This window comes from Megalobrama amblycephala, linkage group LG3 (genome assembly GCF_018812025.1).
Source record: "Megalobrama amblycephala isolate DHTTF-2021 linkage group LG3, ASM1881202v1, whole genome shotgun sequence".
Lineage (NCBI taxonomy): Eukaryota > Metazoa > Chordata > Actinopteri > Cypriniformes > Xenocyprididae > Megalobrama > Megalobrama amblycephala.
The window spans coordinates 55,765,695-55,837,783 of record NC_063046.1 but is presented as its reverse complement, the minus strand read 5'-3'; the positions used below and the strand labels follow the sequence as shown (position 1 = coordinate 55,837,783).

At 38.5% G+C, this 72,089-nt stretch overlaps 1 protein-coding gene across 1 annotated transcript; it reads left to right on the top strand.

Annotated features, from left to right (window-relative positions):
- Positions 1 to 19,863: 19,863 nt before the first annotated feature.
- LOC125265735 (zona pellucida sperm-binding protein 4-like) lies at positions 19,864 to 29,409 on the top strand. Its single transcript, XM_048186123.1, has 11 exons — positions 19,864 to 20,201; positions 20,276 to 20,394; positions 21,038 to 21,254; positions 21,390 to 21,512; positions 25,981 to 26,153; positions 26,250 to 26,347; positions 27,388 to 27,542; positions 27,647 to 27,824; positions 28,240 to 28,378; positions 28,463 to 28,537; positions 29,305 to 29,409. The coding sequence occupies exons 1-11, from the start codon at positions 19,940 to 19,942 to the stop codon at positions 29,311 to 29,313; spliced, it is 1,548 nt and encodes a 515-aa protein (XP_048042080.1). The 5' UTR covers positions 19,864 to 19,939; the 3' UTR covers positions 29,314 to 29,409.
- Positions 29,410 to 72,089: the final 42,680 nt, after the last annotated feature.

Genomic DNA, 72,089 nt, shown 5'->3' with positions numbered 1-72,089 from the left:
CTTGAGTAGTGGCCATTTAATTTCTATTAAGTATAGCATAGGGCATATGTACCTAGTAAGCCTAAAATATTGCTTTATTGTTTCTTTGTGAAACTTGTCGGAAGAGGTCAAAACCCACCGATAACAAAAAAACAAAAAAGCAATAACAAAAAAATTCCTTTGTCAGGAAAACATAGCCTCGGCAAACACTGTAACTTGTGAGCATTTGCCATATTGTTGCTAAGCATAGCATAGGGCGTATGTACCTAATAAGTCTATAATATTGCATTATTGTTTCTTTGTTTTGATTTGAGGAAATAGGGAGAAGGTTGAAAGAATTGGATATAGAGGGAGATACCCGTTATGAGCTGCCCAAACCACAAAGTCTGCATTTCAGCCCTTTTGGTTCAATGGCCAGGGACCCCCTGTATGATAATCTAGCACGGGGACGGCGCTACCAGCAGAGTAGCGAACCCATAATTACTGGCCGCCGAGCCACAGATGCTAGCCCTTATCATTTCCATGAAGCAGCGTTTGACTCTCCGACCTGGGGAAGACCTCCTCACCTGTCTTATGAACCTCCAAGCTCATTGTTAGCTAGAGATAGCCGACTGCGTCAACTTAGGGAATTGGCACGAGACATTGAAGTGTTTAACCCTGATTCCCCTGGTAGCAACATAGAAATATCTTAAAGATGTTAACTATGCTCTGTCCTACATCCCAGAAGCCACTATGGTGGATAAGCTTCTCCTCCTGAGAAAGACAACCTCACGGTCTGTCCATGGCTTTATGGAACATCAGAATCCTGCTGTTGCTGAAAACTATTATGAAATGTGTAGGGCTCTGAGAGCTGAATACACAATGTATCAGAATCCATCTGCCTCTCGTCTTTCTGCTTTGCAGATCAGACAAAACCGCTATGAAACACCAAGAGAATATTATGAGCGTTTACGTAGAGTATACTTTGCTGGCACTGACTCCCCTAGGGCGGAGGACGATGTAATGTTTAAAAGCCTGTTTATAAGTATCCTGCATCCAGCCATCAAGAAACCCCTTTCACTTCTTGTTGATGTTGATCGCATGTCTGCAGCAGAGTTAAGACAGCTTGCCATGAGAGCCTGGGAGAATGAGAAGGTGAGCACAGACAAAAGTGACAGAGAACCAGGTACCCATGTGTTTGAGCTCAGAAATGTCAGTGAGGCTTCTCTTGTGTTAGAAGGATCAGAGCTTCATCAGCCAAGAAGTGAGTTTGCTGGTAGCCGTGGCTACTCTTCTCAGTCAAAGCCTAATGACTTCAAACAGGGTGTCAAAGGCCTTAAGCCCTCACGTGACAGAGAATTCAAAAGCAGTAGACATGTACTGCATGGAGAAAGGCTCAGGAAACCTGGGGATAATCCCAAATGGTTTAGCCAGCAAAGCAAGGCAAGTGAAAGTGAAAAAGCAGAAAGGGATCAGGTGAACTTAGCAGAAATGCATCGTATGCTAGTTGAGGTTCTGAAGGATCGAGAGTCCACAGAGAAATCCTCCAAGAAAGATAGGGACCTGCCAACAAAAGCATGACTAGACCAGGACTCCTCTCCACCTCCATCCAGCATGTACCTCATTGGATGGGGGGAAGAGCCGGAAGGTAGGGGGGAAACCTTTCAGCAGGCTGTTAAACCTCAGTCAGCAGAAGCACCCCAAGAAAACTGGCCTCCCACACAGGTGCTGGTGAAAAGAGATGCATTCTTATGTACTCTGGAACCGTGCAATGCAGATGTGTATTGTCCATAGGTGGTAGGTGACATCCAGGTTAACGACATGGATGTCAAGGATACTGTTGTTGTTTTTCTGTCAGAGAAGTCAGCCATTAGCAAACAGTTGTACCAACTACTGCTCGAGCCACCTGGCATGACTCCTCTGATAGAAAAGAAACAGAAATTGTAGCTTACCAGTGGCCTTCTGGCATTCCCATTTAAGAGTGTTGGAATCTGCTCTGTCTCTCTCAAACTAGGTCGTAAGCAATTCACCCATTGCATGCTTGAGGTACCTGACCCGGAGCCCTCAGTATGCATCGGCTCTGATGTATTAGTAAGGTTAGGAGCCCAGTTAGACACTGTCCACCAGATGTTGTTGTCCCATGCAGACATTGGTTTAAATGTGCTGTCCGGTGATGCTAGTCAGATGATGTCTAATCAAACCATTCCCCAAGCTTGTCAGTTGGTGAACAAATTTGATGTAGTGGTACCCGCACAGACAGCAGGTGTCCCAGTCAAATTGGTCTTAATAAAGGGCCTAGATCTGCAAAATGCTAAACTCGCAATTTCCCAGCCCTCTGTCCAACTCCGTGATATAGGTCTCTCAGTTAGGGGCAACACCCAACTTGAGATTAATAACTGCGCATCATATCTGTTTGTACATAATCTCACAAGATATGATATTCCCATTCCCACTTACCCTCCTTTAGGGTACTTGATCAACAGATCTTTTCATGACTTTGAATTAACAGTTCCGGTCATAGGAGAGCTCCCAGATCTGCCAAGAAAAGGGGACATCTGTGAACAGGTGTATGTTACACGCCCAATTAAGATGATTGCCATCATACCACATCCATCTTGGGATGGGGGGACAGTGTGTAGACTTCAGGAGTGAGAGTGAAATGATGATGTATGCTGTGGTGGCTCAGGAGCCACACACTGCACCAAACTGTGAACTATCTCATGTACAAATGGCCACTGCATTGATACTAGAATTTTTGCTTTCTGGAGAAGTAAGTCCTGCTTTGGACAGCTTGGTAGAGAACAGGATCCCTCCGTACTTAGTACCTGTGGAACTGGTGGAGAGAATCTTGAGACAGGCTACAATGGGAACCACCCAAATGCAACAAGTACACTTGGCCTGTGATTTGGGTAGTGCCATGCCAGTCCATGTAGACCCAGAAGCTGGTGAAATTGGTTTCCGGTTAAACCTTCTAATTTTTGATGTTAGGAACATACAACATGTAGGCCACTCCCCTAATTACTTCCATCACTACACACAACATAGACTAATCAGCAGCATGCCCTTCCTAACGCTGCTATGCAGTCCTTTAGAATTCCCCACTGTGTAGATTAGCTCCTCTTTGATTCTTTATTTTAGAGTCGTCTTTAGATTTCAGTTTCTCTTACCTGATATAATTCTTGTCAGTCCTACCATAGGTGGATTAGAGCTACCTTTATAGTTATCAAGTCCTATAGTAGCTATTACAAAGTTTTACCGAAATGCCAATGGTCAAAGGATTAGGTGTGGTATGTTGTTTCGCTAATTGTTCCACTTTAGTACACCTGGCGGATCGACGACTTCGGCCTCGACCCGCCAGGGTAGGGGGGAATGTAGTGAACAACAGGTATGATTGCACCAGAGCTTCACAACAGACATTCTTTTGTCCCACTTTGATGAATCAAAAGAATGTGATCAGACCCTCAACGTCAAGTAAACGACTATTGTAATCAGGACTGCCAAAGGTGGAAGACAGGAAAGATGACATCAACGGCCCATTGATGATAGGCTAATCTCATCACGAATTGCCTTTGTTCACCTCAGGCTTCCATGCCTGAGTTCAAGGTGAGAATGACCATGGACTCCTAGGGCTGCCAAACCGGTTCTGGCTAGAGCACAGCAAGAACAAAGAAATGCTCAGAAAGGAAGACATTTTCTAAACATATTGGCTTGAAATCACCAAAAATGGACAGGAATACTGTAAGGAACATGTCCTATGTGTCCTTGTACTCATCCAGGAAACTGTGCACACACAGTAGAAACCACACCTGGAATAAAAGCCAATGCAACTACACCCACTGAGACAGAAGTGTGATACCTCAACCAATTCACATCAAGTTTGGACTCTACGAGTTCAGAAAACTGCCACAAGGACTTTGAGAAAGGTTTGAAAAAGAAATAAAGCATTTCCAAGGTCCTAAAGACATTGTCTTATTTAACTGTGTATTTTGGAACAATACAACAAGTTTCACAGGATGAAAGGTGGGCGTGTTAAGGGACGGACACCTGGAATGCTGTGACCCAATTACATCACCACATCAGGAAAGGTGGGGATTAATAATCCCCTCCCCAACGAGAAGGAATAAAAGTTTCCTAAGTGAACAGACCCTGGTTCTGAGTTTCTGACCTGACGAGGGAAGAACAACAGCACAACCAAGGTGAGACTCTTGCGAGTAAACCTTTCACCACACGGATCAAGCAGCCAAATTGCTTCTGCAGAGGACTTTGACTCCTGACCTGCATAACCCAAGTACCTCCAACCTACAGAAGATCCTACTGACTGACCACCATCTACAGTTCTCTGGATTACACAAAGACCTCCAGCACTCAGTGCAAGCAATCCAGTCTCCCACTGCACACGGAAGGATACCAGTGGACAACGTTTCCCATTCCCGGACTGATCACCCGACCAAGTGAAACGTAAATATAAGCTAACCAAACCTTTTCCAAAAGCCTTGGCATTAGGTTGTTGCTAAATGAGATTGCTATTTGTGTAGAGACTGTTTATCTAGGGTCAGCGTACACAGATAGATACATTAGACACGTTATCTGTATTCAGAGTAAATGCTTATTTACTTATTTTCAATACCAGCATCCAGAAAGACCACAATTGACTCCCTCATAGACTGCTAATTACCCATTCATTGCTTCGTCCAATCTGTTGCTCATCTACTTGGCATTCAGTTTTGTTAACATCCATTTGTGTTGCAGTTTGTAGTTTCTGTTTGATTATTGATTCAATTTTCTTAGTAGTTTAGTCATTTTTCCTTAGTAGTTTAGTCATTTTCCTTCGTAGTATTTAGTGAGTGTGATATTTTACTCTTGTATATCTTTTTGTTAATAAATTCATTTTATTGCAAACTGTGTCATTCTTGTGTTGATAATCAGAGGCTCTACAAGCTCGCCCGAATCTCACTAAATCCTTCAGATTGGTCAGATGATAAACTTCCTCCAATTTATAAAATATTAATTCAGTTAACAATCTTTCATGATTGTTCTTTATTGTCAAGGTGAGAATCCTGACTGGTGCCCCGAAATATTGGAAGGAATCATCTGACTCAATATTAATATTAATACAAATATTAATATTAATATTTAAGACCAAAAAATACTACATTTGTGGTACCCTCATGTGAGGCTAATCCAAAATCACTACAACCCCAAACAACAGTTGCACGGTATCTGAAAAGGTACATTGCTGAAATTGATCTGAACATCCTTCAGCTTTTCCTCTGGTTCTGTACTGGTTCAGATTTAATAGAGAAGCCTATTACAATTGAATTCATTGAAACAAGTGATTTTCTTTGCAGACCACAAACACACACGTGGATGCATTTTAAAGCTGCCAATAAGCTATCACAGTTATCCCGATCTCCGCAGTGAATTCAATAAGATCCTCACAAGCTCAGTGTGGGTTATGGATATTATTTAAGCCCACAAAGTTGTCAAGCACAATTCTATGACCAAGCATGTGAAGAAATCAAATAGTCCCAAGCAGAAATTTGTACACAAAAAAGTAAATAAGCCCAACATTTGGCACAAGGCTACTAGAAGGATAATAGCACTGTTTTCAGGGTTGTTGCCGTTTTGCAAAATCAGTTCAATAGTTAAGTTGGCAATTTTCCAGAGTTGTTTGACACCACATAGAAATAGGTCCTGTCCACACGGAGACCCGTTTCTGTGAATACGCACAATTTTTTTATCGGACAGGCGTTTCGTCCACACGGATCCGGCGTTTTCGAAAGGTGAAACTGCTATTTTTTGAAACCGGGTCCCAGAGTGGATAAATTTGAAAAAGCCGTCTTTGCGTTTTCGTGTGGACGGGGCAATCCGTATATTTTCTGAAACGATGATGTCATCATCCCACGTGTCGACCCTAGTCAGACGCCGCTAACAGCACAAAACAGCACCAACAACAGCAATATCAGACTCTACATGCTTGCGTTCGTGCTGCAGAAGCTACTGAGCCAAAATAAAAGCTGTTTCTCAATTCCAAGAACGCAGAGAACGGACTTGCGTTCTCGTGGAGTCCGGTCTTGCCAGGCGACCTTGAAAGAACGATCTCAGAAGGACGCAAGGACAGAGAACGCATCATTTGAGAATTGAGATGTGCTACGATCTTGTTGCTCAACTGACCGTCCCAGTGGCAAATGCACAATAAATACAACATAACATCACAAACAATTGTCATAACCTATTAAAAAAAATTCTTTCATATTATTATAGACATTGTTTTCATATAATCTTTTGACTGTTTCTCAATTCCAAGAACGCAGAGAACGGACTTGCGTTCTCGTGGAGTCCGGTCTTGCCAGGCGACCTTGAAAGAACGATCTCGGAAGGACGCGAGGACACAGAACGCATCATTTGAGAATTGAGATGTGCTGCGATCTTGTTGCTCAACTGACCGTCCCAGCATATTATAAGTGGCTAATGCACAATAAATACAACATAACATCACAAACAAATGTCATAACCTGTTAAAAAAAAATCTTTCATATTAATATAGACATTGTTTTCATATAATTTTATATCTGTTTATTTCACCGCGTGTATTTATGAAAATGAGTAGCCTTTGGCTGTTATGCTTTGTCAATGTTAAGATTAGTTTTTATATGGCAATAAAAATACTGCAGGCTTTATTCAGGTTATCATTTTATTAAAATAAAGCAAAACAAACGGTTTACTTTCATGAGCCGTCACGTATTTGCGAGCTTGTAGCTGGAATCTCACGAGAACTTTAAAGATTACAGGCCTCCGTACGTCGACCGCCGCAGCATCTTCTGGGATTTTTAACGGTTCGATTCCCTCATGTTTGCATTCGATGCATCCTCGATATCAAGAACACATCCGGGTACTTTCATGCGTCCTCTGTTCTTGCATTATTGAGTATTGGAATGAACTTCGACGGTTGATGATGACGTAGAGCAAGAACACAAGGACGCAAGATTGCTGAAGAACGCATATTGAGAAACAGCCTTTATCTTTTTATTTCACCGTGTGTATTTATGAAAATGAGTAGCCTTTGGCTGTTATGCTTTGTCAATGTTAAGATTATTTTTATATGCCAGTAAAAATACTGCAGGCTTTCTTCAGGTTATCATTTTATTAAAATTAAGCAAAACAAACGGTTTACTTTCACGAGCCGTCACATATTTGGGAGCTTGTAGCTGGAATCTCACGAGAACTTTAAAGCTTACAGGCTTCCATACGTCGACCGCCCGCTGCGTCTTCTGGGATTTTTAACGGTTCGATTCCCTCAAGTTTGCATTCGATGCATCCTCGATATCAAGAACACATCCGGGTATACTTTCATGCGTCCTCTGTTCTTGCGTTCTTGAGTATTGGAACGAACTTCGACGGTTGATGATGACGTAGAGCAAGAACACAAGGACGCTAGATCGCTGAAGAACGCATATTGAGAAACAGCCAAAGTGTTATTTCTAAGCTTTGCTATAGTTTGTATTCAGCGCGCAAGGTTTATGCACATGCTCCAAGTCTTCTTCGCTGCTTTAAGTGCATTTCTGTGACAGAATTACAGCTCCACATAATGGTCTGGCATGTATACTACATCATTTTGATCGTTTCAGTGGTTTCGTGTGGACGCAGATATTTTTTGAGATGAGGAAAAATAAGGATCGGTTTAGGGTAAGCTCCGGCTTCGTGTGGACGTAGCCATAGTTATGTTCTGGGGAATATTAAGTAGAACTGAATGTATAACAGATTGTGATTCTTTGTTTGTGGATGTTTTAAAATGGTTGGCCAAGAGCTCCCAGCGGGCACCTTGATGTCAATTTGACGTCAAATATTAGACAAGATTTGATCGATGCTGCAAAACATAATTTCAAAGTCAGATTATTCATCAAGTCCTTCCAGTGGTTACTTGGTGAAAATATTAGGTTCATCCCATACTGAAATTGATTATGTAAGTATATGGGCCAACATGTTTGACATTGAGTTGATGTCAAATCAATGTCGTGTTATAGGCGTTCAGTTGATGTCATATTGACATCACATTGATATCAATGTAAATAGCAATTTTTTTTCTTCAAAATGCATCCATTCGGCATATTTTGAATCATATGGTGTTTGATTTCTGCATGAAAGTGGACTTCTGTAACTTCTGTGGTTAAAAACATAAACAACAACAAAAAACTATTTATATAACATTATTTGACTTTGATTGTTGTATATTTGTTTTGTTTTCAAAGTTGAATTATATTGAATAGTACAGTAGGCATACTGATAATGAAAGAGGTGAATATATTATATTTTACGCAAAATATACTGATTTGCTTAATTACAAATAAAAAAAAAATATGCAGCATTTTTGCTGTAACCCCACATTAAGTATGTGTATATCCTTATTTTTTTTATATACCTTAAAATTAAAATACATTTGCCATAATTGATAATGAAATTGTAATTGTAATACCAAGTATATACACTCTCAGAAAAAAAAAGTACAAAATTGGACCTTTAGGAGTACAATGGTAAAAAAAGGTACAAATTTGTACCCATGTGTTTTGTACCTTAAGAGACCAGTTTTGTACCTTTGGTGACAATTTTGTACCTTTATTTAACAGTACAAAAATTGACCCTTCAAAAAAGGTACAAAATTGGCTTTGACAGCGTACAATCGTTGACTATATAATGAGATATATATATATATTTTACACACACACATGCTGAATTAAAATCAGAATTTATTAAATCCTTTTCATTTTCACATTTTACAACATTTCATTTTAAACACATTTTTAAACATTCCATATGAGTCCATCTTGCCGGGTGTTAAAAAGTAACACTGAAGCAGTGTTAAAGTTAATGAGGTAATTGATTGATGATTGAGTGATGATTGACAATTAGTGGTGACACCTGATGATAATAAGCAGAATCATTGAAGGAAAGGGAGAAAAAATGTGTTAATTAATGATTTATGGAGTTTCATTTCAAGTCACCATGAAAGAGGTCAGCGTTTGCTTTAGTTGGGCTCTTGACTCTTTACCTTTTGTTATTAATTTTACTCTGGCTGCTCCAACTTTGTGTTTATAAAGCACATTTGTTATGATCAGAGAAAATAGGATCTGGTCAAAATATAGTTTGATGATGATTTTATCATCATGCGATGCCCTGATGTTGTTTAGAGTCTAAGTCTCTGACTCTGTGCTTGATGTGTAGCTTTAGTATTAATGATTGTAGTCCTGTGAATTTACAGCTTGAGATCCAACAATAGTATGATTTTTTTTTTCTTTTAAGAATAATACATTATGCACTGAAGCTTCAGTGTTTAAACACACACAGACATCAAGAATCAGCATCTGATTCTCAAGAACGGTGACGATAAATAAATACAAAATACTGACAAACAGATCAACTCTGAACATCACAAAACAAGCTACTGTCACAACAAAACAACAGAGAAATAAAGCAAACAAGAATAATCTACAGAAAATTACAGGACAATTCAGCTGCATAATTTATTCATACAGTAATGCATGATGGGAGCCATGGATGAGTTTTGATTGGTGGCTCCCATCATGCACTGCAACATGAAGCACTTTGTTTGATTGTCACCATTGTTGAGGGTCATATGCTGATTCTTGATGTCTGTGTGTGTTTCAAAAAACCCCTTCAGATTATAAAAGCTCTGCTGGATCTCAAGCAGTAACAGAGATTTACTATAACTATATATACTATATACTGGATGTCACCAATGAATCTGCCAGTTTAACAATGAGAAAACACAACCATTATGACTGTGTTTCCCAAAGCATTGTAAACCTAAATTGATCAACTTTGGCTCACAGCACTTTTGGGAAACACAGCTCAGATCATAGTTTCTCTGACCATAACAAATGTGCTCTACAAACACAAAGTTGGAGCAGCCAGAGATAAATTAATGTTAATAAATAGAGTCAAGAGCCCAACTAAAGGAAATGCTTTTCACCATCATGGTGACTTCAAACTAAACTTTCATTAAAACATTAACATCTAAACATCTGAATAAGAGCTTTTGTTGATGTATGACAGAAATCAAATCAAACTGGTTAATAATAAGTGTAATAATGTTTAATGGCTGGAAGTCAGTTGTAGTTGTTGTGTCTCTCTCTTTTTCTCTTGTTGTTTCTTCAATGATTCTGCTTATTATCATCAGGTGTCACCACTAATTGTCAATCATCACTCAATCATCAATCAATTATCTCATTAACTTTAACACTGCTTCAGTGTTACTTTTTAACACCCTGCAAGATGGACTCATATGGAATGTTTAAGAATGTGTTTAAAATGAAATGTTGTAAAATGTGAAAATGAAAAGGTTTTAATAAATTCTGATTTTAATTCAGCGTGTGTGTGTGTGTGTGTGTAAAATATATATATCTCATTATAGTCAACAATTGTATGCTGTCAAAGCCAATTTTGTACCCTTTTTGAAGGGTACATTTTTGTACTTTTAAATAAAGGTACAAAATTGTCACCAAATGTACAAAACTGGTCTCTTAAGGTACAAATCACAAGGGTACAAATTTGTACCTTTGTACCATTGTACTCCTAAAGGTACAATTTTTTTTTTTTTTTTTTTTCTGAGAGTGTACAGTATTACAACTACATGTTCATTTATGGAAAATTTACATTTTTCATTAAATTTTTCATAGTGAACAGGCTACATATTTTAAAATTATTTATATTATAATAGAATCGATTTTCTTGTCTTCAACTGATAGATGCAATGCTAGGGTTCTTAAAAAAAATCATACTTATTTTTCAGAAATTCTATTTTCTTTTTTATTCTGAAAAATGTAGGGCCTACAATGCCCATTCATATTCTCTATTCCTAATACCACCTGTAGATGGCGCCTTTTTCACATTCTCGGGTTGTTTTGCAGCTGAAGAATGGACTACAATTAATACATTTATTTTTGTGTGCAATTTGATGCAAACCTAGTATGACATAATGTTATACATGTATACACGAAAAAAAAAAAAGAAAAGAAAAAATATTTGGAGGATTTACGACGTTGATGACCGTTGAAATGCAGGTCATCACGTCTTGCATACAACATAGAGGCTAGTGGCAGTGCGCGCTGTGCGGTTAAGACGTCAAGTCGAAGCAGCTCGACAAGGTTGGCGCTTTTATCAGGTGAGTAATAAACATCTCATTAAATAATTGGGTAACTTTGAAAACTTAGAAGATTGTGCTTTGATTAAATATTTGACGTTGCAATGAGTATTTTGTTCTTTTTGGTGAATTGAAATTTCCCGCCATTTGTTACTGTGAAGGATTCTGAGGTAACGTAATTTTAGAGAAAACAGAGTTAGATCCATTACGCAGGTAACTATTGTTTTTTTTTTTTTTAAATGTCTATTTTGAAATGTCACGAGTACTGTTAGTTTTACAATTTTTGTTCGTACTAATAAAAATGCCCTAACGTTTGAATCTCTTTCCCGATGCGATTCGACAAAACGCAACATTATTATGATTTATATCAGATTAAAATTTATATATAAAATTCTGATATAAACCAGTGGATTTAATAAAACATGTCTTGCATTTAATATTGTTTTGTCATTATTCTTGTGGTCTAGAATAGGACATCAATGTGTTAAAAAATGTTTTTAAAAAAATGCAAATCAAATGAATGTCAAAACTTGACGTCAATTTAATGTCAAGTTTTGACATCAATTTGATTTGCATTTTTGACCAATGGACCCTTCGCTAAGCCCCGCCCTCCTTAGTTACTGTTGCTACGCCTGTCAAGCTTTCAAGCCTGGCAAGTCATTTACAGTATGTATGCACCGGTGTCAGACATTTTAATTAGTCAGATAATTAGTCATTTTTGGCCAACAGGTGAAATATCTGAGAGAGCAAGACAAAAGGGACTGCAGTATGCATTCGAGGGATATATCCACGACATAATATGCAACCGATTAGAAAATAATTTGATCAAAATTGAAGCTAAAGCTCCCAGCGCGAGCAGCAGCCGCCTCATACGCTGACATTTCAAATGGGAAACACACAATTTATTGAGGAAAAGCTTTGTTCATCCACAGCAGGTTAAGTGAAATTTGTGAAAATAACCTAATAATAACCATAAGTCTTGTGGAATAAACACAAGACATTAGCCTGGCCACTTTGCAATGATAACATTCTCCCGCTTATATTTTTAGCAGGCCAGGCTAACGTAACTCCGTCTTGCCTTTAATCATTTTATTTCACGTCCAAATATATGAATTATGAACAAAGAACCGTCATTCTTTCCAAGCAATTATGTGCTGAGTTAGCTAACGTTAGCTAGCTAACCTAGCCGTCAGATTGTCCTACCCGGGCTTACTGCATATGCATACATCAATATTACATCATTGTTGTCATGATAAATAACACAAAATTACTGTATTTGCATTATTGTAAGGGTAGGTTTAATGTTGGATAGGTGTATATGTTAATAAAGCCATAAACCATCACGCTGGAAGCACAATCTGATAGGTCACGTTAGCATTTTTCGGATTTTGTCAGATTTTGCTAACGTTACCCACTGTTTCAATGGGAGGTAGCAAAATCTGACAGGGTAGCACAAATTGTCAGAACACCGGCATTTCTCCCCTTGGGTTTTAGGTTTCGGGAAGGGAAAAAAATTCAACCACCCCGTCCAAACTTTTAGTATACCGGGTATCAGGTTAACACAATCCATAAGCACAACGTTTCGGCATGTTCCCTCGCTCGAAAGCTTGACAGACCTCCCGCGCCTAGTAACGGTTGCTAAACCACGATTGGCCTGTGGCGGTTTTCGGGCATGGCTTAGCGAAGGGTCAATTCTTTGATGACTGTTTGACGTCAATGTGATGTCTATTTGACATCAATTGCCCGCTGGGCTGTGGTCTTCATACCATAGACCTCTATTTTTAGCATTAAAATAAAGACATGTTATCTTGATTTAAAGGGATCAATAAAAATAAAGCCTAAAACTTTGTGGTTCTTGACATAGAATAATTAAATTAATGGGGAAAAGTAAATTTTATTACAAATTACTGTTAGCTAATAAAAACATTGAACTGGCATTCTACCTCTTCACTTCTTGACAGAAATTATAATTTGTATGATTGTATCTTTACACTGTCCATGACAAACAATAAGATATTTTAAAAGTGAATAACAAAATCGACATACTTGACAAGCATCCTAATTTTAAATATGACCCTACACACTCATTGTTTGATGTCACAAATGTAAACAGTGTAGTTTCAGATCATTAAATAAACAATAATATACAATTGATAACAGGCAAGTAATATACAAATATGAATTCATAGCCACATTTATTTACACAATTTTACAGTACTGAATAATAGCAGCCTTAAAAATCATGTAATTAAGGCAAAAATGCAGTCAGTGTATGAGTGTACCCAGGTGAAAAAAGTACACTTCCATATTGTACTTAAAGTGCTGTATTTTCACGCACTATATAATTTTGTACTTAATATACTAAAAATTCTTCTTTAGTACTTCTTAAGATAATCTTAAGTGTACTCAACTGTGCTATTTTCAGACACCATGGATATGAACTAAAAGTACAGAGATAGTATATTAAGAGAACTTTCTAGTTCTCAAAAAAAGCACAGTTGCCCTAGTGAAAAAAAGTATACTTTATTGTATTTTAAATGTATTCCCTTTTTCTATAGTACACTGCAAATATACTAACAAAAAATGTACTATCATTAAATATATAAAAAGTATATTAGTATCATATTTTCACAATGCAACTTTTAACACTTTAAAATAATTGTACTTTAGTATATTTTCTAAAAAATATATTTTAGAAAAATATACTTGAAGTGTAAGTTCAGTTTATTTTTTAAAAGTGTATTTATTTGCACTTTATAAAAATATATTTGAGGTATATTTTAACAGTGTGCTGAAAATGATCATTGTAACAATGCACTAAAAGTATATTTAAAAAATACATTATTTAATATCCTGAAGTTGTAGTGTATCTAATGTTAAATTTGAGTATATTTTTTAAGTTTACTTCTTCATCCTTGGAATTCATTATATTGTGCTATTTCAGTATGAATGCATTACAAGCCCATTTAGTATATGCAGTGTAGCCTATACAATTTCCAAATATGTGTAAATGTTTATTAAGTTTACACTGGCAGAATCATTTTACAATCGTACACACAAATCTATATTAAACAACACACCAGCAGCACAAGTAATGCGAAAAAATATGTTGAGTGGTTAAACTTATCGGAATTCAAATGTCTCTTCAACTTGGTCTGTGACCAATCAGATTTTGTTGCTCACTGCCTTCAGCCAATCAGAGCTGCTGACGTCACGGTCGTCGACTGAATCCCCTCGCTCAGTCACTCAGGTGAAGTATAATGTCGCAATGTATAATTTATTTAATAAAACACTGAAAGCGCAATACATCGCTCAATCTTGGGGATTCTGACCAGTTCAATCAAGTGACATCGCAGACTGACCGTGATGGCGACGACAACCGGCTAATCTAATGGCCTACGCGATCCTGAAAGAACCGGAGAAAAGTGCTGCTATTGGGAGGTGAGTTGTAGTCTACCAGTTAACAAACTTTATTTTATTTTCTTTAACAAACGGAAAGCGATATTTCGGCTTGATATCTCCTATTTGAGTTTTTGTGTGGTGGTTTATGGCACATGTTTGTATGCAGCACCAAAACATTCATATGATTGGTCAAATCGGCCCGTATTCTGTACGATATTAATTCATAAAGTGTTTCATGCTTGACTATGTACCGAAAACAATATCGACATGCCATTCTGATACAGTTCCCTGCTGCTAATCCTCATTTACTGTTCAAAAATAGTATTGGTTCAATATAGGATTTAGACAGACTATTGTAAACATGAATAAAAAGTTGAACATGCTGTCTTATATCTTTGGTATATTCTGTCAACAGATGCTGTTCTTCACGAGTCTCTGCGATCATCATTGTGCCATCAGACACAATGAGAAGCTCATCAGAAATAGGAATATAATGTGTAATTTGTATTTGTGTATAGAGCAGGGGTCATCAACTATATTTGTCCAAGGGCCAGAATTTTTCTCTGCAGACACTGTAAGGGCCAGATACTCGTAATATAAAATAAAATTCGAATTGTATCCTAATATGTTATTATTTGATATACTAATTCTAATTCCTAATTTATTTTATTTTTTACATATTACCTGTACTGCAGCAAGCCACCAGGGGCGATAGCGATATTTTAGGCTTCATATTTGTGAGGCTGTCAAGCTGTCCATCACTGTCACGCAATTGTGCGCTAATCCCAGGCAAGGAAAATTTTGACATTTGTGAAAAAATGAGCACGTGAAACAATAAAAGATGTTCAATGAGAGAACGCGTTTATCGTCATTCTTGACTGAAGGCAGGCTATGGCACAAGCTACTTTTCAGAAGGCTTTTTGTTTCGTTAGATTTAAAAATAAATAAATATGGAACGGACCCGAATATTCGTTCGGTGGGTTGGTATTCGATTTGAAAATTTGACATTCGAATATTTTTTATTTTTTATTTTTTGCACACCTGGGATCCCCCGCGAAACGATTCTCATTCCCCCTTGAATAAGGCCGGCGACACACTGGCTGCGTGAGCGTCTCAGCTGCGTGGCGTGTCCGTTTTTATTTCGGCTCCCATATTTAACAGGTTGGAGTTTGCACACTGAGACACGCGTCACAGGCGCGCTTGAGCCACGCGGAAAACGCCTGCATGCTAGAAATAGAACCGACGCGTGTTCCAGCAACGGGAGTGTTCAGAACAGCGGAGTTTGTATGGACCGAAGTGCATGTCTGAGCTTGTGTTTTGTTGCTTTGACACTGTGGAAAATACAATAATAGAAACAAAATGTATTAGCATTTTTACCCGTTATTATCAATCTAAATTAATCTCGTTTTTAATTTAACCTAATTTCGTTTTTCTTTATTTAAATTTCATTTTTCTTTATTTAAATTTCGTTTTTTCTTTATTTAAATTTCGTTTTTGTTTAGATAAATTTCGTTTTTCTTTATTTAAATTTCGTTTTTTCTTTATTTAAATTTCATTTTTCTTTATTTAAATCTTCCCTTACTGTGCCAATTTGTTAGTCAGAAAAATATTAGACTACCTTAAAAGTATTGCTTAATTTAACAGACCTGTGTGTGTGCGTTTTATATCACTAGTGCAGTGTCCCTTCTCGGAGCATAAGCCCTGCCCGCGTGAGGTGCGCCGCTTCCCGCTTGCGCTGTTCTGACTGTAGTTTACTAAAAGTTTATTAATTCTGAATGTGTCGCGTCTCGCGTGTCCATCTATATTGCACCAAATGCGACACTGCACTGCCTTGTGAAGTCGATTGGATGAACGGTTCTCGAAATAATAAAAATGCAAACGGACATACAGACACAGATTCCTGCCTTTATTAGAGAGAAAAATATGTTCAGCCCCTCTCTCCGAAGAGTCGATGTTCATTACTACCGAAGCTTCGAAGCTCAAAAAATGGTATTCGGACCAGCCCTAAACTTTTTTTCCTCTTACAAGGCTATTCCTGAATTCAGTATTATTCTGGGGGCCGGATGGAAATCTCTGGCGGGCCGGATTTGGCCCGCGGGCCGCCAGTTGACGTTGCATGGTATAGAGGGTCACCATGGTCCAATATTTTTTTTTCGTTAATGAAAAACATGGTAAGTTTTGCTGAATCTAAGTTTAAATAAAAACTATTGGATTTGTCACTGAAATATGTCTCTTCATTAGTGATGTTGTTACATTTTATTTATTTGAATGGCCTTGAAAACAAATGCATTCAACTTTGGGAAAATGTGTTAAACTGTATTTAAATAGTAGCACAACTGTATTGTGTGAGATTATGTAATTCAAAGTACAGTAGTCAACATTTGAAGTGGATCAAAAAAGTTAGGACAACTTTGATTAAAGGTTTTGATCCGCTTCAAATGTTGACTATATTATACAAAGTACAAAGTGTATACAAAGTGTATTGTTATTGACTGCAAAGTGTGTAATGTTTAATATTTGGAATAAGCCAAAGGTACTGAGCATACAGTATATACTATTAGGCCTACCTGTAAAATAATATATTCAGTGTATATTGCTTGTGTTTTCTGAAGACACTCGTAATTATTCTGTAATGTACTTAAATCACAAATAAAGTGTACTTATAACACAAAGTGTACTCATAACAGAAATAAAGTATAGCCTACTTATAACACAAATAAAAGTATACTTATAACAGAAATAAAGTATACTTATAATACAACGTATATTATAACAAAAAATATACTTTTAACACAAATTAAGTACACTTTAATATAACTAATCAAGCATGTAATTAGTCCCTACACAGACATATACTTAAAGTGTACTAAGTATACTTTAAGTTGTTCCAATTTAGCACACATACGTATACTAAATATACTTAAAGTTGTATTTTAATACTACTTAATTTCAACTTAAATATACTTAGTACAAAATTAGTCGTTTCAAAATAGCACACTTTAAATGAACTAATCATTAACACACTTGAAATATACTAATAATTAGTCTTGCTGCAAGTATACTTAGTATACTTTTTTTTCCCACTATATAGGGTTAGGCTTCATCCTTGAGGTCCACTAGAACTGTGATCCAGTATTCTATTCCTTCCTTCCTCATCACTCCCCACCAACTTTCAATTCGCTGGTTTGCTGTGCTTTTCCCTGAAATATAACTGCGTTCGGCTGCTCTTTTGTCCTCGCCGTTTCTTCTTAAATACCGCTGAATATATCTCACCACCGCATTCTCCGTGCCCATGTCAGAGCGCACAAGCTTGGGACACCCTCCCAAGCGCTCAATTGTTTCCACAAAGAAGCCCCCAATAACTCGTGGGTCGCTGTTAGTGAAAGCAGCCCTTAGCCACATAATTTTACGTGAAAACCCATCGATGCAGCCATTAATGCATATTCCACAGGGCTTCAGTTTGTCATATGAGTCTATATGCCATATACAGTTGGGTTTCTTGCGCAAAATACTGCCTTCGTCTCAAGCGGCGAGCCTGGGAGTTAACAGGGTCAAGTATAGAGAGAATGTTCCTTACTACTTCTTTTCTGATACGAATACCTTGTTGCAGACACTGTGTATACATCCAACGATATCCATGGTCCTTTACAGAGCCTTGCAGCTGATCCACAATGAATTAAGTCAATACCAGTCCCCAAGTCATCGTAACGTCGCCGGTAAAGTCCTCTAAAGCCGAGTTCAGACTGCACGATTTTAGCCCCGATTTTGGCTCGCCGACAGGTTTTGAGAAATCGCCGACAAATGCCCGAAATCACAGGCAAATCGGTGCTCGTTCACGCGAGTGACAATCACGCAGTGTGAATGAGCAAAGACGCGATCTGAGAGAATCGCCGACGAGTCGCCGACGCCCGTGAGATATTTGGCATGCTAAATATCTGGACCTGTCGGCGATTCAAAATCCTGCTGTGTGAAACGTGTTCTGACTGAAAACTACATCGGCGATGACCGACAGCCAATGAGAGAGCAAGATACAGAGCAGCGGGGAGTTCGGGGGGGAGTTAAGGTGCGTTCACACGGCCTCGTAATTCCTGTAGTTACGAGATTCTAGCTTGTAAAATGCGTTCACGTCCTCGTAGAGATCGTAATTACAGCTTGTAAGCTGGGAGTTTTCTGAAAGCTCCCACATGTACCACGTGGCCGGTGTACCACCTGACCGCTGTAGATTCATTTAGGCGTTGATAGTGATGCCATGGAAACGCTTAATTCCCAGTCAAAGGACGTGAACAGCTCCGAATATAACGTCACGTGTTGCCATTTCAAGATACCGGTAAATACGAGGTGACGTGAAGGCAGCTTTATAGACCACAATATCAGCAAGCATCTTCATTCACACAATTGTATCAAACGGAAACAAAACACAAACATTTGCTTGACCATCTGCAACAGCAGCACATTGAAAAGTTATGTATTTACCTCCAACTCTCGTTGCAGAACACACAATCCACAGTCTCCCCAACCATTTCCTCCTCCATATTTTTCTTTTCTTTTTCTTATATTCGCTGCAAATCAGCGCACAGGCAACTCGTATTTCAAGCTTCTTGCGGGCTACCGTTTTTAATAATAATAATAATAACTCCGGTCCTGCACGCGTGATATCGCGTTGTTTCCTTGTCACATCTCGCGTGTGTTTGGTTGTGAAACGTAGTTTGCGTGCCAGACAGAGTTGTCGGCGATTCTTCCTATTATAAAGTCATGCAGTGTGAAACCCTCTGTCGCCGATCCATCGTGCAGTTTGAACACAGTAGCGACTGAATGCTGGCCAAGATAGTCATGCAGTGTGAAAAAAAAAAGTGACCCGACTACTTTGAAAATCGTGCAGTCTGAACTCGGCTTAACTCTGCGATGTAGATGCCTCTCACTTAAATCGATACCATGCATTACTGCAAGGCTTTTAAGAATGTCTTTATAACTCATTCCCAACTCAAAATAAAACCCAATTAACGTGTCTCTGTCCTTAACATAACAACAGCAACAGGTTTATGATTACGAGAAAGTACGGAGAATGCAGACAGGAAGTAAAACGAATTATTTCATGCGCACGATTTAGTTAAATCGAGGGAACGAATTAGGAATTCGTGCGCACGACTTAAATTTTTTTTCTTGCAGGTCATGTGCGGGGTTCCATAAACATCAATTTTCTCAGCGATGCAACGTGATTTATAAATTGAGACAAACAGAATAAATCGCTCACCTTGAAAGCACGAATTGTCCGGCCTTTTTTGTTTTGTTAAGAAACTTGTCACGTGACCTAATTAAACTGCTGGAGACAGGTGTTATAAATTAAGTAACACTTTAATGATTTGGTTTTTGCAGCATTGCTCTTTGTTCGCGACCCCATCTTTTGCTGCGCTTTAGGCACACATGGCTTGGCAGGGAGTTAAAACAATAATTTTGTTTTTGTGCTGTATTGATTTGATTCTATCACAGAGTTCAAAGCTGATCTCTACTGTAGGTCATTTTTCAGGCATAGATGATGATTATTCTGATGGTGAAGCTGATAAATCAGAAGTGCTGGCTCAAAACAGTGGACATGAATTGAAATCGGAGTTGGCAGTTTACTGTAATAATAATACTATGAAAGTGATTTTGCCCTCTGGTTCTCTCAGTCAGGTGAAAATTTTGGGTAAGTATAGCAATTGTTTGTTTTCATACTTGTAATTTTTATTGACATTTCAATTTTTGCATTCATATTTTCAGGTTTTGCAGTAATCGAATCTGTGCTTAGTGCCCCAGTGGCCTGTGGATACTCTTTGACTCAAGGCCATGGCCATAATATTTTGGTTGTTGACTACACTGGCTGTCATGTCACCTTGGAGGTATTAAAGTTATGGAAACATTTCTGCTCTTGAAGTTAACATCAAGTCAGCTGTTAAAGGAGTAGTCATTTACTCACTATTATGTCTTTCCAAACCTGTATGCATTTCTCTCTTCTATGAAACATGAAAAGATATTTTGAAAAATGTTTTGGTGTTCGTTCAATTGTTTGTATGTACATACTTATAGTGAAAGTCAATGTAGTTTGAACTCTATTGACTGTTAAAATGTGTTCTACAGATGAAATATTTACATTGACATTATTGTCAGATGCTGTTGTACAAAGTGAATTATAAATAAGAGGCTTTGAATAAAAGCTTACAAAAGGTATGCATACAGGTATGGAACAACATGGTGGGTGAACAATCTATTTAACTCTTTACACATTCATGGTCCTATCGTAAATGGGTCACTGTCAGTGCATGTTATTTTAAAGAGAAAATTTACAGTAAATGTAATGTCTTGCTGAAATAATAAATGGCCTTTTTTCATTTGACATCCAAGCACTCTTATTTTTTTGACCTCTCTCCTCCAAGCACCTGGGAACTAAGTTCTGCCCTATACTTTCCTACCTAAAAAAAAAATTGGTTGCAAATGCAGTTTCATGTTGCACCCAGCTTTCTCTCACGATTGTTTTGTCTTTAGGACGGTCATTATACTCTGAGGGTCCTCTATCCGAATGAAGCTGGAAAATTGAATGTCGCTACGTTGTCTTGTGATGCAAACCAAAGTCTCACTGCTTCCCTAAAACACCTCAATGTGCAGTCAGATCAGACATGTGCAAAACTACCCCCTACACAACCTCAATCATCACCTCTCCTATCCCCACCAAACTTGCTGTCGCTGAACAACAAGCTAGGAGGTGAATGTGAAATTCTCTTATGATTGCTTTTAAACATTTATAACTTTTCATTACTACATCCCAGGTTTAATTCCTTGAATTTGAAGTTCTGCTTCTTTCTTCAAATTAACTCCACTTTTTATGTTTTCATTTAAGGCTGCAGCATATCTGCCGATCAGAGAGTGTCGTGTAGCACCTCTGGTATAACACAAGACGAGTGCCTGACCAGAGGATGTTGTTTTGATGCGATGACCTCAGTCTGCTACTATCCCATGGATGGTATGTTCTTATACTTTACGGCTAAAACTGTAAGATGAGAAACATAAGTATATTAAGGCAAGTCAGTTTTACAATGACAACAATGGTACCATCAATTGTACATCTTTAACTGAAATCCTGCAATTTTTAAGGTTGGTCCACTTAATGCACATGTATGCGTTTTTGAGTGAAAAGACAATTTCCTTTATCATTACTTTATCAAGCAATTGCCTCTTACAGTTGAAAAGAGAGACTTCCATTCCTACAGCTGTCATATTGTTAAATGGTCACTTCTTTAGGTAGTGTTTCCAAAGTCCCTTTCAAGGAAAGTCCGTTCACTCAGCAGCCATACTTGCAATGCCTCCGGGCAGCTATTTCGGGCATTCAAGACCAAGTCCTATCTATTTGAATGGGGGAATCCTGAAATCTCAAACTATCTGGCGAACTCACAATTAACATATTTCAAACCAGCAACAAAATCTGACATGAACTGTCCCATAAATGTTGTTTCTTATACTCAATAAGCGTTAAAAAAAGGCTTATGTTTCAGGCCAGACAAGCCAATGCGCATGTTCAGTCCTAAGTGCGAGTCTGCGGTTTCTATGGGAACCGGAGCCTCTAACGGCAGCTGCAGTGATGCAATGACTTTATCAATCAGTGATTTGCTCTTTTACTTAGAAGGCAGGACGTATACCGCCATATTGCGCATTGCAATTTCTCCCATTCATAACTAATAGGAGTGAACAGTCTTTCTTTATATATAGTCTTTGGTGTTTCCTCTCTCATACACTTTCTCTTGGCATTATAAACCCATGCATATTTGACCCATGTTCCAGGGGTCAGGGTTTTCCACTTTGGTTTCAAAACTGGCCTGTTTATTTTTATATATATATATATATATATATATATATATATATATATATATATATATATATATATATATATATATATATATATATATATATATATATATATATATATATATAATAAAAAAGTGGTTGGTTGTACTTTAAAATCACCTGAATTTGATACACAATGTTCAGGTTAACAGGTTTGGGTAGTTCAGTAACTGGTAAATTATATGGTGTAGCAGTTATTTAATGCAAAACATATTCTCTAGAATATCATTTGTCCTCAAGGAAATGACTGGAATAGTCATGTAGGGCCACAACCTACAAAAGGTTTATAGTTGCTTTTGCACATTAAACTGTTTAGGCAGAAACCTAAAGTTTTAAACCAAAATAATTACGCAGTACCTTTTAATGGATGCTGGGTCTCATTTATTAACTGTGTGTACGCATGAATTTGTGTGTAAAATGCGTGTATGAATGTTTTCACAAACAAATCATGATTCAATAGCTTTTGTTATAAATTCACAAAGAAATGTAGGAACAATTGAAACCATACTTGGGTTACGCAAAGATTACATACTCTTAAACATTATAAGATAAAATAGAGTACCTCAGGGATGACGCATTTTGGTAGGCAAAACCTTGAAGCGAGTTAGCATTTTAGGGCTTCCAGTTCCAACGCGGTAAAGTCTATGGGTTTTTTGAATAGGTTTTTGCTAAATTGCCTGAAATAAGGTCTATGGTTAACAAAGCCTCTAAATATTTTCACGTTTTGATCTATGACATAAAACACACCAGTTATAACCCACTTGTGAATTTTTATTTTTAATTTATTTTATTTTTTTTAAACCTTTACTGTGTCTTAAAAACGGTGGTTGCTAACAAATTGCTAAAAGGGACTACTTCCTTTGGCAGGACATTTGGACAGCATTTCTCATGAAAGTGTATAAGTATTCATAAACAGCACAGATCTTAAAAAGGTAACATGTTTTTAAATAATGTTTTTTTTTTTTAAATACAGTTTGAAGAAGCTTGGTGGTGACGACGTTGATCCGCGACCATGGTGTGTTGTAGTCCGTTTATAGCCTACTGTTAGCTTTTTATATCTGACGACTTCATTTAGACTTCAAAATGTATTTGTTGTTTTAACTTGTAAAGATTATCTTTAAGTGTCATAACCCTTTGTTAAACACAGAGCTTATTTTCTGTGATTTTCCAAAAATCTATGGGAAAAATGCATAGGCTTTCAACCGAGGGAACCCGTGTGCCGCTAACTTCCAGGTTGGCCTACAAAAACGCGTCATCCCTGGGGCACTATGTTTAACAAAGGGTTATGACACTTACACGTTTTGTCTATCAAGATAATCTTTACAAGTGAACACAACATTTATAGATTTTGAAGCCTAAATAAAGTCGTCAGATATAAAAGGCTAACAGTAGGCTACAGCACACCATGATCGCGGATCAACGTCGTCACCACCAAGCTTCCTCAAACTGTATTTAAAAAACGCCTTTATTTACAAACATGCTCGCTGATTATGATATGCGCTGTGTATGAACACTTATCCACTTTTTCGTGAGAAATGCTGTCCAAATGTCCTGTTTTTAATGATGACGTCTAAAGTCCCCGCCAAAGGAAGTAGTCCCTTTTAGCAATTTGTTAGCAACCGCGATTTTAAGACGCAGTAAAAGTTTAAAAAATCACAAGTGGGTTATAACTGGTGTGTTTTATGTCATAGATCCAAACGTGAAAGTATTTAGAGGGTTTGTTAACCACAGACCTTATTTCAGGCGATTTAGCAAAAACCCTTTCAAAAAACCCATAGACTTTACGTCGTTGGAACAGGAAGTCCAAAAATGCTAACTCGCTTCCGGGTTTTGCCTACAAAAATGCGTCATCCCTGAGGCACTCTATTGTATTAATTTCTACGGAGCCCCTAAAGGGACATTTGCGCAAATAAATAAATAAATAAATAAATAAATAAATAAATAAATAAATAAATAAATAAATATATAATGTGTATGTATACAAAAAGAGTAAGCAGTTTACTCTAAACCGATTTTTTTTTTTTTTTTTTTTTTTTTTTCCTTCCTCGTCTCAAAAAATATCTGCGTCTACATGAAACCACTGAAATGACTCAAAATGATGTAGTATACATGCCAGACCATTATGTGGCGCTGTAATTCTGTCACAAATGCACTTAAAGCACTTAATCTACACAGACGCATATCAGTCTCGACTATTAATGCAGCAAGCCATATTTTATAATTGTTTAAAGGAGAGAAAAAAGCACAAATACGGCTGAGATGCCAAATTCAGTAGCTGGAATTAGCTAATAGCTGAGGTAAAGTGACGGCTCACAGACTGCAGCAGCAATCTACCTGTCACTCAAGTGACCACACCCTTAATTATGCAGAACTTTAAGGCTTAGTATAATTTAAACGGATGAGTTATAAAAAAAAATAATCCCCCCTCAGAGTTGTCATGAAGGGCAAAATTAGCAGTATAGACCAAAACCACAATTTGAACCAGACTGTAAACATGTTTTTTTCTGCTGTAAACTTGGCTTTTTTAACATGGGACTCAATGAGATTCTGCTCTCTTCTGCAGCCTTTCCCTAGCGGCCAGTCGATGAATCGCAGTTTCAGTGACTTCCGTATTGGCTTCACGAGAAACTGGGGGAGGTTGCCGCTTGGGATTGCCCCGTCCACACGAAAACGCAAAGACGGTGTTTTCAAATTTTTCCACTCTGGGACCCGGTTTCAAAAAATTGTGGTTTCACCTTTCGAAAACGCCGGATCAGTGTGGACGAAACGCCTATCCGATAAAAAATGTGTGCGTATTCACAGAAACGCGTCTCCGTGTGGACGGGGCCTTAAAATGATAAAGATGCAGATTTGTGCATGTACAGCTGGCTAATCAGTGGTCTGTAATGTCTGTATAAAAGGTGTTTGAACTAGTTTTGAGGACCGAACGCTTAGCATTGCATCTTGCTGCGTGTGCTCTCAGGCGAGAGCTCATCTTTAGAGAGCGTCATGTTTGCTGAGAGTGACGAAAGGAAAGAGTGTGTGGAATGCCCTTATATGGACATGTTATGGTTTGAGCACGTTTTATGAAAATTTCTAACCTTGGGCACGCCATTGCTCATTTAGAGTACTCCAGCCTCCGGTTTCACAGACAAGTCTTAAAGGGTTAGTTAACCCAAAAAGGACAATTCTGTCAGTAATTGCTCAGCCTCATGTCGTTCCACACCCATAAGTCCTTTGTTCATCTTCGGAAGACAAATTAAGATATTTTTGATGAAATCCAAGAACGTGACTCATTATTGGATGGCTCCTGCATCAGCATTGCACCAATGCATCGTACTGCTCACATGAACAGCCTCTGCCAATACTGAGCCCACGTTCTGATGTAGAACCTGGAAGCACTGAACGTAAACGGCGTATGAAAATGACACAGAAGTTTGAACCACTACAGTCACGTCGACTTTTTTTTTTTTTTTTTTTGGTGAGAAGTTCTTATAAATGTATAAGAATAAAAAATATAAAGCATATAAATACTTGTTTAGTGATGTTTAAAAGGATAGACTGCAAATTCAAGGTTGGTTTCATTTGTCTCAACCTTCTTGTTTTCCCAGAATGCACTGCTGATAAAAATTTTGTGTTTGCTGTTCACAATGATTTCGCAAACATCCCTGTGAACCCCATGAGCTTGATTGTTGCTGGGAAGACTGGATGCAAACCTGTCATCTCCAACAAAGAATTTGCCATCTTCAAATTTTCTGTCACTGAATGTGGAACACGTTCCTTTGTAAGTATTTTGCTGTAGAAGAATCAGCTTGTACCAGGGTTTGTGCCATTGGGGGGGGGGTTGAAAGAAATGACAACTGTTGTAATTTTACATCAGGTCATAGGTGAGACGACAATTTACCTGGCTGAGGTACAGACCATCGTCAGAGTTCGCAACCTGAAGTATGGCATGATCTCCAGGGATAATCCCATCAGGTCTTTGAAAATGAATTCTTTGAAAGTGGTGTAGCTTTTTTTCTTTCTTTCCTTCCTTTTTTTTTTTTTTTTTTTTTTTCTTTCTTTCTTAATATACATTCTTGGGGCCTTATTTATAAAATGTTGTGCAGAAACCATCCTAAATTTGATCTTATGATCATTTCTCAGATGTGCACGTACGTCTCTTTCATATGTGAAATCTATAAATCGCAAATGATTTTGAACTTGCGCGCAGCTGAATGGTTTCAGTTCTCTACATTGTAAACGACACCTAATTGTCATTTACATATAAAAGATCACCAATCATCATCCAAATCCCTTAATTTAGAATGGCGAGCTGCAAGAATAGCTTAGATTTCCAAAAACCTACAGTAATCTGAGAAGGAAAAGTGCGTATGTCTGCTCAGACCCTGACTTGGCGCTAAGTACTTTGTCACATCAAAGACGTCAAAGTTTTTATAAATATGAGCGTTGCCATGGATTTAAGCGTACACACTCTAAGATCAAATCTGTGCATATGCTTGCTTTATAAATGAGGCCCCTTGTCTTTTAGTGCATGGTTCCAAGCCTTTGTGATCTTTCATCACACAACGTAAGCTTGCTCTGTCTCTGAAACAACATTCCTTTTCAGATGATTTCACCTTGGTCACATGGGTGGTAAAAATTTAAGATCACCATGCAATCAACATTTACTTTTTTTATTATTATTGTTTTATGGAATATTGCCGTATTATAAATGATTTATCCACGTACTTCACGTTTTTTCATTAATATGTCCTGGTAATGGTTAAATTTAAAATAACATCTCTTACATGTTTACCTGCGTGAAAGCAGGACAACCTGTCACTAGCAATAGCAAACCCCAACCATCCAGTCAATTCCCATGGACAAAATCAAGTCCTGCCATTTCACTTGTATATATGCACAATAGGGAAGAAAACACCTATTGCAACTTCCATTTCATTTTGACTTTAATTAAATACCCATGTAAAGATTGTTTGTCACCTCTTTCTTCCTTTCTTTTATGTTGTGCTCCTTAGACTGATGGTTGAATGCCGCTACCAGAAGGTTTCAGCTGATCCTTTGCTCTCCAGACCTGTGCTTGCCAGTGTAGGGTATATGGTTATGAGTCCCAGTCTTCCTCCATACCTGCTCTCTGAAGGACTGTTTGGAGTTCAGCTTTTAATTTCTGAGGGTGAATTTCTATAGCTGTGAAGCTGGTGTTGATTAGAATAGCGATAGAATATTTCATACATTCATTACTCCCCCCATCCTTTTTTTTTCTCTCCCCCCTTGCAGATGAGACTTTCACCAAATTTTATCCACAGTGTCATCAGCCCTTACATGTTCTTTTGGGGAAGCCTGTATATCTGGAATTGCGTCTGAGATCTCCAAAACCTACAGCTACTCTTCTGGTTCACTACTGTGTGGCCTATCCACGCTCTGCTAAGAGTGCCCTGGTTCTGCTTTTTGAGGGGTAAGAACCTGAATTTTAAATTCACAGTAAAGATGCTAACATTGATGCAGCATTGCAGTGAATTGAGGATGCAGATTTCCAATCTGAATAAATCTTAATTAAATTAATTTAAAATTCAAATACACATCTGCAATTAGTGAAATCTTTAAACGGATGAACACTGAATGGATGATTGCGAGAGCCCAGTTTGAAAGTTATGTTCAAAATGCCAGCTATAGACAATTGTATTTACACTTCAGTTTCCATAATTCTTACAACTTGAACTTCCTTGAATTTAAGTTAAGGAAAGTGTAATTGAGATTACAAAGGCTGCTAAGAACTTGATATGCATATTTAGAAGTTCTGCTAATCTCGGATGTCTTTTAATTCATGAATGATTAATGGATCAATTTTATTATTTAATTTTTTTCTGCAGATGCCCTAATCCTCTTGACTCTGGCAATACCTCCATCCTTTATGGGAAACATCTGCCTCAGAATCCACACCAGCGTCGCTTCGAGATTAAAGCCTTTCAGTTCATGGATTTGTCCAGCAAAAAATATCTAAATGAGGAGGTAACTGCTAGACAAAAACACATGACCAGAATCATGATTTGGTAAGGCAAACTGATGGTTCCTGTGTTTCGTCCCTGCAAACAGATTTACTTCATGTGTTCTACTGAAGTGTGCATGCCCTCTGGGTCACCATGTGCAGAGACCTGCTTTGATGGAAAGGTGTGTGTCATTGCCAAATTTGTATACATTAAAGGCAAGCTCACACTACTGGACTGCAAGACTACCTGTATTGTTGTGGTGCTCGCACTAAACAAGGTTTCTGGTCATCTGTCATCTTGTCATGGCAGAGCGCATACAGTACTACTGTACTAAATACAAACTGAAAGACCTTTGGTCAAGAGGCAGTCTGGACCAACACCGAAAAAGTTTTCTCACAAATTCATGTGAAATTGGATATTACGAGATTTGTTTATACAGTCTGCACTGTGATTGGCCGGATTAGTTTCACCTTGTTGCATTGCACAAACCAAAAGATCATGTGGCGATTTTAAAAGCTGATGAATATTATCGTAGAGTCTGTGACTGGCTCAGATCATGTCACTGACCTGCTCATTATTAACAATGCTGTTTTGGCTTGCCACAGACCTTGGAAATCTATCTGCAACCTCAAAATCATGTATTGTAAGCTTGCCTTAAGAGTCACTCAAATGTTCATGTTGGATTACAATAGGCTTGTTCAAGGTGCATTGGTGCTGTGCAGATCGATCTGCATATGACAAAGTACAGCGAGAGCGATTCAAAAGCATGAGTGTCATATGCTCTCCAATCGATCTCGCTGTACTTTGATATCATAAACCGATCAGTCTGCGCAGCGCCGATGCATCTCGAACAAGCCTATTGACTGACTTCTGTTGTTTCCAAGCTGATGTTAAAATTATTTATTTATTTATTTTTATTTTTTTTTTTTTAAATCAATTTTCTTGTAGTCTCAATGAATAAGGCCCAGGTGAACCACTGGCAGTTGGAGTGTTTGAATCATCTTGTTTGTTCTAACTTGTCTGTCTTGGAATAAATTTTTTTTTTTATCTGTGCAAGTTGTACATTTCTAGCAAACACCTAAGACTTAAGCATCGAACTGTCCAGAGATGTAAACTTATAAGGGGTGAAACGGGTCACAAATATGTGAACTTGGGTGGTCTGGAGACATGCGACATGCTCCGTAGGGAAGAAAAAAAGTTTAATATCAGTTTTTTTATATAATATATAATATAATATAATATAATATAATATAATATAATATAATATAATATAATAATATATAATATTATACATGCACACTTGAACAAACTGAAAATTGCTCAAAATACTAAACTTTTTTTTTTTTTTTTTTTTTTTTTTTTTTTTATTAAAGTATTGCTTTTTAACATGGCCTTGTTTTATAAATTAATTTGTTACAAATTGTTCAGTTTTAAAATTTGTAGGCAGCGATCAGTCTATGGTAACGGTAACTCAATACATGACATGATCAATTGTGTACCATGCTTTATTGCATAGTGAATAAAAAGCTATAAATACAGGAGGCAAAATAAAGCTGTTCTACAGTCAACAAATTCAAATCTTCCAATAAACAATTGTTAGGCAACCACAGTGGTATATCAGAATAACCCTGTAACATCACTTTTCAAAGCATAAGCACAACACACTTTTTTGACAAGTTCATACTTTAATCTAAAACAGCATTCCTGTAGCTCAAACCCTGGAGCTATGGCTAGTGGCAGGTTCAGTTCAAGTCCTAGGGAAATGCATGGACTGATGAAATGTATATGAATTGAATGAAATGTAATTTACATGGGATAGAAGCATTTGCCAAATGCAGCAATGTAAAAACAAACAAAAAAACATTCAATATCAGCTTAGAATTAAGAAAAACTATGTACATAGTTGATCTGATTACAAAAAAAAATCTGAGACAAAAACAGAAGTGTGCATAGATTTGAGATCCTTATCCTCAGTTAATTTTCCTGTTTTCTGAGGCAAAAAAAAGAAACCGTAATATCACAAAAAGTCACTATAAGATTAAAAACTTGAGCATAATTCTGGCATACATACGTCAGATTATTACTGCTTTGGACGATGCCTTCCATTAGACAGTTCTGTTGATTTCTGTAATAAGAGGGAAATTGTTACCTATGAGAACAATTTGCTTGCGATTTGTGACTTTTCAAGCAAATCTTGATGCAGGCCAAAATATAAAATATAAGAGTGTTGTCTCAAACTACTTATAGGTTTGTGACACTATTTTATTAATATTGTACAATTAACCTTAAATATAAATACACTGTATAATCAATCACATTTACATACTTTGACTCAAAATTCGTATAGTCATACTAAGCATCAACTCACCAAACTACAGCAAGAAAACATTGTTTTCTGCAACACATTTGTGCAGTGTTGCCACAAATGGTCCACTGCTCTGGTATCAGAATGTAATAATTGCATGTAATTATTATACAGTATGTACTGTTATTAATGTATTAATGTAAGGTTCATAATGTAATTTTCTTAAAATATTTTTATTATATTTTGTAATCATGGATAAGTGAAATAATGTTTACAATAATAATTTTCTGTCAACATAATGAAGTTGTGAGCGCAAAACATTCTTTTTTAAATGACATTAAAAGGAATGTTGTCTTATGAGCATACAGGTAGGTCCAGAAGTATTTGAACAGTGATACAATTTTCATAATTTTTTTCTCTGTTGGATTTGAAAAGCAATTTAAGCGCTCTTTCTCTGTACACTTAATTGTTATCAGACTGAGGAGCTAACTTTTATCCAAGCATGTAGATATTCTTGTTTTTCTTACCTTGAACACATGAAACAATATAAACACAATAACCATATGCCGACTCAAGTGTAGGCAATACAGCGGGTAAAATAAGTATTAAATACGTCAACATTTTATTTTTTTTATTTTTATTTTTTTTATTAAACAATGTTCCAATGCAGCAATTCACACAAAATTTTGAAAAGACATCGATATTAACTTCTAAACAGTCAAAGAAATCATAATTTTACAATCCATCTAAAAGCTATTTGTAATAAAGGGCAATTTCTGTGGTGAACGTGCATGGAGGCTATGGCGGTGGAGGTCATATCCTATTGTTTTCTCTGTAATAACTGTACCTGCTGCCTCCAATTCTTTCAGGACCTCTTTCCAAATGGTCCTTGGTTCTTGGGCTACTCTTGACTAACCTTCTGACTCCCTGATCAGAAACCTTGCAAGGAGCTCCTTTGCATGGACAGTTGATGGTGGAATGCTGCTCCTTTCAGTTGTGGAAAATAGTCCCAATGGTGCTTACAGGAAGATTTAGGACTTGGAAAATCCTTCTGTAACCAGTGCTGTTTTTATGTACGGCAAAAATCTTGTGAAAATCTTGCGAGAGCTCTTTGCCTCTACCCATCATGCGATGTCCAATACTTGCATTCACATACGGAAGCCCTAAACGGCCATGGATTATTATTTTTTTCTATCTTGTTTTCTCGTGATCACGACTTATTTTCTCGTGATCTCGAGATAACAAAAGTTGTTTTCTCGTGATCACGACTTAATTTTCTCGTGATCTCGAGATAACAAAAGTTGTTTTCTCGTGATCACGACTTAATCTCTTCTCTAAATTACACAAATGTGCCAACAGGTGGCAGTATATTACCAAATATAACTAGTGATGCGCTGTAAATATCCACTTTACTGTATTAGTTCATATTGGCTCAGATCCTCCAGTTTCGGACAGAGATAGTTTTCGTGATCGCTTTATTTTGTGCAGTATTGTGTGCCTTAACATGATTAACTTAACTGTTAAATGACTGATTATAATTATTTTGCAGCAATGTGGTCCAGTTATCTTAAAACACAACTGGGCCAGTTTTGGCAAAGATGTGTAATCACTGGCGATTCTGAATGTGAACCTAAAGTGGCCCACACATGGCATAACAAAAATGGCCCAGATACATTACTTCAAATTTGGACCACATTTGGCAAATGTACGGCACTGGCTATCTGGCGCCGCATGATCTCACAAAGCAATGCGCAGAGAGACCAGACAGACAGTGTACAGACTAGTGAGTTTTTTTTGTGACAATTGTGAGGGAAATACACAATTTATTCTCATAAACTGTGTAGTCAGCCGTTCTCCCTCCCGTCTGCACCGTGTGAATTGTGAACGCAGGCAGGTCAGTGAGTTACAGGGCGCTCCGTGTCTCCGTCCAGTTTAGGCTAGTAACTAATAGGCCTATGCTGTTATATAGTTTATAGGGGTGTGACGAGCGAGACTAAATTGTGATGAGATTTCTCGTCGAGGCGAAAAGTAGTCTCGTGATATTGCCATGACAGAGTGTTAGGATGATTAGGAAAGAATATGCCACCGCTACGTTTACATTACGCCTCCACTGTCCTTTTGCTTTGTGTTTAAAGGTGCTAAAGAGGATGTTTTGTTTTATACATTTTTGCAATATTACTTCAAACTGTCTTTACTAACTGATAAAAGACTATTTATTAGGTGCACTGAAAGGAATAATATTAATATACATCATCTGTGCACGAGGTAGGGCCTTAAAAACATCAGCCAATCGTTTACGCGATCATCAGCTCCAATAACTTTCCACACTCCACAGGCGCCACATGCGATGTTTTTGTACGGAGACAGGAGTAACAACTGCAGATTATGAGTTACCTGCGGTGAGTCCGACATAATGAATCCACTAACACGATACAGCGAATGCCGGTGGTAAACACTCGTGTTCCAATACTTGTGCACGAGTTTTGGGAGGCGTTCCCTCGAAAGGAGGGGGGGTTGTTCTTACACATCTTTGTGAACCTAAAGTGGCCCACACATGGCATAAAAAATATGTCCCAGATACATTACTTCAACTTTGGACCACATTTGGCAAATGTACGGCACAGTCAGGACTGGCTAACCAGGATGTAAGCCTAAACTGGCCCACATACAGTACAGTCCAAAAGTTTGGAACCACTAAGATTTTTAATGTTTTTAAAAGAAGTTTTGTCTGCTCACCAAGGCTACATTTATTTAATTAAAAATACAGTAAAAAACAGTAATATTGTGAAATATTATTACAGTTTAAAATAACTGTGTACTATTTAAATATATTTGACAAAGTAATTTATTCCTGTGATGCAAAGCTGAATTTTCAGCATCGTTACTCCAGTCTTCAGTGTCACATGATCCTTCAGAAATCATTCTAATATGCTGATTTGCTGCTCAATAAACATTTATGATTATTTTCAATGTTGAAAACAGTTGTGTACTTTTTTTTCAGGATTCCTTGATGAATAGAAAGTTCAAAAGAACAGCATTTATCTGAAATACAAAGCTTCTGTAGCATTATACACTACCGTTCAAAAGTTTGGGGTCAGTAAGAATTTTTATTTTTATTTTTTTGAAAAGAATTTAAAGAAATGAATACTTTTATTCAGCAAGGATGCATTAAATCAATCAAAAGTGGCAGTAAAGACATTTATAATGTTACAAAAGATTAGATTTCAGATAAACACTGTTCTTTTGAACTTTCTATTCATCAAATAATCCTGAAAAAAAATATTGTACACAAATATTTTGTACAATTGTACACATTAAATGTTTCTTGAGCAGCAGATCAGCATATTAGAATGATTTCTGAAGGATCATGTGACACTGAAGACTGGAGTAATGATGCTGAAAATTCAGCTTTGCCATCACAGGAATAAATTACTTTGTGAAATATATTCAAATAGAAAACAGTTATTTTAAATTGTAATAATATTTCACAATATTACTGTTTTTTACTGTATTTTTAATTAAATAAATGTAGCCTTGGTGAGCAGACGAAACTTCTTTTAAAAACATTAAAAATCTTAGTGGTTCCAAACTTTTGGACTGTACTGTATATTGCAGCAAATGTGGCCCAGTTATCTTTAATCTCTTATCTGGGCCAGTTTGGGCAAAATTGTGTGACAGTAGTCACTGGCAATTCTGAATGTGAACCTAAAATGGCCCACAAATGGCATAACAAATATGGCCCAGATACATTAATTCAACTTTGGACCACATTTGGTAAATGTACGGCACAGTCAGCACTGGCTAACCAGGGTGTAAGTCTAAACTGGCCCACATATAATGCAGCAAATGTGGCCCAGTTATTCTTAAAACATATCTGGGCCAGTTTTGGCAAAGATGACGGAGTGTAATCACTGGCGATTCTGAATGTGAACCTAAAGTGACCCACACATGGCATAAAAAATATGGCCCAGATACATTACTTCAACTTTGGACCACATTTGGCAAATGTACGGCACAGTCGGCACTGGCTAACCAGGATGTAAGCCTAAACTGGCCCACATATAATGCAGCAAATGTGGCCCAGTTATCTTAAAACTTATCTGGGCCAGTTTTGGCAAAATTGTGTTACCGTAGTCACTGCCAATTCTGAATGTGAACCTAAAGTGGCCCACACATGGCATAACAAATATGGCCCAGATACATTATTTCAACATTGGACCACTTTTGGCTAATGTACGGCACAGTCAGCACTGGCTAACCAGGGTGTAAGCCTAAACTGGCCCACATATAATACAGCAAATGTGGCCCAGATATCTTAAAAGTTATCTGGGCCAGTTTTGGCAAAGATGAGGGACAGAAACGACTGGCAAATCTGAATGTGAACCTAAACTGGCCCACATATAATGCAGCAAATGGGGCCCAGTTATCTTAAATCTTATCTGGGCCAGTTTTGGCAAAATTGTGGGACAGTAATCACTGGCAAATCTGAATGTGAACCTAAAGTGGCCCACACATGGCATAACAAATATGGCCCAGATACATTACTTCAACTTTGGACCACATTTGGCTAATGTACAGCACAGTCGGCACTGGCTAATCAGGTTGTGAGCCTAAACTGGCCCACATATAATGCAGCAAATGTGGCCCAATTATTCTTAAAACATATCTGGGCCAGTTTTGGCAAAGATGATGGAGTGTAATAGCTGGTGATTCTTAATGTGAACCTAAAGTGGCCCATACATGGCATAACAAATATGGCCCAGATACATTACTTCAACTTTGGACCACATTTGGCTAATGTACGGCACAGTCAGCACTGGCTAACTAGGGTGTAAGCCTAAACTGGCCCACATATAATGCAGCAAATGTGGCCCAGATATCTTAAAACATATCTGGACCAGTTTTGGCAAAGATGACGGAGTGTAATCACTGGCGATTCTGAATGTTAACTCCAACTGTACTCCATTACTCCAACTTTGGACCACATTTGGCATATGTATGGCACAGTCAGCACTGGCCAACCAGGGTGTAAGCTCAAAATGGAACAGTAAGCATGTTAATAGTTAATAACAATTAGGGCCAATGTTGGTAAATATACGGTACAGTTGACACAGCAAATAAACAAGGCCATTTCTGGCTTTGGAACGAGCACCTTTAAAAACTGGTTAATTTAGATGTATAGCTAAAAATGAAACTGAAAATATAGCATTAATACTTTTCAGGGATAATTTATACAGGATGCACCACTTAATTGTACAGGCTAATCTGGAGAAGGCAGATATTTCAAGTTTTTTTAACATAACTTTATTGGTGTGTTTGTGTGTACAGGTATATGTGGTTTGTGAGGACACAAATGTCTATAATGACATATGCATTACAAAGTAAACATGGTTTATGAGAACACTTCCTTTGTCATCGTAAACCAAATGGCTTCAAAACATACTAAACTTTTTTTTAATTCAAAACATGCAGAAAGTTTTGTGTGGTGGGTAGGTTTAGGGCTAGGGGAGGGGGGATATACAATATATGGGGGAGGGGGGTATAATAATAAATTATGTTTTTGGAAAATGTAAATTGTAGAAAGTTTTCTGTGATGGGTAGGTTTAACGTAGAGGGATAGGTTATGCAGTTTGTACAGGATAAAAACCATTATGTCTCTGGAAAGCAGTGGCGCAAAAATGGGGTATGCAGTATATGCAGTGCATAGGGGCGCCGCACGAGAGGGGGGCGCCATTGTGCCAAAACTTCTTTGAAAATCTTTTTGAGTAAAACGTTTAAATTAAATTTAAAAATGATGTTTGTTGAAAAATAATGTTTGTTTAGCATTTTAAATTAGTTATATATAATATATATATATATTAAGTGATATCAGCCGCTCACCATTTCGACAAGAGCCGTTGCTCTGTTACAGTCAGTCACATGGCCAAAATGTACAGAGGAGGGAAGCGGTCTGGGGCGCAGAACAGAAAACGTAAAAAAAGAAAATGAAAAACAGTGTCTTAAAATGAGGACATCGATGTCCAAGAGGATAACAAGAAATTAGTAAGTGTAACCTATCATCACTGTAAGTCTTTGATGTCATACCATGTGTCATACACCGGCCGGTCTGTGTGTAGCGCCGCTTCAAGTCTTTTATGAATGGTCCGCTGAATCACTTTTGTTACGTTCAAAACGCAGATTCAGAAATGAAACACTGCTGTGTATTGCGTGGAGACGAACAGTTCTGCTTTATCTTTATTGTTTCATTGGCAAAATTGAATAAAACAAACAATATTTTGTCTAAAATAACACAATATAATCTTAATGAACTGTTGTAAAAAAAAAAATCAGTATTGCATTTGCATTTTTTACTCGACTCGTTATATTTGGGACAAAAACAGCGCTCACTATCTTTAGTTTTATGGACATTCTAACTGCATTAAGTCTATCGCGTACGAGTTGTTGCCCTGCATTATATTCCTCTTCAGGCAACAGAATGTAATGACATACTGTAGGTTTGGGGTGGGGCAAGTGCATTAAAAATTTTAATGTGTTTTTTTTGTTTGTTTGTTTTTTTTATTTTTATTTTTACCCTAATTAATTAATCTAAGGAAGTTTTCTGTGAGGGTTAGGGGATAGAGTATAGACTAGCAAGAAAATTGAAAAAAGTGATAAAATCCTCTGCAATAATTGATCATATCATCAGCTGCTCAATGTCATATTCATCAAAGTCACAAGTAGACAAACACAATGTATACAACATACAAAAAATATAATCATGTCACAGTGTTTTGAAAAAAGTAAGTAAAGAGTGGGCAGTTTAACTGCTTAAACACAACCAAGGATGCATGAACAACAACACTAAAAAAACAGATGTGGGTCATCCTGGTAAAAAAAAAAAAAAAACTAAAAAAAACTAAAATAAAAACATTGTTCACATACTTTTTCCACAGCACTGTGAATGCTTAATGGGTTCTGTTCAATAAAGGCATTAAAGAAATGTTTTTTGTGTTGTAGTGTCACATTGTGTTTCGTCTATACTTGTGACACTGATAATTTTATGACAAATTAATGCAGAAAACAAACCAAGTCAAAAAGGTTGTGGGTCAGTTCTGCTTCATTCGTTTTGTTCATGGCTGACATGCGGCATTACTGTGGCTTGTTTGTGGCCCTAATCTGGAAAACGGGAGCGGACCGCCCAAGTGCCATCATTCCTGCCAAAAGTGGGCCAAAGGAAAGTGTCAAATTTGCGCCAGATCTGGGCCATATCAATTTTGCTATCTGGGATAGTATTCTGTTTGAACCTTATTGTGTATCTTTAAGACGCTATTTTAATCATTGCAGTTTCAGTGTTCGTTTACCTAAATATGTCACTTAATGTATTGATAAGAAATATGATTTATAGCCTATGTCATTTAATTCAGTGATAGTGTGTAACCTATTTTATTTTCTACATTTCTTTGTAGGAAACAACAAACATACACATAAACACGCTTCTCAAACAGCAAGATTGTTTTAGCCTATATCAACTGAATTAAAGTTTTTTTTTTTTTTTTTTTTGGAAATCTGGAGTATTGCACCTCTTTTTAATGGAAGATAGGAGGAAGACAGTTTAACGCACATGATATCACAGCCTATCCTACATGATGAATAAAAATAACAAACACATTATGTAATTTTATATATATATATGGAAAATAAAGTTGGTTTAATCTAAAAGGTTTTAGAATTAGAATTATCTGGCATCTTTCTCGCACTCTGCCTGCGCTTGAGATGCTCTGTTGAATATAATGTTAATTACACAAACAATGTTAAGCGTACATTTATTGACAGTTTATTACTATATGTATTTATTTATTGTAAACTTTATTATTAAGTGAAGTAAACATTTAGCTGAAATATCACAAGATATAAGAGCGCCTGTTTTATCGTCTCAGATGCGCGTCAAAGTTGTGTTGTTACTATGAATAAAAATCCGGGTAAGTGTTTCAGAATCAACATTGTAAAAATAACTTTTATGTCGTGATCACGAGAAAACAACTTTTGTTATTTCGAGATATTTTTGTTATCTCGAGATCACGAGAAAATAAGTTGTATCAAAAACAAGATAGAAAAAAAAAATAAAGTTGGTTTAATCTAAAAGGTTTTAGATCTAATACTTTTTTTCCCCGTGTCATTTCACTTTATTATACAACTTTTTTATGGATTGTAGTATTATTATTTCCTTATTTGTGCTGATTTCTTGAGCTAATACCAATGTCTGGTCAAAATTTTATGTGAATTGCTGCATTGAACTTTGTATAATAAAAAAAATATATATATGTATTCAATACTTATTTTACCCGCTGTATATACGCTCTATACAATAATTGGTGCAGTCTACTTAATTTGCGTTTTTGTTCGCTCTGCTTGAGCTTAAATGATTTTGTTCTGTATATTTTTGTTTACACACATTATCTAATGTTTTCAACTAAAAGATATCTTCAAGATATAATGTTAGTGTCACAGACACGTCAGGCTCCACCGCTCACCAATCACAGCGCACCCAATCACCAGAATACTGATCACCGGCACCTGCACCTCATCAGCACCTCATCACAGCCAGCATAAAGAGCACTCACACACACCACTCGATGTCTGGTCTCGTTTGCATTAACCTACCTGTATGCTTACCTTAAGGACTCCCCGCTATCTACTTACCTGTCTCCAAGAATCTCCTCGTGTATTCTCTCTTCTCTGTGTGAGTGCTCCAAACCTCCAGTGTCTCCAGCGTCTCCAGTTCCAAGGTCTCCGGTATCTGAAAACCACAAAAGAACTCTGTTATCATCCTCCATCTCAAGAACCTGCTCAACTTCACTGCTCACTCACCTGCACTTCTGCCACTGCTCTTATCTTACCTGTTAAAGTCCATCTCTGTCCCTTCTGTACTGTAACAGAAGACCGGACCGTAACAGCGCGAGGCCAGTATGAGCTCCCCGGATCCCTTTCAAGAACTCGTGGATGTTCTTCGAACTCTCGGCTGACCCTGAACCTCTGTCTCTATTGTGGTTTACCTGGGCACATCATCTCGGCGTGCCCAACTCGTCCCCCACGACCGATGGTGGGTGCCATTATTCCTTCACTCAATAAGATGAAACCACTCACCACCTTACTGCATGCTGGTATTTCCCGTCCAGTGGTGGCGCTCCTCGATTCAGGGTCAGCCGGCAACTTCATCTCCGGCGCTCTCTGCTGGCAGCTCAAACTCAAGACCACGCCCTCTCCGACTGTCTATCAGATCCACTCAATCACGGGAAAGCCTCTGAGCCGAAGATGTGTGCGCCGATGTGTGGGTCCCATTCAATTACGTGTCGGCATTCTTCATCTGGAAAATATCCATCTGCTGGTTCTGGAGGAATCCACCTCTGACGTGGTTCTAGGATGTCCCTGGTTGGAGCAGCACAACCCTACCATCTCTTGGAAAACCGGCGAGATCCTGAAGTGGGGTGAAGCCTGTTTCTCAAGCTGTTTCTGACCTTCCAGTTCCTTGAGTATCATCCTCTCATGATCTAACCATCTGTGCCACCTCCATCGAGAGTCCAGTTGAGAAACGTTCCACCGAGATTCCAGAGTGCTACGCCCCCTTCAGTGACGTCTTCTGCCTGCAGAAAGCCTCCAAGCTGCCTCCACACCGGCCATGGGACTGTGCCATCGATCTGCTTCCGGGTGAGCCAGTGCCAAGGGGTAAGATCTATCCCCTTTCCATCCCGGAGGAGAAGGCCATGGAGGAATACATCAAAGAGGCCCTTGCTCAAGGATACATCCGCCCGTCTACTTCCCCTGCTGCTTCGAGCTTCTTCTTTGTGGCAAAAAAGGACGGAGGCTTGAGGCCCTGCATCGACTACTGCTCCCTGAACAAAATCACCGTCAAGTTCCGATATCCCCTTCCTCTCGTCCCAGCGGCCCTGGAACATCTCCGTGGTGCCACTGTGTTCACGAAGTTGGACCTCCGCAGCACGTACAACCTCATCCGGATACGCAAGGGGGACGAGTGGAAGACCGCCTTCATCACGCCCAGCGGCCACTATGAATATCTTGTCATGCCGTATGGCCTGGTCAACGCCCCCTCCGTATTCCAGGATTTCATACATGAGGTGCTCCGGGAGTTCCTCCACAAGTTCGTGCTGGTTTATATCGACGACATCTTGATATACTCCCGGAGCCTGGCCGAACATCGCCACCACGTTGCGGAGGTCCTCCGACGACTTCGCCAGTTCCATCTCTTCCTCGAGGCAGAAAAGTGCTCATTCCACCAGTCTTCAGTTCACTTCCTCGGATACATCATTGATCACAGTAGCATCCGGATGGACGAGGGGAAGGTGGACGCCATCAAGACCTGGCCAGTTCCAACATCCATAAAAGAACTCCAACGTTTTCTAGGTTTTGCTAATTTCTATTGACGATTTATCAAGAATTACAGCTCCATAACCCATCCACTCACCAACCTGCTCCGAAACCAGCCCAAGTCTCTGTCCTGGACACCGGCCGCCACCAACGCCTTTGAAAGCCTCAAAGAAGCCTTCACCACCGCTCCCCTCCTCGTCCACCCTAACCCGGACCTCCCTTTCGTCGTGGAGGTGGACGCCTCCACCACAGGAGTGGGAGCCGTCTTGTCTCAGCAGCAGGGGACACCAAGTAGACTCCATCCATGCGCCGCCTTCTCCTGCAAGCTAAACCCGGCGGAGGTCAACTACGACATAGGAAACAGAGAACTCCTAGCCGTGAAGTTGGCTCTAGAAGAGTGGAGCCATTGGTTGGAGGAAGCCAAACATCAGTTCCTTGTGCTAACAGACCATAAGAACCTGGAATATTTACGAGCCGCCAAAAGATTAAATCCTAGACAAGCACGCTGGGCCTTATTCTTCTCCCGATTTGACTTCACCATCTCCTATCGTCCCGGATCAAAGAATGTCAAAGCAGACGCACTCTCTCGACTTCACTCTCCTGAAGAGACCACTGCTGAACCTAAATCCATCCTCCCAAGCTCCATCATCGTGAGTCCCATCTCCTGGTCGGAAGAGACCATCCCCTCCTCCAATGCCTCCACTAACCCTCCGCCGGGTTGTCCACCTGGCTTTCTATACATCACCTGAGCACGACGCACTCCACTAATCCACACAGCCCACTCTTCGCTCTGCACTGGCCACCCGGGGGTCAATGAAACCCTCTCGTTGCTAAGGGAACGCTTCTGGTGGCCGAGTATGGTATCCGATGTCAGAAGGTACGCGCAGGGCTGCAGGGAGTGCGCCATTTCCAAGAGCCCACGCCATCTCCCATCCGGCAAGCTCCATCCTCTGCCCGTTCCTAACCGACCCTGGTCACACCTAGGAGTGGACTTTGTAACGGATCTACCCGCATCCGAGGGCTATACCTGCATTCTAGTAATCATCGATCGATTCTCCAAGTCATGTCGTCTAGTTCCACTGAGAGGGTTACCTACTGCCATGGAGACAGCCGAACTTATGTTCAATCACGTGTTCAGGTACTTCGGAATACCAGAGGATATCGTCTCAGACAGAGGACCCCAGTTCATCTCCCGAGTGTGGAAAGCCTTCCACTCGCTCCTAGGTGTGACCGTAAGTCTATCATCCGGCTACCATCCACAGTCGACAGGCAGACGGAGAGAAAGATCCAGGAAATCGGCCGCATCCTCCGTACCTTCTGCCATGACCACCAGGACTCTTGGAACCAGTATTTGGGTTGGGCAGAGTACGCACAGAACTCCCTGCGTCAACCTACCACCGGACTCACTCCATTCCAGTGCGTGCTTGGTTACCAACCCCCACTGTTCCCGTGGACCGGGGAACCATCGGACGTTCCAGCTGTGGATTACTGGTTCCAAGAGGGTCTGGGACTCAACACACCACCATCTGCAGAGAGCCCTGCGCAGACGCAGGATGACGGCCGACCTTCGTCGCTCTCACGCTCCCACCTACCAACCCGGAAAAGTATGACTATCGACGAGACATCCGCCTGCGTCTGCCCTGCAAGAAGCTGAGTCCCAGGTTCATTGGCCCGTTCAAGATCCTTAAGCAGATCAACCCGGTGACATACCAGCTACAACTCACAGTATCGTATACATCCCACCTTTCACGTATCTCTCCTCAAGCCTCACCATCCCTCTGTTCCTCTCTCCACAGGGTCTGACGTGGCAGCCGCCGAATCCCCCTTCCACTCATCGTGGAAGACGGAGCCACCTACGAAGTACGGGACATCTTGGACTCCCGGCGCCGTGGTGGCCAGTTGGAATACCTGGTGGACTGGGAGGGATATGGCCCTGAAGAGCGCTCTTGGGTCCCCAGGAACGACATCCTCGATCCCAATCTGCTACTTACCTTCCACGCCAATCACCCTGACAGACCTGCCCCACGTGCAAGAGGACGGCCACCTCGACGCCGGGGTCCTCGGCCCTCAGGAGCGGGCCATGGAGGGGGGGGTACTGTCACAGACACGTCAGGCTCCACCGCTCACCAATCACAGCGCACCCAATCACCAGAATACTGATCACCGGCACCTGCACCTCATCAGCACCTCATCACAGCCAGCGTAAAGAGCACTCACACATACCACTCGATGTCCGGTCTCGTTTGCATTAACTTACCGGTATGCTTACCTTAAGGACTCCCCGCTATCTACTTACCTGTCTCCAAGAATCTCCTCGTGTATTCTCTCCTCTCTGTGTGAGTGCTCCAAACCTCCAGTGTCTCCAGCGTCTCCAGTGTCTCCAGCGTCTCCAGTTCCAAGGTCTCCGGTATCTGAAAACCACAAAAGAACTGTTCATCCTCGAAATCATCCTCCATCTCAAGAATCTGCTCAACTTCACTGCTCACTCACCTGCACTTCTGCCACTGCTCTTACTGGTTCACAATAAAGCTCATTTACCTGTTAAAGTCCATCTCTGTCCCTTCTGTACCGTAACAGTTAGCTTGTGTATATTGCCTAGTCATAAGCTTAGAAATGCTGACAACTGAATGATTCAGGGGCCGTTTACATGACACCATTTTCAACTTAATTCGGAAAACTTTTTTTATGCATTTTGGCCATTAATTTACACAACAGTTTTGGTGGCCCGAAAATGCAAACTTTTGAAAACTGGTTTCAAAGTGCAAGTTTTTGAAAACGAAACCGTTATCGTCTCTAATAAGGCGAATCTGTGAAAATAGTGACTGCATGCACATGCGTATACGTGTTTAATCTATATAGGCATGTAGGTTTGGCGTGAGTGCTCTGTAAAAGAATGTGTATGTGCACAGGCACTTAGTCTTTCTTTACAAAGTAACTACTGGCCTGGCATGCATAATACAGCGTTTTTAGTCGTTTTTGCAGATCCATGTGAATGGGGATGATTTTGATAACGTTGTCATCTGTACAAAGAAAGAACTTGTATAATATTTTTGAAAAATGCACATCCCTCGTAAATACAGAGGATTTACTACAAGGTAAGACCACTGGTTAGCCTCAAGAATAGGAGCACCAGATTAGACTTTCAAATAATAATAATAATAATAAAAACAGCCTGTCTAGTTCTGGAACAATATTCTTTGGAAAGATGAAACTAAGATCAATCTGTACCAGAATGTTAGGAAGACAAATGCATGGAGAAGAATCATGATCTGTAGAATATAATTTCATCTGTGAAACATGGTGGAGGCAGTGTTATGGAATATATTTATTGGGGCTGGAGCTAAACTCTGCAGGATAGCTGTCTAGGAGTAGGGTTGGTATGGAGGTAGATTTGTAGCTAATCTCCAAATAAATACATTATGATTCACAAATAAATGTAAAGATATTCACAAAAAATAATTGTATCCACAAATATATGTTAGGAGTTTCACAAAAAATAATTAAATTCACAAATGAACAAAATGAGATTGGCTAATGAAAAACATATTCACAAATATGTTTTTATGTCACAAGCACAACTCTGCCTGCATTTATTTGTGAATCACCATATATATATATATATATATATATATATATATATATATATATATATATATATATATATATATATATATATATATATATATATATATATATATATGGTCTAAATAACTTTTACAATAAAAAAACTATTAAGTCTGATTCATCTGAAATATGTGATCAAGTGTTTGACTGCTGGACATTTTAGTCTACTTTTAAATGAAATGCATAAGGCTTATTCAATAACCTCACACATTCACAAGTCTATATCTTCTCTACAAACAATGGTAATGTTTAAAGGTGCCCTAGAATCAAAATTGAATTTACCTTGACATAGTTGAATAACAAGAGTTCAGTACATGGAAAAGACATACACTGAGTTTCAAACTCCATTGCTTCCTCCTTCTTGTGTAAATCTCATTTGTTTAAAAGACCTCCGAAAAACAGGCGAATCTCAACATAACACCAACTGTTACGTATCAGTCGGGATCATTAATATGTACGACCCCAATATTTGCATATGCCAGCCCATGTTCAAGGCATTACACAAGGGCAGAACATCTGGATGTGCACAGCTGAATCATCAGACTAGGTAAGCAAGCAAGAACAATAGAGAAAAATGGCAGATGGAGCAATAATAACTGACATGATCCATGATTACATGATATTTTTAGTGATAATTGTGAATTGTCTTTCTAAATGTTTCGTTAGCATGTTGCTAATGTACTGTTAAATGTGGTTAAAGTTACCATCATTTCTTACTGTATTCACGGAGACAAGAGAGCCGTCGCTATTTTCATTTTTAAACACTTGCAGTCTGTATAATGCATAAACACATCTTCACTTTTTATAAATCTCTCCAACAGTGTGTAATGTTAGCCCGTTAGCCACGGAGCACTATCAAACTCATTCAGAATCAAATGTAAACATCCAAATAAATACTATACTCACATGATCCGACGCATGCATGCAGTATGCATGACGAACATCTTGTAAAGATCCATTTGAGGGTTATATTAGCTGTGTGAACTTTGTAAATGCACTGTATTATAGTCGAGAGCTCGGGGGGCAGGGAGCGCACGATTTAAATGGGCCGCAGCCTGAATCGGTGCATAGTTAATGATGCCCCAAAATAGGCAGTTAAAAAAATTAATTTAAAAAAATCTATGGGGTATTTTGAGCTGAAACCTCACAGACACATTCAGGGGACACCTTAGACTTATATTACATCTTGTAAAAACTGGTTCTAGGGCACCTTTAACATTTAATTAATGTTTAAAATATTATTTAAGGGCCTGTTAATGTTTAATAGCTAGCTGGATCCGTCGATGTTTGATTGATAAACTGGGAAATGCTGTTGTTATGTGACGACAGTTTCATCTATTTTGCAAACTCAGATGTTTATTACAAGGTTATCCGGTTAGATAAGTTAATAGCTAATTATTGAGGCTTTCTGTTCAATCTTGAATGACGTGATGCTTCCATAACACATCTGTATCCAATATACCGTTGTTGTTACCATAACAGAGAGCACTGTTTCTCTGCCATTTTTAAATGGCACATAAAATATAATACTTTGGCTTGGATTGACACACAGTCTAATGGTCTAAACTTTAAACCTCTTTTTAAACCTCTTTTTACTGTACCATTGTTTAAGAACCCTCTACTTCCTTTCTAAGCCAATGCAGGACGAGACCGCCCCAATTGTAAGATTGTTGTAGCGAAAGTGTGCTGTGATTCGTCAGTACCACGTGGCCATTATCTGATTGGCTTGAGTAGTCGGTGAGTGGAGTCGACCGATTTGTGGATTTGTCTGAGGTCGTGACGCTAGAATTGTTTCAGAATCCACAAATTTGCATGAAGAGATCCACAAATGCGTGCAGCGATCCACAAATGCACAGAAAGCAATTCACAAATGTACAGGTGGTGATTCACAAATAAATGCAGGCAGAGTTGTGCTTGTGACATAAAAACATATTTGTGAATATGTTTTTTATTAGCAAATCTCATTTTATTTATTTTTTAATTCAATTAAGTTTTGTGAAACTCCTAACATATATTTGTGGATCTCTTTCTATTAATTTGTGGATACGATTATTTTTTGTGAATATCTTTACATTTATTTGTGGATCATCATCTATTTATTTGGAATTTTGCTACAATCCTACCCCCATAGGTTGGCTACCTCCGTCTTAAATGGTTCATGCTAAGGGTGCTCCGATCAGGATTTTTGGAGCCGATCACTGATCGTTGATCACAGGAAGCAGTATATGCCAATATGATCACTGATACCAATCTTTTTGAAACCTTCTTTTTATCATGTAGAATTATTTATAGGGATGCTTCAATAAGGATTTTTACAGACATTCATTCAGGGCTTAAATATAATTTTCATTTTTTTAATTGGAGGGGGGAGGGGCCTTTTTTTGACATTTTTCAACACTGTCTTTATTGATTTTGAAACATTACCACCAAAAACAAACACACAGAAAATAAATAAATAAATAAATAAAATAAAATAATAATAACAAAAAATTCAATATAATGGTACATTAATATCATAACACATGATGCATGTTAAGCCAGGTTACACAGGAAACAGACAATTAGGATCGGTTTCTTTCAAAAATTCCATAAAGGGATTCCATACTTTGAAAAACTTGTCAGGTTTTCCTTTAACAATATATGTAAGTTTTTCCAAAGCCAAACAGTTAGACAATTCCTGTATCCATTGTTTAAAATTAGGGCTTTCTATATTTTTCCAATGACGTGCTACTGTGAGTTTTGCCTGTAATAAACAGAAAATCAACATTTTCTTACCAAAACTGGATAAAGTGCAAGTTACAGGGAAAATATTTAGTATACAAAGTTTAGGACATTTAGGAACATTTTGTTTCAAAACCAGTGATAAAAAGTCTAAAACCTTTTCCCAAAAATTTTGAATTTGAGGACACTTCCATAAGCAATGGTATAATGTTCCTATCTCTAGGTTGCATTTTATACATTGATCTGGAATATTTGGATTAAATTTATGTAGTAATTCTGGAGTTATGTACACTCTCATAATCCATTTGTATTGTATAAGTTTAAACCTCGTATTAATTGTCTGGGTCTGGGCCTTTAGACAGATACTCTGCCATTCCTCCTCAGTTATATTCTCATTTATGTCTTGGCACCAAGCCAAACACTTGTCATCTGTATTTTCCCTGCAGTTAGTGGAGATTAATCTATAAAACATGGAAATTTGTTTACCACAATTAAGGTGGTTTAAAGTAGGGCTGGGCGATATATCGCATGCAATTGTCACGCGCATTTCGTCAGTAAAGCCGGTTCCCTGATTACCGCTAAATCGCCATCACCTGCTTTTAAATGGAGTGGCATTTAATAGACAGAGCCGTAGATCACTGATAAGCTACGCAATATCGCGTTCATTATCGCAGATGAATCGCCTTCGATAATGAACGCGATATTGCGTAGCTTATCAGTGAACTACGGCTCTGTTTATTAAATGCCGCTCCATTTGAAAGCAGGTGATGGCGATTTTCATTTGTAAACCAAAATATTGCTGCTCTAAGTTGAGCTGCCCAGTAATACCACTTAAGATTAGGCAACTGCAACCCTCCCCTTTCATATGGTAAATACAAAAGAGAGAGCCTCAGCCTAGGACGCCGATTCGCCCAGATGAAATTTGTGAAAGTCTTCCTCATATTACTGAAAAAATTATGTGGAGGGGGTAAGGGAATTGATTGGAATAAATATAAAAATTTCGGGAGAACATTCATTTTTAATATATTGATACGTCCAACCTGAGAAATTGGTCAATCAATAAATGACCATTTATTGATTGATTCAATGATTAATTTAGTTACATAATTATAATTACAGGAAACCAAATTGTTTAGGTCTGGGGTAATATTAATACCAAGATATCTAAAACTCTCCTGAGCATTTTTAAAGGGGGACTGAATCGTAGGTGTAAGACGCTCTGATTCTTTAAGAAATAAGATTTTGACTCGTTCAATTTATAACCTAAAAAATTCCAAAAGTTTTAATTAGGCTCAGTAAAGAAGGGACAGAGGTGCTTAAGTTAGATAAAAATAATATAATGTCGTCGGCATATAATGCCAGTTTATTTTCAAGACTGCCAATTGTAATCCCTGATATATCATTATTTCTTCGTATTGCAATAGCTAAAGGTTCAATTGCCAATGTAAAAAGGAGCGGCGAAAGAGGGCAACCTTGACGTGTACCTCGATAAAGCAGAAACGGTTTAGAGATTATATTATTAGTCAATACTTCTGCTGTGGGATTTGAATATAGAATTTTAATCCATTTTCTAAAGTAAGGACCAATACCAAAGCGGGAAATGGTGTCAAAAAGATAGGCCCATTCCACTCTATCAAAAGCCTTCTCGGCGTCTAGGGAAAGTAAGGCTGTATCCGAGGCTCCATTTTTTACATGTATGATATTTAACACACGACGTATATTATGAAAGGCTTGTCTACCCTTTACAAAGCCATTTTGATCAGGATCAATCAATAATGGTAAAAACTTATCAAGTCTGCTGGCTAAAACTTTGGCAATTATCTTGGTGTCTGAATTCAAATGACTAATAGGTCTGTAGGAGGCACATTTTGTAGGATCTTTCCCAGGCTTAAGAATTAAAGTTATGAGGGCTGAACGCAAGGAAAAAGGAAGTTCATCATTATTGAAAGACTCATTAATCATATCAATCATTGGGGTTACTAATTTGTTATGAAAAATCTTGTAGATGTCTATAGGCAGGCCGTCTGGGCCTGGAGCATTCCCACTATTCATACAATTAATGGCTGCACTCAAGTCTGCCTCTTCAATTGGTTGATCCAGTGTTTTGGAATCTTCCTCAGATAGCGAGGATAAACGAATTTCATCCATAAAAGTTTTTATAGAGATGGGTATTCTCAGGAGGTGTCGATTTATAAAGATCTTGATAATAGTTTCTAAAAGCATTATTAATTTCAGTTGGAATCATGGTCTTTTGTCCATCTGTAGTTTCTATTTCATTAATCACTTTTTCATTTTGTAGAGCCTTAATTCTCCATGCCAATAGCCTACCATCCTTTTCTCCTTGATCATAATACGATTGTTTAAGCCTTGTTATATTAGCCACAGCTGTATTGGTAGAGAGCTCCTTCAATTCTGCTTTAAGTAGTAAAAGGTTATGTCTCAGATCAGGAGTATCTTGTTTGAAAATTTCTTCTTCTAAGTCCTTAATACTCTGTTCTAATTCAATCATTTTAAGGGTAGATCTGTTTGTTTTAGAACTAGAGAAAGTAATCATTTGTCCCCTGATGTAGGCATTGAATGCCTCCCATCTTATTGAGGCAGACGTCTGGTTTGTGTTACATTAAAAAAATATGTCAATATGATTACCTACAAAGTCAAGAAACTCAGGGTTATGTAACCATTTTGTGTTCAGGCGCCATCTAGGTGGGTTTTTAATTATGGTTTTAAGAGTATAATTCAGCGATAATGATGCATGATCAGATAAAATAATACTACTATATTTACAATCAGATATACAGTCAATCATGTTTTTTGAAATAAGGAAATAGTCTATTCTGGAATAAGTATGAAAGGATGCGGAATAGCAAGAAAATTCTTTTTTGGGGGATTTTGAAACCTCCAGATATCACTTAAATCAAGGTCCTTAATTGTAACGATCACCGTCTGTTCCTGTCACTCCCCGGACTACACTTCCCACAATTCTCCCTGTCAGTCACGTTCACATCACACCAATCACCTGTTGCCACATCCACCCTAGCACACCACACTGATCACCACACCCAGCTGCTGCTCATTATCAGGACTATAAAGGACTTCCACTCACACCACCTCACCGCGAAGTATTGTTAACACTGTTGCAATTTCTGAGCGTTTATTCCGTTTGCCTGTCTGTTCTCGACCTTGTCTGTTCCTGTTTATTGACCCGTTGCTGCCTGTCCTGATCCTTGCCTCGTATACTGTTCTGTGAGTAATATCTGCCTGCCTTTTGACCTACCGCCTGTACCCTGACTACGACCCTGCCTGTCCTTTGCTGCTCCTGTTTGTTCTTGATTGACTCTGCCTGTACGACCATTCTCACTGTAAATAAAACGCTGCACTTGGATCCTCTGCCTGAGCTCCCATTCATAACATTAATGTATTGATTAATTATGTTCCTGCTTTGAGAATGTGAGGTATCAATTCCTGTGGACCGGTCCAAGTTAGGGTCTAAGGTACAATTAAAGTCACCAGCGACTATTAAGTTGCCTTGAAGAGAGGACAGAATTAAGAAAAGATTATGAAAAAACATTGGTTCATCTGTATTGGGACCATAAATACTTACAAGATTGCAATATTCATTGAGCATCCTACCACTGACAATAATATATCTACCCAATGGGTCGCGAATAGTTTTAAGAATATGAAATGGTACTGATTTATGTACCAGCACAGCTACCCCTCTTGAGCGCGATCCATATGAAGCTGCTATAACCTGACCTGGCCATCTTCTGCGCAGTTTGTTGACTTCGTCAGACAGTAGATGTGTTTCTTGCAGAAATAATATTTTAGAGTGTAGATACTTAACTCTGTTCATCACTTGTTTCAATTTGATTAAATTACAGAGTCCCCGAACATTCCAAGATGTCAATATAAGACTAGAAGAGTTAGACATTCATTACAAAATTGAATATTCGATATATTTTGGTAGATGACCTGTTCCAACATACACCATAACAACTTTGGAGCATACAAAAATGTACCATAGAATTGAAATGTATATATAAAAAAAAAAAAAAAAAAGGAAAAAAAAAACAGTTTAGGAAACGAACAAAATAACCCCAGCACATGCGCTAGAACAAAGAAGTGCACGGCGAACATCTCTTCTTCCACGACTAGAACAGTTACGTACCCCAACGGTCCTATAAAAGGAACGCTACATGGTTGCTTAATTAAGAGAAGTAATTGTATCCAAAACCTTAACATGTGGAAATTCAAAATAAATGCTCTTGTATACCTTAAATGTTATGACCATTTAACCAAAAGCTTTTGACTACTCAATTTTAACTGACTGTAACTAAATCATAACCAGCCCACCATAAAATCCAAAATGAGCCACCTTACCGTATTACGGTGTTGTTAGACTAAGGGCAGACTTGCTACAAAGAAAAAAATAGAACAAAATTAAAGTTCAGTCCAAAGTTTGTTTTGAAATATTAAAGAGCAGTCAAACTTTAATGCAAAGCATCCAAAAAAAGAATAGAAAACCCAGCTAGGCTACTCTGTAGTAGAGTGCTCGGCATCACCGACATCTTTTTGCAGGTCCACGATTAATTTATTTGCTTCTTCATGAGAACTGAAAAAATGATGACGGTCTCCGTGGATAACCAGAAGCTTGGCGGGGAAAATCATCCCGTACTTTATCTTCCTCCTTCGGAGCTCTTGCTTCACCTCCTCAAATCGCCTTTGTTGTTTCAGCACCTCGGACGACAGATCAGGGAAAAACATAATGTGGTGGTTCTGGAACATAACTGTACCCTTTTCCCGAGCCGCTCTCAGAACTCTGACTTTGTCAGCATAGTTGAGAAATTTTAGTATCATCGTTTTTGGCCTTGACGATGTGTTTCCACTTTGTTTACCGCTGTTGGGTAACCTGTGTGCACGTTCAATGATCACTGGAGCGGGGAAAGTGTCAGCGCCAAGGACCTGAGGGAGCCAATTTTCCAAAAATGAAACAGGATTATTTCCCTCAGCTCCGTTCGGAAGTCCCAGAATCCGAACGTTAGAGTGCCGGCTTCTGCATTCGACCATGTCCAGAGCAGAGGCAATGTCCGAGGCTGTTTTTTCAAGTTTTTCAACTCTTCCTTGAAGGCCGTTAATGTCATCTTCGGCTTGGCTGATTCGGCTCTCAGCTTCGGTAAGTCTCTCAGTAAAGGTCGAGAAATCCTCTCTAACTTCTTTCACCGCTGCCAAAACCTCCTTGTATTGTGACAAAAACTCAGTCTTCAGGCAGTTTATAGCTGAAAGTATTACACTGTTATCTGGTTGAGTTTCTGCCTCAGAGTTAGCATTGGCGCTAAACTGTGCGACATCTTCAGAAGTGGAACCTTCGTCAACAACCGTATCCATATTATCTTTTTTATCCCTTTTTCTTTGCGGTCGCGAAGACATGTTAAATGCTTTGCAGAGTGAAGAACAGAAAAGAAAGCGTAGCTTTGGGTTATCGGGTCTAAATAAAATATTTAAAAGTGAATAATCAGAGAGTGTTGAGAAGCCTGACTGCTCAGCAACCCGACATAACCGGAATGACATTTTTCAAAAAATATAGAATTATCTTATCTAAAGGTTTGATCATGCAGTGAGTGCAATTTTGCTTTTACAATGGGGAAATTGTTGGCACAATATAGCTTTCACATGGCATAAGCCTGATTTCAAACTCTGCTTGAACCCCTAATAAATACAGGACAATTTAAATTGAATGCATTTAAATAGTTAAAAAATAAATTAAAAATGTATACATTTTTGTTATGCCTTAAAAAGAATACTATTGTTTTGGTGACGAATCATGCTTCTCTGTCTGGCAATCTGATGGATGAGTCTGGGTTTCACGGTTGCCAGGAGAACAGTACTTGCCTGACTGTATTGTGCCAAGTGTAAAGTTTGGTGGAGGGGGGATTATGGTGTGGGGTTTATTTTTCAGGGGTTGGGTTGGCCCCTTAGTTCCAGTGAAAGGAACTCTTAATGCTTCAGCATACCAAGACATTTTGGACAATTTCATGATCCCAATTTGTGGGAACAGTTTGGGGATAGCCCCTTCCTGTTCCAACATGACTACGCACCAGTGCACAGAGCAAGGTCCATAAAGACATGGATGAGCGAGTTTGGTGTGGAGGAACTTGACTGGCCTGCACAGAGTCCTGACCTCAACCCGATAGAACACCTTTGGGATGAATTAGAGCTGTCAGGAAATAAACACAGACAGAAGATCCAAGTGCAAGTATAACAATGTTTATTGACAGAATTCGCTGTACAGTAACTTCAATCCAAATGGACAGGCGTTGCAGAGACTGAGGCGTGCAGAATCGGCGGCGTGCAGAGTGGTGATGAGATGGGTGATGCAGGGCTACAACGGGTATCAGAGACCAAGGATAATCCAGTAAAGAAAGCAGAGCACATGACGACATAACAGTAATCCAAGAACCAGGGAGAGACAGACAGAGAGCACGACACCAATGCACTGCATTCACTCACACACATACACCCACAACAAACACACGAGGGCGAGTAAGTGAATCCATGAACCGTGACAAGAGCGGAGACTGCAAGCCAGGCCTTCTCGTCCAACATCAGTGCCTGACCTCACAAATGCGCATCTAGAAGAATGGTCAAAAATTCCCATAAACACACTCCTAAATCTTGTGGAAAGTTTTCTCAGAAGAGTTGAAGCTGTTATAGCTGCAAAGGGTGGGCCAAATCCATATTAAACCCTACAGATTAAGAATGGGATATCATTTCAAGTTTATGTACACGTAAAGACAGATGTCCCAAAAATATTTTGGCAATATAGTGTATTTTGCTAGTAAAATAAGTTACAGAAAACACTTACATTTATATTTTATACTGAGATAGGGTGGAAATGCTTTTTCTTAGGTTTTTTACATAATTGCAAACATTTAATGAATGATTTGATATTTGATTGATGGATATTTGATGTGATTGATATTTGATTGACCCCACCCCCCGAAAAAAAAAAAAAAAAAGATTGACACGCATAAGCTTCCATGAATTGCGATGTTCATCACGGCACCAAATATTTTCCAGTACATCCATAAAAATGTATTTTGAAATAGATGTGAGTAGATTAAAACAATGGCCATGCATACATACAATAACATGCATACTGTAGGCCTATGCCTAACTGAGTGTTGTATAACCATAATTGTATAACTTAGCGAATAATCAGAGTAATGAAAACTGCATGTAAACTGGGGTGAAGAGTTCTGCTCATGTCATGTTAACATTTTATTGCAATTAAGACCTTACTCTGATTATGAGAAATAATCGCATTATTAGTGCACATGTAAACATAGTCATTGAAGAGTTTATTTTTGGGTGAACTATCCCTTTAAAAGTATAATGCACATGGCACCTGAGTACTTTGTTATTGTTCTCTGTTGTTTTGCTTTATTTACAGATGCTTGATTCAATCACAGATTTCCTCTTGTGTTATACTACAGGGTTCTCCGAGGATTGAACTCACTTGCCACCACCTATTGTCTGTTTTAGTTTCATATTAAACATATCATTTCATTGATTCCATCATGTCATATTTCTGTCTTTAAAATGTAAAACATTTATCTCATAACATTTTTAAGCACTTGTAGGCTAATTGCTGTGTAAATGCATTCATGTCTCTTCTGTATGATGGCTCTGATGAAGCTCTGATTGTTCACACACTGATTGGATTTTACTGGTAACTGCCCTACAGCCTTATCATCTGAATTTATCGATTGGAATTAACGTGGCATTCATACATTTAATAAGGTTGCCACTGAACATTATTTTACGGGGGTAGGCTAAAGGCTACCACCGCTTAATAGAAAATAAGTTTGTTTCTGTTGCTGTCAGTATTGTTTTTGGAAGTTACATTAAATTGCAGTCAGCTCAAAAATATGAGGGCACGCGACAGGTGCTGTTTGAAAGAGCATGATGCATCTGTGTTTAATGTTTAATGCATGGCGTGTGTGTTTCACTAACTCCATTTCCATGGGCACATTTTGATTTATCTAATTCTGGATATTTCCAATTGATAACTTAGCCTAAGATGTGTGATTAATAATAAGACCACACCAAGAGAACCCATTATAATCAGTGATGCTGTGACTATCACTTCTTGTGTTTCGGGCACACCACAAGGTGTCACATGGCCTCAACGCTTCGCCCTCGCCTACGCTGAGCTCGATTGCTATGTCTGAGGTAAACCACGCCCTCATTACCCCACGGACAAAGAAATGTAGAAATACATAAATGTGAAAATAAAGAAATGTAAAAAAACTAATTTAAAAAAAAGAAGAAATGTAGTAATGAATAAATGTGTAAATGAACAAAACCTTGTGGAAAGCCTTCTCAGAAGAGTTGAAGCTGGTTTAGCTGCAAAGGGTGGGCCAAATCCATATTAAACCCTACGGATTAAGAATGGGATATCATTAAAGTTTATGTGCACATAAAGACAGATGTCCCTAAAACTTTTGGCAATATAGTGTATTTAGCTACTAAAATAAGTTACAGAAAACACTTAGATATATATTTTATACTGAGATGGGGTGGAAATGCTTTTTCTTAGGGTTTTTACATAATTGCAAACATTACCCCATGGACAAAGAAATGTAGAAATACATAAATGTGAAAATAAAGAAATGTAAAAATAAATAAATAAATTTTTTAAAAAAATGAAGAAATGTGGAAATAAATACATAAATAAAAGTCTAAATGTATAAATAAATAAAAGAAAAAATAAATGTGGAAAAAAATTAAAATATGCATAAATAAGGAAATAAATGTATGAATAATTATTTATTTTATTTTATTATTCTTTTTTGCTTTCCTTAGTATATGTATTTATATATTTATGTATTTATTTTTGCTTTTATTTACATTTCTTTGTATAATTTTGGCAGGTTTGGCATTCCATAGCACATGAGTGGCATTCCATAGCACATGACAGATTCGAAGGGACCGTCTGCAAAGTGCAAAACCTGAAAAGCGTTACTACAAAAACAGTCAATAACTTCAATGTTACACTATGTAGTATCAACAAATTTATTCCACACACCATTGTTGGCCTGCTGGTTATACTTCAACACTTATATTGGAAAAAATGTCTTTTGCATAATTCTTATGTTTTTTATAATGAAAAATATTAAATAACTTCATTGTTCACTGCACTGTCACCAAATTCAGTTCACACATCACTGCTGTCCTGATAGTTATACTACAACACTTATTTTGGAAAAATGTATTTTTGTATAATTTTTATGACTTTTTATTATGAAAAATATTCAAAAACTTCACTATAATGACAAATATATTTAATAACTTCACTGTAATAAACTGCATTGTTTCCAGATTCAGTTCACACATCACTGATGTCCTGATAGTTATACTACAACACTTATTTTGGAAAATGTCTTTTTGTATCATTTTTATGAATTTTTGTAAACTGTAATGCACTGTACTATGGAAGTAAATTAATGCCAAATGTTTTTGAAATAAAAAGCTTGTTGAATTGCACTTAATTGAAAAAAAAAAATGCATTACATTAGCTGTGCTTGCATTTTGATGCATTGTATTTTTAAGGCTTGCATTTTTATGGGCTGAAATTCAACATGGTCGTATATTTAAGCTGTGAATATTTCAATTAAAAATATTTCACACACATTTTCATTATTAAAAATAATTTATATTCACCTTTCAGATTTCTCTTCCAATATATTCATTCTGTTTAAAAATACAACCTATAAAATTCGACTAGCAATTTTCAGTCCACTTTATTTCGCTTTACAAATTTGCTTCCACAAATTCAGTGGTTCAAATTCAACAGAAAATTCAACATTTCACATATGGGGAACTGCAGGAAAAGCAATAGAGTGCTGATGCATGATCTCCATCTGCTGTTAGTCGACCTCACCAGCAGGTGCCGCTAGTGGCTGTTTACGAAGAGTAAGTCATCATTCATTCATAAAAACGGATTTACAGAAATGGAGCAAGCATAAGTAAATGTGTGATGATTATCAGGGCCAGTATAAATGCAGAAAAGCTGATAAAGACACAAAAGCTGCATTTATGTTTAATTCAGTGTCTTTACGGTTACTTTTCTGTAGCCTTTTTTGTAGGCTACAGCTTTCTCTCCAGTGAACGAGATTACGTTATTGCCCGATGCTGATATACAGATCAAACATTAAATCTGAGGTAGACATATATTTCTCTCTGTTGTTTATTTTCCTTAACTTTATATCGCGGCGCTGTGTTGTAATACTAGGGATTCCCTCATCCGTCATAGGATTATCCTGCCATCAGGGCATATAAAACGCTTAACACAGTTTAATGGACTCGTACAGTGATATAAAAAACCAAACTCGCACCTTTTGTAATGTAGGTTATACTATATAGGGTCCAAGAAAGCAGATACTGGCATAAAGTTAGTTTGATGCTGAATGTTTGATATTCGCAAATTTAGGGACAGTCTCTAAAGTTACAACATCGGTATTCATGTTTCCACCTTCAATAGCATTTAAAGAGAATGACTTACAGTCACAAAACCAACTGTAAAGTGTTCATCTAGGTGTCAGGTCAAACAGTGATGCGCCCTACTCTCTCTCTCTCTCTCTCACACACACACACACACACACACACACACAACTCAAAGTACATACACATACACTTTTTTTCTTTTTTTTTCTTTTTACACATTCATCACACAATTCGTTCTACTTAGTTAATTTTATTTTTCCTGCTCATATAAATGCTTTGGCAACACAATGTAAAATTTGTATAAGCAGGATAATATATGAGCAAAAAATGAACAAAGTAGAAAGAATTGTGTGAAGAACGTGTAAAATAGTATATATCGTTAGCCTCATAGCATAATTTCCTAAGTCATTTTTTGGCCAGATTGTGATATCTGACTTTGAAATATGATCTGGGCAAATATGCTATGAGGCTAACGATATGTATGTAAAATATAGTGGGGTGTGTTTGAATATGTATGTGCATGTGTGTGTACAAGAGTTTATGTGAGTTCACGTGTGTGTGCGTGCATGTGTGTGTGTGTGTGTGTGTGTGTGTGTGTGCGTGTGTGTGTGTGCCAGTGTCTGCTTTCTTGGAGCCTATATAGTATAACCTACATCACAAAAGGTGCGAGTTTGGTCTTTTATATCACTGTACGAGTCCATTAAACTGTGTTAAGCGTTTTATATGTCCTGATGGCAGGAGAATCCTATGACGGATGAGGGAAACCCTAGTATTACAACACAGCGCTGAGATATAAAGTTAAGGAAACTAAACAACAGAGAGAAATATATGTCTCCCTCAGATTTAACGTTTGATCTGTACATCAGCATCGGGTAATAACGTTATAATCTCGTTCACTGTAGAGAAAGCTGTAGCCTACACAGGGAAAGTAACCGTAAAGACACTGAATTAAACATAAATGCAGCTTTTGTGTCTTTATCAGCTTTTCTGCATTTATATTGGCCCTGATAATCATCACACGTTCACTTACGCTTGCTCCATTTCTGTAAATCCGTTTTTATGAATGAATGATGACTTACTCTTCGTTCGTAAACAGCCGCTAGCGGCACCTGCTGGTGAGGTCGAATAACAGCAGATGGAGATCATGCATCGGCACTCTATTGCTTTTCCTGCAGTTCCCCATATGTGAAATGTTGAATTTTCTGCCGAATTTGAACCACTGAATTTGTGGAAGCAAATTTGTAAAGCGAAATAAAGTGGACTGAAAATTGCTAGTTGAATTTTATAGGTTGTATTTTTAAACAGAATGAATATTTTGGAAGTGAAATCTGAAAGGTGAATATAAATTATTGAATTTTTAATAATGAAAATGTGTGTGAAATATTTTTAATTGAAATATTCACAGCTTAAATATATGGCCATGTTGAATTTCAGCCCATAAAAATGCAAGCCTTAAAAATACAATGCATCAAAATGCAAGCACAGCTAATGTAATGCATTTTTTTTTTCAATTAGTGCAATTCAACAAGCTTTTTATTTCAAAAACATTTGGCATTAATTTACTTCCATACTGTACTGTCACCAAATTCAGTTCACACATCACTGATGTCCTGATAGTTATACTACAATATACTACAACAAGTAGATCAAAACCTTTCATCAAAGTTGTCCTAAAAACTTCTTAGTACAACTTAGTGCTTAGGACAACTTTGATTAACTTTTAATATAAAAAATCATAAAAATTATTTCAATTTTTTTTCCCAAAATAATTCTTGTACCATAACTATCAGAGGTGCGTTTCCTGAAAGCATTGTTAGTTAACTATGGTCAAAAGTCCCATTGAACTCTATTGAGCCTGACTTTGGCTCCGAGAAAACCACACGGCTATGTCTATTTGACAAAGTTTCTCAACGACAGTGTGGCATGGACGAATTAGACAAATGAATCATTCAGATGATTCTTTCAAAACATAATTCTATTTCAGAATCAAGGTTCCGACTCCAGCTCGTCTACAGAGAAAACCAACCTTAATTACTTTTATAACCCCCCATGCCTCCTGACAGCAGGAGAAGTGACAAACCAAATGGTCACCCAAGAAGATAAAGAGTCTTTGATCACCAGATCAAAAGAGAAAAGAAAAACAATGCAGGCCCTTTGGGTTTCTCTAATGTAAGAAAAAATTATGAGGACGTTGAAGATCTCTATGAAGAAGTTTATTGCAGTGTAGCAGTGACAAATTACACGTAGCACCTTGGGTTCATCGGAGTCGGAAAGAACCCAGAACATCCAAATCTCAAACCTTTTATCCTGTTACAGCTTACCACTCTTGATGTAAATGTAGTTTCTCGTGTTTTACCAGCTGTGATCTGTATGTTAATGAAGTTGTGACACCTCATTGTCTGAGATGGTTCTCTGTGTCCCACACCCATTCCCATTCTACAATTGATTACCATTTGCTCAGGACTTGATCAACCAAATGGTACATAAACAATATACCAGACTAACTTTCACCATCTCTATGATAATTAAGCCATTTTGGGGATGAGCTCATTCTAAAATATACTTTGGAGTGGAATCTGGGTCGAGGCAGACTACAATTTCTTACAGTCCCCTCTTTGATGCTCTTGGCCCAAAAGAAGCATCACAACCACTCCATTTTCACAGATTACACCTCCCGTTCTCTATTGGGCAGGTGCCCAGTGGCAGTGAAGCCCTGCCTTAGGTTGTCCTCCGCTGGCCAAAAGAGAATCTTACCCGTCATTGGGTCATCACCTCATGCACACTGGTTACAGCTCCATCCAATTGGGCAGAATTATCTAATATTTGGCAAAATGAAATACAAACATCTTGGGTTTGGGTGAGAAGACATTCAAGGACCATCACAGCCAGTGGGAGTGTCCTAAAGTTAGAGTTATTTGCAATGTGACGTTTAAACATAATAATAAGGAAGATACATACACATACAGCTGTTTTAAACGTTACATCCCCAATGAAACCAGAATAGGCAATAGCTAAGTCTCCAACATGCATTTCACGAGTTCAAACTTACAAATAATCAGATAGAAAATAGTATGCGTAGTAGTATGCGTATTTGGCGTGCTGTCCGAGGAGAGGGCTCCGAGCTCGGTATTTTGGCCCGAACCCAGATTACTCCCCCCATTATGGTTAGTATTCTGGAAAGTAACCAGTGCAGGTGTGAGGAGACTGGGTGGTGGAGGGATGCTGTCAAACTGTCGAGGAATATGGGTGAGTTAACCGTGTCTTATATATATGCTTTCACTCGTGCTGATTGGGTAGATATGTTGATTACTGATTGCTGACAGCTGGCCGAGATGACGTGATGATTAGTCAGATTATTTGAACGTTGCTCCTCCCGAATTTTGGGCTCCGAGCTCTGTATTTTGGCCCGAACCCAGATTACTCCCCCCAAAAATTGCAAACCAATGCAGGACATCAGCCGGAACATTACTGATGACCCCCAAAATTGCCTTGCTTAGGCTGAATGTGCTGCTAGGAGGGTTAGTAAAGGACCGGTAGAGTTATCGTCATATGGATGAAGACATTGGACAGCACTGAGCTCCTGCGGGAGCTGAGGTGACATCACTGCTGCGGCAGTGGAGGAATTTAGCCAGAACTGAGCTCCTGCGGGAGCCGAGGCGACATCACTGCTGCGGCAGTGGAGGAATTAGCCAGAACTGAGCTCCTGTGGGAGCCGAGGCAACATCACTGCTGCGGCAGTGGAGAGAATAGCCAGAAGAACTGAGCTCCTGTGGGAACCGATGCAACATCACTGCTGAGGCAGTGGAGAAAATAGCCAGAGGAACTGAGCTCCTGTGGGAGCCAAGGCAACATCACTACTGCAACAGTGGAGAGAATAGCCAGAGGAACTGAGCTCCTGAGGGAGCAGAGTCGACATCACTGCTGCGGCAGTGGAGGAATTAGCCAGAACTGAGCTCCTGTGGGAGCCGAGGCGACATCACTGCTGCGGCAGTGGAGGAATTAGCGAGAACTGAGCTCCTGCGGGAACCGAGGTGACATCACTGCTGCGGCAGTGGAGAAATTGGCTTGAAGATATGAGCTCCTGCGGGAGCCGAGGCGACATCACTGCTGCGGCAGTGGAGGAATTAGCCAGAACTGAGCTCCTGCGGGAGCCGAGGCAACATCACTGCTGCGGCAGTGGAGAGAATAGCCAGAAGAACTGAGCTCCTGTGGGAACCGATGCGACATCACTGCTGAGGCAGTGGAGAAAATAGCCAGAGGAACTGAGCTCCTGCGGGAGCCGAGGCGACATCACTGCTGAGGCAGTGGACAAATTAGCCAGAAGAACTGAGATCCTGCGGGAGCTGAGGCGACATCACTGCTGTGACAGTGGAGAGAATAGCCAGAGGAACTAAGCTCCTGTGGGAGCCGAGACACATAACTGTTGCGCAATGATAGAAAATTTCCGTTGTATTGGAATGATGGTATTAGTTGAGTTGGATATGGTGGCTTGCAGGTATGTGTGAGAGAACGAGCTGGAGCTGAAACTAGCTGCTAGGTGTTCGTTGGGCTTCTTTAATATGGAAGCGATTAGATTGGATGTAGTTCTTAAAAGCTTCTGATGACCGGTGACCGAATGTTTGAATCTGATGCTGGGAGAGGCCTTTTTGGGTGGCTGTAGTTGCTGCTCCTATGCAGAACGGATTGTAGGGTTCTAGGGGAGACAGCTTGAAGAATGCAGAGAGAAGTGTCAAGGAGAGTTTAAGTGGGTGGTTTATGGAAATATCAGCTCTGAATAATCAGGTACAGGGGTTGGGAATGGGTCCACATTCCAGGCAATTCTTGCCAACAGCTTGAATTTCAAAGTATCTGATGTTGTTGGCAACGGGGTTTGGTTCCAAGGCTGTAGCATTTGGTGGGATGGGCATCAGTGTTGTAGTAGACAGGGTGAATGGCGTTTTGCTTATGGGAAAGTGCAAGGAGGAAGAAAGGCTGGGACAGAGGCCGTTAGTGGAGGCAGCCTCACACTCGGGTCGGCCCCTGGAGCCAGGGGAGGGATGAGGAGGTTAGAAAAGAGGGAAACTGAGAAAGGGAAATTGAGGCATCCGGGCCTGCACCGTTAGCAGAGGCAGCCTCTTGCTCGGGTTGGCCGCCGGAGCCTCGGAAGGAACAGGGTGGTTAGAAAAAGAGGGAAGCTGGGGAAAATAGGACGTCTAGGTCTGCGCCGATAGCAGAGGCAGCCTCACGCTAAGGTCCGTAGTTGAAACTGTAGACCAAAGACAAAAGAGAGGTAGGGAGAGAGATGGCGGGATGAAATGGCTGAGATAGCTGAGCTTGCTCCGCTAGTAGAGGCATCCTCACGTTAGGAGGGAAGGCATTCAGCAAGAAGGGCAGGCATTGTTGGATGGTGTGCAGCGCCGGTGAAAGCCGCGGTGTGCGGCTAAGTGGAGGGAGGAGGAAGTGGGGAATTTGGGGCATGACCCAGGCTTGCTGCTGCTGTGGCCTGATCGACGCTTGTTTCTAGCGCATGAATTGAAGATACAAGAGTGAGGATGTAAGATGAAAGAGTGGCCTTGTGGAATTACTCACATCATGAAGTTTAACCTGTTAACCTGCACTGGAGCGCTGACGCACCGAAGCTTCTTTGTTTAAATTAGCTCAAATTTACTGTTAGATTTTATGTAATTACCTTGACAAACTATACATCATTAAAAAGATCTAAGACTCGAGCTTCAATTTTTAATCTTTATTTTACTCTCAACATCGTATAGTAACCGTTATTTGTTAATATGCGTCGGGAGTTATGAATATGAGAAACGGAGTCGTTACCTTTTCATTGAAATATGAGCGTCAGCTTCAGCCATTGAGAAAAAAAAACTCTGTACGATCATCATGAAAAAGCTCCACAAAATAACATCCCTCGGGGCTTTTAGCTTAAAAGCATGCACATTTGGAGAAGTATTGATGGACTGTCATACGTTTATGTCAATTTTCTATACAGAGGAGTAATATATATTCAATTTTTACCCAAAACACGCTGCTGTCATCATATGAGCGCTGTATACACTGACTACTGTGTGTTCAACATACCAGCAGCCGGAGGGCGCTCTGTGCACACTATAGTCCACAAATAACACATCATGAACAAGAGGCAATCATGTGACATACACGGAACTAACAGAGGCTACCAGACATCGCTATAATCATTGATATAAACATACAGAACGTCACTTTTGAAAGTAATAAATACACGATTGTGATGATATGTGGTTTATCTGTGTTCTTCACGCCATGTCAGGTATTCATAATAGTAAATTATATTTATAATGCAATGCTAATCGAAATAGCTTTTCTCATTGTGCAGAATAGCCTAAAATGATATATTTTCTGTCTGATTTTTGATCCAAAGCCACATCACATCAAAGAAGGTTATTTAAAACAATCGACTAGTAAGTTTGGAGAAAAAAACGTGGCTTTAATCTTATAAATTGTCGTGTTTTGTTGGTGTGCTAAGCTAACATGCTAACAAGCCCAGGGATGCACCTGTTCTGAGCTAATGCAAATAAATAATTTTTAATCGTAAAGCTCACTTTTTTTTCTCTTTTTTTCCAAGAAGGGCATTAGATACAGTTTGAAAGAAGGTGAAGTGAGAAGTTTGGTGAATGAAATGAGGGATTAAATCATCTTGAATAGAACATCAGTAATTATAATAGAGACAAAAGAAAATAAGAGCCATAAGCAGGCTGTAGAGGTATAAATGTGTTCAGGGGAGACTGAAACTGAATGGGGCAGTTTGCACGACAAAGCATAGAAAATACACTTGAATAGATGACAATAAACATCAGTTAACATTTTAGAGTCCTTTCTAAATAAAGTCTCATTACATGGTCTTGAAAAACATGTAATAAAACTCAGAGTTTTAAACCTATCATCTTCAGATTTTAAATATAACATGGTCAGACATGTGGCTTTAGCTGCAGTGCATTTCTAGATTGCCACAAGGCCAACTTCACTTTTATTTTCATAAATATATTTCATAAAAATACATTTCTAATAACTTTTCAAAATTTCGAAGCTATTTTTAACTATTTTCTTCATTGTGACAATAATTAATGATGAGTTTACCATAAACTGCAAAGTGTCTGCTTTCAAATGAGACCTTACTTATGCTTTTAGTGCAAAGGGTTCATGAACTGTATCTGTTTTAGTTTGGGTATGTCATTTTTGGGATTTTCCAAAAGCGGGGGTGCTGGCTAACAGGTTAAGTAGCTGAGCGAAGATAGTAATTCCTGTTTAGAACAGTTTGGACTGAGGAAGGTGGAAGCGAACATAAATATCCTATTGATTCCTTATGCCTGGAAATTAACTGTATTCCAGTTAAAGCCCAGAAATTCAATGGACGTGGCTGGACCCATCGTTTTATCCGGGGCGATTGGAAACCTGAGCTCAGCGAAACAGTGCAGGGCTGAGAGATAGATTATTAAACTTTGTACATATTTTTATTTTCTCAGAAGCAGCCTGAAATCCTTTAAACCTGCATATATTAACCTCTGACACAATGGTTTGATACTGTAAATGACAGTACTGTTTGTACTGTCATTGCTGTTTGATGATCATTCAACATCAAACAAAGTACAATATGATTTAGATGATCCTTGTTCTTTTAACTGTTGCTGGTTTGAGTCACAAGCCTTCATTTAGTAAAGCTCAAAAGAGACTCATTTGTAAAAGACAGAGCTTTGCATAATAAAAATGTGCACATTGAATTATTCAATTGTTTTCAACAATCACTAAAATTTTACTATGAACATGCTGCTTGTATAATATTGTTTATTTATATTTATTATATTTTCCATCCAGACAATTCCATACTTTTCCAAACTGCAATGTAATAGTTTATTCATTGGTTATCTGTCTATGGTTTATTAAGTTACTTACAGATTTCTGCTCGTTATAAAACAGATACAGACGAAAGGGAACGGTAAGATTTATTTAAATGCATCAAATGAACGATTTGAAAAGAATTTGTCCTACCAGTCTCTGCGTCTCCAATAGTGAAGCTGTGTTTATAGTTCGAAACAGAAATACATATTATAACTTTAAGTTTCTAAGCGATTTGTTGATGAATTGCAGGACAGCGATGACAAGAAGTTCAGAGTTTCAATGAATCTATGCGACCGATCTATGCGTGCAATCTAAACGTCATAGGCTACGAGCATATAACAGCTGATTGAGTGTTTAACCACAAGCGGCATGTTAATTTAGAACGGCAAATTTTTACAGAAACAGTTTAAAGCGTGAATTCTTCCTATCAACATTGATACAGATGGCATAACTGTGGAAATTAATTCAGGGACAGAAAACGAGAAGGATTTTAACTGTGCTTTACGGGGTTGAGCCCATGGGGAGGAAAGTCTGAGTTGGCTGGGACTGAATCTGCGCTGCGGCGCGGCTCTGACTTACTGAAGGCCTGCTGCGGCAGCCTGATGCTGGAACAAGGCCCGTTCCTTCGCGGGAAGAGGCGGCATTGCCCAAGACTCGAGCTTGGTGCTCGACTGCCTTGTTGTCCATTTCTTTATAGCAGGAATGATAGAATGGGCAGGACTAGGAAAATACACTGAAGGAGATTGCAGATGTTTCGACCGCAGTGACGATCAGCCTCGGCGTCTTGGCATGCGGGGACCCGTTTGTTTGGGCTGACGCCCCCGGCGGCGGTGTAATTGCTCCTAGTAAGGCCAGAGGATTGTGGCAAAGATTCCTAGAGGACGAAAGATTCTTCATCGGACACAAAGAGATTAATTTCGGACACGGTGGGAACTTAAAGCGGGTCAGATGCTGTCAGACTGTTGAGGAATATGGGTGAGTCGACCGTGTCTTATATATATGCTTTCACTCGTGCTGATTGGGTAGATATGTTGATTACTGATTGCTGACAGCTGGCCGAGATGACGTGATGATTAGTCAGATTATTTGAACGTTGCTCCTCCCGAATTTTGTTAATAAAACATCATTTGTTTTGTCAAAATCTTGTCTTTTTGTTTTTTTTCTTCAAAACCTTGTTGGGCTTTCATAATCTTTCCTTTGCATCAGTAATAATAGCAAATTGTTTAATTTTTATTAACTCTAATCAAAAATCAATAGACAATATAAGTGTGTGTGTGTGTGTGTGTGTACATGCTTTTTCATTTTGTCCTGTGTATTGTGTCCATTTTCTCAGTGTGGACATCCTTTATCCACATGTGTGTGTTCAGCATTCAATAATAAATGTTCTGCATCCAAGTATGCATATATTTGTTTCATTCTAGTGTCATGTGCAGTGAGTCTGTCGTTGTGCATTTCTTGTGGGTATGTTCTTTTGCCCACTTGTTTTCCATCTAGGTGGAAGGACATCTGTCTGTAGTCTCTGAAGCTGTTTGATCTTCTCTTGTTTCTCTTCTCATTGTCTGTTCTTTTCCACCTAGATCATAAGTCCGTCTAGAAGAAGTCTGTCACTGTTGTTGTTCGAATCTGTGTCACTCCATCAGTTCCATTCATCCCATGGTGGTTCTCAGGGTTTCTAGAACTTTTAGGCCTGGGGTTCTGGATCTTGCAGGTCTGGAAATCTCTGGGTTTCTGGATCATGGATCACTGTTCTTTTTCTTGAGAATGTCACATGGCTCCACTGGTTCAACTCGCCTTCTCGTTCCTCAAACGACCAGTTCATCATTCTCCAGGAGTTTACACATTTCAGACAAAAACATCTTGATGCTTATATCTGAAACAATAATCAGAAAAGGTTGCCCCCCTTTCCCCCACAAGAATCTTTTCACATTTACACATCAAAGTCACAGACCGTTCATCTCAAAACATCAAACATCAGTAATGTCTTAAATTCATTTAAAAAAATGAATGCCATTAAAACATTTCTTATAAATTACATTTACATATCAATGCCAATAAAACATTTTTCATAAATTATAAAGAATCACCCCCTTTTGATAGTAAACATTCTTTTGAAAATGTACTACTATCATAAAACAATTCTAATTAACATCAGCATCTGCTTGTGACTGAGTTACAGTCATGTCGTTCATGCAGTGATGTGTCTGGCAAAGTGTGAATGTCTTCTTCTCTATTTCCTTTCAACAGTGCCAACTGGGTTTCTAAATTGTCTATTTGCTTAAGTAGATCGTGATAGCCCACCTTTCTTTTATGTGAAAAGTGACACTCTCTTGCCTTGTGTCCTGTCTTTCCACATGCAAAACAAACAACTTCCTGATCTTTCCTTCTTTTCTGCAAACAATGCCTTGCAATGTGACCATCCCTTCCACATGCATGACAGACAAATCTTTGAAGAGATCTCTCATTGTCTTGACAATGTCTAGCGATGTGACCAGCTTTTCCACATGCAAAACAAACAACCTCCTGATCTTCCCTTCTTTTCTCCAAACAATGCCTTGCAATGTGACCATCTCTTCCACATGCATAGCAAAGAATAACACCTTCTGAATTTACTCTTGCAAATCTCCTTGGTCTATGATGCAAACCATCAGATAATCTAGAACATTCTCTTCTGCCAAAGGCAGCAACTGGATGTCTAGATTTGGCATCTTTCATTTGATTATTTGCATTAACATTATTGTTGTAAAACTGTGTCATTTTAGCAATAATGTCATTATACTCAGAGAGAAGTGTCACAAACATTGACACAGCAGAATGAGTGAGTGGGTCACATTTGTTAATCAAGGCAGACTTGAAACTGACATCATTCTTAGTAATATCAGAATTGCCACTGAAAGTTTTAAACACCTCCAATAATCGTTCTGAAAACGCTGCTGGGTGCTCTCCTTTCCTCATGTGCATCTCAGATATTTTATCCCAATTAACTGACGTCACACCTAAAACTTCAAGCAGTGCCTGTTTCCTCTCTGACTTATTTGCAGTTCTGTCCTTTACTTTCTGAGTTAAGGCTCCAGACAAAGTGTCAGGCAAGCACATTCTTAACAAAACACATGCATCACCATCTGTAAATTGGTAAATCTCTGCATATTCCTCCAAGTTTTTCAGAAAATCTAATGGATCTTGTTTGGCAGGATCAAATTTCCCAATATACTTGATGACAATTTCTAGTTCAGTTGGATTAAATCCTCTGACCATGGTAGTGGTCATTTGCTCTTCCCTTCCTTTAATAGCATGCATAGTTGTTGTAGTATGAACTGGTGCCATGGGAAATCTAACTGTACAGTCAGAGTCTTGACTACTGAATGACTGAGAATCTCTTTCCCAACCCTCAGAGCTATGTTCCTGCAAATCTATCATTTCTGGAACTGGGTCACACAACGTGACACCTAACAATGTCTTACTGGTGTTTTTTTCAGTTATGCCATTCTTGATCATAAACTCACAAGCTGTCTTCGTTTCCTCCAAATTGCTGGCCAATTTTTCCACAAATGATTTAAGCATGTCATTGTTAGTTTTAAGAAATGCAATCTCATTCTGCATTCTGATCTTTTCTTCTTTCCATATCGTTTCACTTGCTAGGTAATTTTTTGTAGAAATTACCCCTACAGCGAGTTGTTCATTTTCAGCTTTTAACTCATCAACTTTCTTCCTAGTTACTTTGTATGAAGCAAAAACTGCTTGAAGTGCATTAGCAATTTTTCCTTCTTTGTTCTTAGGCATTTTGGGGGAATTTTTGAATTGACCCATTGCCCAATTGTATGGATCATCTGCTTTCTCTATCCCGTCAAACATTCCAGGTGAACCGTGCTTAGCTATGTATTTAATGATAATTTCCTCCATTTTCAAAACCTTATTGAACTGTGATAATTCAACAACTATTCACAATATCTTGTTTCAATGACTATACATTATCTAGTTGCTTCAAGATAAACCGTTAGTCTAATTCAGACACAAATGAACTCCATCGGACCTTAAATCTTACTACTCTAAATAGTTAAACATGTAATACTGTCACAGTACATTGGACAAAACCACATACCTAGCCACAGTAGTTTGGGCTTAAGTTTATCAAAATTAAAACAATGCCTCAGTACGTTGGGAAAAACCACACAGCTTCGGGTTATTGTTTTAAATTTCCCAGAATCACTTTGCGTCAGACTCCCTTACACTGCACTTCAGTTATTCTTTCAAATAACGTCTAGAAATAATTCTGTGACCACACTGCATTGGGTTAATTCAGTTACTTTAGAATCTTAACAGAATTATAACAACTCTACACTCAGTTTCAGTTACGTTAGAAACTTACCACTTTGTTTCAACTACTTTAGAAACAACGATTCTAATACAACTCTGCCACCACACAGTGTTGGGTTGATTCAATTACTTTAGAATCTTAGCTGAATTATAAGAGACCAACACCAAGTTTCACTTACTTTAGAAACTTTAAACTTAAGCACTTTGTTTCAGTTACTTTAGAAACAACAATTCCAATACAACTCTACCAACACACTGCATTGGGCTGATTCAGTTCCGTTAGAATCTTAAACAAAATTGTACAGGATAGGCTTAAGGCTTAACTCCTCCTGCTAATACTGAATAAACAATTCTCTTCTGTCCTTAAAATTTCCTTTCTAGATTTTTTTTAAACGAGGGGGTTCCCTGACAAAAACCAGCATAAAAGAAAGAAAACAGCTTTTTCTTACCTTTCCCACTTTATTGGAAATCCCTCCTGGCTGGCTCGCCAATGTAAGAAAAAATGATGAGGACGTTGAAGATCTCTATGAAGAAGTTTATTGCAGTGTAGCAGTGACAAAGTACATGTAGCACCTTGGGTTCATCGGAGTCGGAATGAACCCAGAACATCCAAATCTCAAACCTTTTATCCTGTTACAGCTTACCACTCTTGATGTAAATGTAGTTTCTCATGTTTTACCAGCTGTGATCTGTATGTTAATGAAGTTGTGACACCTCATTGTCTGAGATGGTTCTCTGTGTCCCACACCCATTCCCATTCTACAATTGATTACCATTTGCTCAGGACTTGATCAACCAAATGGTACATAAACAATATACCAGACTAACTTTCATCATCTCTATGATAATTAAGCCATTTTGGGGATGAGCTCATTCTAAAATATACTTTGGAGTGGAATCTGGGTCGAGGCAGACTACAATTTCTTACACTAAGAAACCTAAAACTTTACAGAAAAACCAATGAAGACTGTTCTGAAACTAAAATTGCATCAAAATTGTTCCATACATCTTAAATTGTGTCCACAAGTACTACCTGTAACCAGTTTTGCTTTAGAAGACCAACAATCCATGTAAATGTGTTAACTCTTGAATGACTGACTGAAAGTATGCCTTATTTGGACTTGATTTAATTCTTTTCCTCTTTTCTAAATCCTGACTTGAATGAAATCCGTTTAAAATATATCATATTCCATTTAATAGAAATTATGTTAAAATGGCACTCTGCTAAAGCAGAGACGGGAAGTAACACCTATGTTTTATTGGGGACAGAGAAAAGCCATTTTGAAACAGGACGATATCTGATTGGACAAAACTCCTCTGAGGTGTGACAAACAACTAAGTTTAATAGTCATATCGCAAGACAAGACAAGAGAGACAAGACAAACAGAAGAAAGAACCGGTCAGCCATGACCAGAGTAAGCAGAACAACGCGTAACTATGGAGTAACAAGAAGAACAGACAAGCAGCTCATTCAAGCCATCCAACTTTACTCACTTTTCTTTTACAAAATTTTCTTTTCCGCTGAAAGTCTCATGTTTCGAAGTTTTGCCGCAAAGTTCAACCAACGACTTCTGCTGCTTCAGCTTTAACTCCAGCCATGACAAAGAGACTTCCTTTCATTTTTCAGCGAGCTCAAACGTGATTGGTTTTGACCTAACCACTAGTGTTGCTTTCGTCAACGAAAATTATGACCAAATATCGTTGTCAACGAACCTTTATCATGTGACGAAAACGAGACGAGACGCGACGTAAATTCTGGTCATGTGACAATGACTATAATTAAACGTATAATGCAATATTGTTGACGAATAAAAACGAGACTAAATGTGGTTTACAAAATAAAAACTATGCTAAAATGTCTCTTAATTTTCGTTGACCAAAACGAGACGAGACGAAATGTTATAACGTTATTTCGTCTCGTTTAGTCGCGTTATTGTTATTATTTTGCAGTTTTTCTGTGTCTCACTTCAGGAGCTGCATCAGATCGCACTGTGCAGACTCAGGCGACGTCACTCCTTTAAGCTCCACTCGTGGCATTATT

Bases quoted from the DNA above. Each gene is read 5' to 3' on its own strand.
- LOC125265735 (XM_048186123.1), top strand. From the start codon at position 19,940: ATGGCTTGGCAGGGAGTTAAAACAATAATTTTGTTTTTGTGCTGTATT. The intron at 20,202-20,275 runs GTAAGTATAGCA...TCATATTTTCAG, and splicing joins CAGTCAGGTGAAAATTTTGG to GTTTTGCAGTAATCGAATCT. The intron at 27,543-27,646 runs GTGAATTTCTAT...CCCCCCTTGCAG, and splicing joins TCAGCTTTTAATTTCTGAGG to ATGAGACTTTCACCAAATTT.